This window comes from Panicum hallii, chromosome 7 (assembly GCF_002211085.1).
Source record: "Panicum hallii strain FIL2 chromosome 7, PHallii_v3.1, whole genome shotgun sequence".
Classification (NCBI taxonomy): Eukaryota; Viridiplantae; Streptophyta; class Magnoliopsida; order Poales; family Poaceae; genus Panicum; species Panicum hallii.
This window is the reverse complement of record NC_038048.1, coordinates 5,872,751-5,944,436: the sequence shown is the minus strand read 5'-3', so window position 1 is coordinate 5,944,436 and position 71,686 is coordinate 5,872,751. Positions and strand designations below refer to the sequence as shown.

The 71,686-nt window shown below is 46.2% G+C and overlaps 2 protein-coding genes, 1 non-coding gene and 1 pseudogene across 3 annotated transcripts; 2 read left to right on the top strand and 2 right to left on the bottom strand.

Annotated features, from left to right (window-relative positions):
* The first annotated feature begins 18,830 nt into the window (after positions 1-18,830).
* Positions 18,831-25,344, top strand: LOC112899540 (annotated as a pseudogene).
* Positions 25,345-30,445: 5,101 nt separating this feature from the next.
* On the top strand, positions 30,446-32,048 carry LOC112899710 (thaumatin-like protein 1b). The gene is made up of 2 exons (XM_025968281.1): positions 30,446-30,739; positions 31,028-32,048. Exons 1-2 carry the CDS (start codon positions 30,631-30,633, stop codon positions 31,738-31,740), a joined length of 822 nt encoding a protein of 273 aa, XP_025824066.1. The 5' UTR covers positions 30,446-30,630; the 3' UTR covers positions 31,741-32,048.
* A 217-nt stretch (positions 32,049-32,265) lies between these two features.
* LOC112899709 (pullulanase 1, chloroplastic) lies at positions 32,266-44,778 on the bottom strand. The gene is made up of 27 exons (XM_025968280.1): positions 44,376-44,778; positions 43,686-43,821; positions 43,531-43,583; positions 43,301-43,409; positions 43,081-43,217; positions 42,784-42,980; positions 42,552-42,701; positions 42,397-42,457; positions 42,195-42,315; positions 41,711-41,801; positions 41,518-41,611; positions 41,262-41,357; positions 40,010-40,150; positions 39,641-39,691; positions 38,718-38,788; positions 38,537-38,629; positions 38,160-38,250; positions 37,383-37,454; positions 35,898-36,023; positions 35,655-35,711; positions 35,300-35,374; positions 34,714-34,802; positions 34,107-34,184; positions 33,807-33,945; positions 33,274-33,383; positions 33,003-33,102; positions 32,266-32,600 (listed from the first exon to the last, which is right to left on the bottom strand). The coding sequence occupies exons 1-27, from the start codon at positions 44,625-44,627 to the stop codon at positions 32,493-32,495; spliced, it is 2,898 nt and encodes a 965-aa protein (XP_025824065.1). The 5' UTR covers positions 44,628-44,778; the 3' UTR covers positions 32,266-32,492.
* A 25,403-nt stretch (positions 44,779-70,181) lies between these two features.
* On the bottom strand, positions 70,182-70,253 carry TRNAN-GUU. The gene has a single exon. It is a non-coding gene; the product is annotated as a tRNA-Asn (tRNA).
* Positions 70,254-71,686: the final 1,433 nt, after the last annotated feature.

Genomic DNA, 71,686 nt, shown 5'->3' with positions numbered 1-71,686 from the left:
CATCACACCTCAAGTGCATCATTCGAGGCAGAACCCACTCTAGAGGCAGAGATCAGGCAGCATCAGAAAGAAGATAAGAAGCTGTAGGAGATCCGCGAATTGCTCAAGATTGGCAAGGCACCTCATTTCAGAGAGGATGATCAGGGTACCTTGTGGTACAAGGGTCGGATATGTGTGCCGGATGTAGGGGATCTCAGGAAGCTGATCTTGAGTGAGGCTCATGATACGGCATATTCCGTTCATCCGGGCAGCACGAAGATGTATTATGATCTCAAGGAACGATTCTGGTGGTATGGAATGAAGCATTTTGTTGCAAAGTACGTGGCTATCTGTGACACTTGTCGGCGTGTCAAGGCAGAGCATTAGAGGCTAGCAGGTCTATTGCAGCCATTGAAGATTCCAGAGTGGAAATGGGAGGAGATCACTATGGACTTCATCGTTGGATTGCCTCATACTCAGAAAGGGTACAACTCCATATGGGTAGTAGTGGATCGGTTGACGAAGGTTGCCCACTTCATCCCGGTGAACACTACTTACTCCGGTGCTAGACTCGCAGAGTTGTACATCTCCAGGATCGTTTGTCTGCATGGTGTTCTGAAGAAGATCATATCTGACCGAGGATCTCAGTTCACTTCACGGTTCTGGGAGCAGTTGCATGATTCGTTGGATACGAAGCTGCGTTTCAGCACCACTTATCATCCTCAGACAGATGGGCAGACAGAGAGAACCAACCAAGTGTTGGCGGATATGCTTCGAGCCTGTGCTATTCAGTATGGTACCAGCTGGGATAAATGCCTGCCATATGCAGAGTTTTCATACAACAATAGCTATCAGGCCAGTCTGAAGAAATCTTCTTTCGAGGCCCTATATGGTTGGAAGTGCAGGACTCCGCTGTATTGGGATCAGATTGGCGAGAGGTAGGTGTTTGGTTCGGATATCGTTGAAGAGGCAGAACAGCTGGTACAGCAGGTGCGAGAGAACCTGAGGGTCGCACTGTAACACCCTAAGGTAAAATTTCAAGATTTATAATGAATTTAATTGGGCTCCAGTAATTCTTTCTAAGGATTTATTTTGCCTAGTTTGCATTTATTTATAATTTAATTCACAAAGAATTAAAATTTATTTCTAGGTTCAACATGTTTGTGCATTCATGCTGGTGCATAAGTTTTATTTGGTTGAGTGCATAGGAGTTGAATTCAAATAGATTTGAGTTGGTGCGGGAAAAGAAAAGGAAGGAAACGGGAAAGTAGGTCAGTCATTCATTCTTTTCTCAGTCATTCCTTCTTTTCTCTGTCATTCATTCTTTTCTCAGTCATTCCTTCTTTTCTCAGTCATTCCTTCTATTCTCAGTCATTCCTTCTTTTCTCTGTCATTTCTTCTTTTCGCAGTCATTTCATTCTTTCTCAGTCATTCCCTCAGCCCGACCCCACCTGTCGGTGACCATCTCTTTCCTTCCCTTCTTCTTCCCCGTGCCGGCTCCCTCTGTTCCGCCCCGCCGTGCCATCGCTGTACGTGGCCCCGCTCCACCCCGCAACCAAGCACGAGCCCATCGGCCAGTCTCCCCTGCGCACCCTCCTTCCAGAAGTTCCCTTCCCCTAGCCAGGATCGCGCCGAGCGGTTGCACGATCCGCTTCTCCCACGCGGGTCACGGCCGCAATCTCTACCGGGGCACGCACGCCCAAACCACCGGCCTCTTCCTTATTTGGCCCCTGTAACCCTTCCCTTAAACCCTCCTTGTGCCCTACCGCCGCACTGCAGCCGCCCCGAATCCCCAGCACCACCAGCCGCTTGCTCCGCCGTGCAGCACCTCTGCTCCATCGTGGGCCGGCCGCTCCGGTGCATCCTAGCTCCAGCCAAGGCTCGCAGCAGCTTCGCCGTTCTGCCAGGAAGCTCCCCGAGGCTTCCACTCTCGACCCCGAGCCCTGCCCGGGCCGGAATCGAGCCCGAGGACCGCCGCCGGTATCCTGCTCCGCCCTTGCGATTCCTCGCCGCCGGTGATCCCCGGACCTCCCTAACCCCCGTAGGACCTTCGCAGGATCTCCACGAGTCGACCCATGGTGATCAGAAGCCTGGAGCACCCCTGCGTCAACCTTCTCCGTGAGCGCCACCGTTTCCGCCGCTCGGCCCTCGTCGCCGACCAGCTTGCGCCGCTCCTCCGATCCATTCAGGCCCTCGGTGAGCCTCAGCATGTTACCTTGGTCCTTTTGCGCTAGATGTCATAGATCTTTAACCCTCTCTTAGACTGGAACGCCGCGCGCCGGCGATGCGCCACCGTGCCGATCCGCCCCTGTCGTCGTGCGTGCCGCCTGAGACCTCCCCAAGCCCTGCAGTAACCCTAGGTGGATTACCCATGTCGCGTAGGCCATGTCAGACCCGAGCTCGAGTAGTTTTGACCCTCGGAGCATCGAATTTGAGGAACTCCGGCAAGCCCGAGCCGCGCGCCGCCGCGGGAGCCAAATTCCGGCGACCGTTCCGCCGTCCCCGCGAGCCAGCCAGATCGGACCGGTCTGATCCAGATCGGACCGTCCGGACCTTCCGCCGTGCAGATCGGACCGTCCGAACTAGATTGGGTCCGAACCGTCCGATCTAGACACGACGGCCCAGATTAGAAGATACCCCTCAGCTGTGGTAGTTTTGTTAAAGAGCCCCTGAGCTTCCTTGGAATCAACCCGCAGTCCACCTCCGTTCACAGATAATTCCAGTTAAGCCCTGTTTTTGCACTGAAGCCCCTGAGCTTTCCGGAAATAGGGTTCGCCATCCCTGGAGAGCAGTTCTACATGTTAGACCCTGTGTCTATAGTTTAATTATGTCTAGGTCCCTAGTTTTTGCCCAGAAACCCCCTGGAAGTTCCGTTTTCTCGCAGAAAAGCCCCTGGACCTTGTTTTAGCTCTAGATTCCGCGTCTTAGCTCCATTTTAGGTGGTTTTTGCACTCACGCGATCATGGTAATGCGTAGAATAGTTCTAGCATAGTTTTGTGTGCTGTTTCTATGTAATGTGGTACTGTTTATTATGTTTTGTTCGTGTTTGCATGTATGTGTATGTGCTGGACCATGTTTTGGCGTTGCGATCGTGAGTAGACGCGGAGCCTTTGGACGAGTACCAGGAGCAGCCATCTTCCGAGCAGTTCGAGCAGCAGCCGGGAGAGTACGAGGAAGGCAAGTATAACATGAACATCCTATCACTTTTAAATTCAATTTTATACTGCATTTTAATTCTGTATGCCTATAAGGATTTTCTAGCCACCTTTATCCTTATATATATCCTTGGGTTGCATTGTGGTTAGTTTTGCTAGGTGCTGCGCTCTCACACATATGTTGGTCCTTTTAATTAAAGTTGACTAATGGATCTATGCAACTTAATCCTGAGAGTGGCCCTCTGTGCTGTGTGCTTGAGTGGCTCACGTCTCCTTAAAATATGTTTTTGTTAGAAACATGGTTTAGGGGGCCAGCACGGTGCTTAGTGCTTGGTTGGCCACTCTCCATAAGGACCGGTTCATAGAGCGACAACCTGGGACAACCGCGCAACCACAAGACTGGAATGGGACGGTCTTGACTTACTAATTAGGTCGTGTTGGTTCAGGAGTAACTTACCTGCGTGGGCAAGAGGGGTGGTAAGCTTCAATGGTCCTTGCTCCTCCGGCTTGGTCTGTGCTGTGTGTCTTGTACCCCCGGAGGTGGGCCCCATCGTCGCTGATCCAGAATCCTTAGTGGTTACGCCTTACCAACGTGATCCTTTGTAACGGTCTCGTAGTGTACTTGCTAGCCATCTCACCTAAGGAAGTGTGATGAACAACTAGCGTAGCTCACGACTTGTGGGTAAAGTTGTGCAACCTCTGGAGAGTGTAAAACTGATATATCAGCTGTGCTCACTGTCACAAGCGGCCCAGATCCTCCGTCTGATTAGTGGGTTGTATCTTTGGTGGTTTTGGCTTGGTTTTCAGTAGTCTCATGATTAACTTTGATTAATTATTATGTAATTTGGGGTATGGTAAATCATTCACTTGTAGTAATTAGCTTTAATAAAATTTGCCAAGATTAAAAGCTAATGCAGTTGAGTCAGCTAACCTTAGAGCCTCATACTCGTGTTATACTTGTTGAGTACAAGTTGTGTACTCACACTTGCCTCTTCCTCTCTTCTGTTCTCTTTGGGACATCTTCGACTGCTGCTCAGTACCAGGCGACGTGGAGGACTACATCAGCGGGCTCGACGATTTCTAGGCGTTGTCTCCCAGTTGACGTCCCTATGGCGCCCTGCTCTTCATGTATTTGTTTTATGCTTCTGCATTTCTTGAACTGATTCTTGATTCAGTTGTAATAAAGATATTCATTTTATAATTTATACGCTTTTATTCGTGACATGTGTTGTGATATCTTGATAATCTGTTGTATATATGCGTGACTTGATCCTGGCGCATATATAATTGCTCGATTTATGTTCTTATAAATCGGGTGTGACACGCACAGACTCATCAGAAGAGCTACGCAGATGTTCATCGTCGAGATCTGACCTTTGCAGTGGGTGATCATGTGTACCTGAAGGTCTCGCCGATGAGAGGAATCCGCAGGTTTAATGTGAGAGGGAAGCTAGACCCTCGATACATCGGTCCGTTCAGGGTTTTGGAACGGAAAGGAGAGGTGGCATATCGTTTAGAGTTACCTCCCAGTCTCTCGAGAGTGCATGATGTGTTCCACGTGTCTCAGCTGAAGAAGTGCTTGAGGGTGCCAGAGGAACAAGCACCGTTGGAAGGGTTGGATGTGCAGGAAGATCTGACCTACACCGAACATCCGGTGAAGAATCTGGAGACATCTGAGAGAATTACCAGAAACAAGAAGATCCAGATGTGCCGTGTTCAGTGGAGTCATCACACGGAGGATGAGGCTACCTGGGAGCGAGAAGATGAGCTAAGGAAGACATATCTCGACCTCTTTGCTAGCTAGCCTATTCGAATCTCGGGACGAGATTCCTGTAAGGGGGGTAGGTTTGTAACACCCTAAGGTAAATTTCTTAAATTTTAATGAATTTATTTTGGCTCAAATAAAATTTCTAAGGTTTTTCTTGACTTATCTTGCATTTAAATTAATTTTATTCCACAAGTAATTAAAAATTTATTTAGGGGTCAACATGTTTGTGCATTCATGCTGGTGCATCTCTTTTGGTTGTTGGAATGGTTTAGTTTGAATTCAAAATTGAATTGAGTTCAAATGGGTTTTAGTTTGGAAATCAGGAAAAGAAATAGAAAAGGGAAAGGAAAAGGAGAAGAGAAGCCAGCCCAGCCCGGCCTGCCTTTCCTCCCCTCCTCCCTCTTGAGCCAGCACTTTTTCCCCCGCGGCCCTTCTCCCTCTCCCCTCTTCCTCCATTCTCCCCGCATGGGCCACGCCCGGCCCAGCTTTCCCCTGTCCTCAGCCCGAGCACGCCTCCTCTCTCTTTCTCCCTCTGACAGCCAGAGCCGCCTATCAGCGCTCCTTCTTCCCCCTTTCTTTCTTCCTCCTCGCGCCCGAGCTCCTCTGTTCCTTCTCCGCCGCCGCTCCGTCTACTCTCGGGCCCTTCCCTCCGCGCCGTGCTCGGCCCGAGTCCGCACGCCAGCCTTACCCACACCTAGGCCCTTCTAGAAGCACGCCCGCGCTTGGATTAGGTCGAGCCACAACGAATCCGCGGGAGGCGCGGGGTCTGTTGCGCAGATGACCCGCACGCCGAGGCTGCCCAACCCCCCTCCTCTTATCCACAGCCGCCACTTGGGCCTACCCTAAATCGCAGCAGCCTCCTAGCACGCCCCGAACCTCTGCGCCGCACGCCACCACTCGGATTGGAAGGCGCCACCGCCGTTGATCCGCAGATGGTAAGTGCTCCGCCCTTGCGATTCCTCACCGCCGGTGAGTCTCGGGTCTCCTTAACCCTCGGGCCACCTCCACAGGAGCTCCTCGGACCGATCCCCGCAACCCAGAGGGCTCGATCACCTCTGCATCGCCTTCCTCCACGAGCACCGCCCGTCCCCGCCGCCTGTCCTCGTCGCCGGCCACCCCATGCTGCAGCTCCGCCCGACCCGAGCCCTCGGTGAGCACCATGTTATCTCCCTGGCCCTGTTGCGCTAGTTCCAGTGGACCGTAGGTCGTTCCTGCAGCCGGAACGATGCATGCCGACGATCGCCGCTGCGCAGTGCCGCCACCGCCATCGCATCCGTGCTCCAGGGCATTCCTAAGCCTAGTGTAGTGCTCAGGTGAATCACATGTGGCGTGATGAACCTCCTGGACCCAAAACCCGGATGATTTGACCCCCAGAGCATCGAATGCGATGAACTCCGGTGAGCCCCGAGCTGCGCCGCCACGAAGTTAGGTCGCCGGCGACAAAGCGCCGCCGCCACGCGCGCCCAAATCTTGTGAGCCGCCCGATTCGTGTTCAACGCGTAGGATTAGATCTAGAACGAGTAGGGGTCCAGATCGTTGGATCCAGATCCGATGGCCTATGACCGAAGATACCGGTCAGCGCTCGTGCTTTTGCTAAAGAGTCCCTAGAGTTCTTAGAAATCAACCTGCAGTCCACCTCTAGTTCAAAAGTAATTCCAGTTAGGTCCCGTTTTATTTGTTTAGAACCCTGAGCTCTTTGGAAATCGAACCCGCAGTCCAGCGCCGGTAGTTTTGCGTGTTAGACCCTGTGTCTAACCTTTAATTAGGTTTAAGCCCTTAATGTTTATGCAGAACCCCCTGGAAGCTCTGTTTTCTCGCAGAAAGGTCCCTGGACCCTGTTTTGGCTCTAGATTTCGCGTCTTAGCTCCATTTTAGGTGGTTTTCACGCTCACGCGATTGTTGTAACGCGTAGAACAATTCTATCATAGTTTTGTGTGTTATTTCTATGTAATGTTGTACTATTTCTTATCTTTTGTCTTTGTTTGCATGTATGTGTATGTGCTGGACCATGTTTCGGCGTTGCGATCGTGAGTAGACGCTGAACCTTTGGACGAGTACTAGGAGCCCCTTTCTGCAGAGCAGGTTGAGCAGCAGTAGGAGAACTTTGAGGAAGGCAAGTATAACATGAATATCCTATCACTTTTAAATACAATTTCATACTGCATTTTAATACTGTATGCCTATAAGGATTTCCTAGCGACTTTTATCCTTTACATAAATACCTTGGGTTGCATTTTGGGTAGTTGTGCTAGGTGCTACGCTCTCACATAATGGTCCTTTGTAATTAAATTTGATTAATGGTATATGCAACTTGATTTCGATAATGGCCCTCTATGCTGTGTGCTTGAGCGGCTCACGTCTCGTTAAAAGCTGTTTTTATAGAAACTTGGTTTAGGGGGCCAGCACGGTGCTTAGTGCTTGGTTGGCCACTCTCCATAAGGATAGGTTCATAGAGCAACAACCTGGGATAACCGCGCAACCACAAGACTGGAATGGGACGGTCTTGACCTACTAATTACGACAGTTTGGTTCAGGAGTAACTTACCTGCGGGGCAAGAGGGGTGGTAAGCTTCAATAGTCCCTGCTCCTCCGGCTTGGTCTGTCCTGTGTGCTTGTCCCCCGTGAGGTGGGCCCCATCATTGCTGATCCAGAAACCTTAGCGGTTACACCTTACTAACGTGATCCTTTGTAACGGTCTCGTAGTGTGCTTGCTAGTCATCTCACCTAAGGAAGTGCGATGAACAACTAGCGTAGCTCACGACTTGTGGGTAAAGTTGTGCAACCTCTCGAGAGTGTAAAGCTGGTATACTAGCCGTGCTCACGGTCATGAGCGGCTCAGATCCTCCGTCTGATTAGTGGGGTGTTTACCTTTGGTGGTTTGGCTTGGTTCTCAGTAGACTCATGGTTAATTTTGATTAATTATTATGTAACTTGGGTTATTGTAATTCATCCACTTGTAGTAAATAGCTTTAATAAAATTTGCCAAGATTAAAAGCTAATGCAGTTGAGTCAGCTAACCTTAGAGCCTCATAATTCGTGTTATACTTGTTGAGCACAAGTTGTGTACTCACACTTGCCCTCTCTCCTCTTCTGTTCTCTCTGGGATATCTTCGACTGCTGCTCAGTACCAGGCAACGTGGAGGACTATATCAGCGGACTCGATGATTTCTAGGTGTTGTCTCCCAGCCGACATCCCTGTGGTGCCCTATTCTTCATGTATTTATTTTACGCTTCCGCATTCCTTGAACTGATTCTTGATTTAGTTGTAAAAAAAATATCCATTTATAATTTATATGCTTTTATTTCGAGATACGTGTTGTGATATCTTGATGATTCTGTTGTATATATGCGTGACTTGATCCTGGCGCATATATGATTGCTCGGTTTATGTTCTTATAAATCGGGTGTGACATAACTAAACTCCTCCAGCTGGCTTCATTAAAGAAGTGATTCATCCAGAGTGGGTAGCTACTCCCATCCTTGTAAGGAAAAAGAATAATGAATGGAGAATGTGTGTTGACTACACCGATCTCAACAAGCATTGCCCAAAGGATCACTTCGGCCTACCGCGCATTGATCAAGTTGACGACTCGACGGCGTGTTGTGTCCTCCTTTGTTTCCTTGATTGTTATTCAGGATATCACCAGATTGCGCTAAAGGAGGAGGATCAAATCAAGACGGCGTTCATCACCCCATTCAGGACTTACGCCTACAAAACTATGTCTTTTGGTTTGAAAAATGCGGGAGCAACTTATCAGTGCGCTATTCAAATGTGCTTTGCCAATCAGCTGCATCGAAATGTTGAAGCCTACATGGATGACGTGGTCATCAAGACTAGAAATCCCGATGGTCTGATTACAGACTTGGAAGAAACGTTCAGCAGCGTGCGTAGGTTTCGGTGGAAGGTCAACCCAACTAAATGCGCCTTTGGAGTACCGTCAGAGAAATTGCTCGGGTTCATCGTCAGCAACCGGGGAATTGAAGCCAACCCTGTGAAGATTTCAGCCATCACTGATATGGGGGCTCCAGCCACAATCAAAGATATGCAGAAGCTAACAGGCTGTATGGCAGCCCTAAACAGGTTCATCTCCCGGCTCGGGGAGAGAGGACTACCCTTCTTCAAGATCCTGAAGTGCCAATATAAGTTCCAATGGACGGAGGAGGCCGAGCGAGCCTTACAAGACCTGAAGCATCACCTTCAGTCCCCTCCGGTCCTTACAGCACCATTGCTGGAAGAAGATCTACTACTCTATGTTGCGGCAACAACTCATGTTGTCAGCAGTGCTATTGTAGTCGAGCGAGGCGAGGAATGCCATGCATTTGGAGTGCAGAGGCCTGTGTACTTCGTCAGCGAGGTGCTCTCCAAATCCAAGGTACGATACCCGGTAGTTCAGAAACTTTTATATGCAATTTTGATTTCATCCAGAAAATTGCGCCATTACTTCGACGAGTACAAGATCACTGTGATTACGGATTTTCTGTTGGCGGATATTCTCCATAATCAAGATGCCACGGGATGCATATCAAAGTGGGCAGTGGAACTAGAGACTTTGTCTATCGACTTCAAGCCACGCACTACAATCAAGTCTCAAGCTCTAGTCAATTTTATGGCTGAATGGAGGGAGAATCAAATTCCAACTCCAGTCGACAAGCCAGAGCACTGGACCATGTACTTTGATGGGTCTCTTAAGCTCGATGGCAGTAGTGCTGGAGTTCTATTTATTTCTCCAAGAGGTGAACAATTGAAGTATGTCCTCTAGATCTTTTGGGAGGTATCCAGTAATGAAGCCGAGTATGAAGCACTCCTTCACGGGCTCTGTTTGGCAATATCACTAGGCATCAAGTGACTTCTTGCATATGGTGATTCACTTCTAGTCGTTCAGCAAGTCAACAAAGAGTGGGACTGCAACAGAGAAACGATGGACGCTTATGTACAAGAAGTGCGCAAGCTGGAAAACAAATTTTTCAGCCTGGAGGTTCATCATGTGTTACGGGAGCATAATGTTGGTGCAGATATGCTATCCAAGCTGGGGTCTACTCATGCACAGGTTCCAGCAGGAGTCTTTGTCCAGGAGTTAAAGCAGCCATCCATCAAGTCTTCACCTCATGTAACCACCGATGCGGGCCCTCAACAACCTGATCGGGAGGTTATGATGCTTAGTGAGGACTGGAGAGAGGCTTATATCGATTTCATCCGGGATCAAAGGCTACCGGCAGGGATGGACGCAAAGAGCGCAGAGGCAGCTCGTGTCATGCGCAGAAGTAAGGGTTTTGTCTTAGTGGACAGTAAGCTCTACCGATGTAGCGCACTATCAGGCGTCCTCATGAAGTGCGTCACGAAAGAAGACGGCTACGACATACTGCGGGAGATACATGAGGGAGTTTGCAGCAGCCATGCAGCCTCAAGAACGCTGGTGGGGAAAGCATACACAGCTGGTTTCTGGTGGCCCACCGCAGTATCCGATGCTGAGGACCTTGTGCGCAGATGCCAAAACTGCCAGTTCTTTGGCAAGCAATCTCACGTCCCAGCTCACAGCCTCATCACCATACCGCCATCTTGGCCGTTTGCTTGTTGGAGCCTCGATATGATTGGGCCCTTCACAATGGCGTCAGGCGGTTTCACCCATGTATTGGTGGCTATCGACAAGTTTACCAAGTGCATCGAGTACAAGTCGATAGTCAAGCTCACACCAGATCGAGTTGTTGATTTCATCTCCGATATCTTGCATCGCTTCGGCTTCCCGAATACCATCATCACGGACTTGGGATCAAACTTCATGGTCAACCAGTTCTGGGAGTTTTGTGAAAATGCATGCATCGAGATCAAGTATGTCTCTGTTGCACACCCAAGGGCCAATGGTCAAGTCGAAAGGGCGAACGGCATGATAATCGATGGCCTCAAGAAAAGGCTTTATGATGAAAACAACAAGAAAGGAGGAAAGTGGATACACGAATTGCCACATGTCATCTGGGGGCTCCGGACTCAGCCGTCCAAAGCCACAGGACAAACACCATTCTTCCTCGTCTACGGCTCTGAAGCTATCTTGCCGGCCGATATCATGTGGAAATCCCCAAGGGTTGAAATGTGCAATGAAGGTGAGGAGGATGAAGCAAGGCAGTTAGAGCTCGATTCTATTGAAGAGGCTCGCTGCACCGCTCTTGTTTAGTCAGCTCGATACCTGCAAGGGATCCGGCGATATCACGATCGCAACATGAGGGAACGATCGTTCAATATAGGTGATCTGGTCCTAGGCCGCATCCAAGACAAGTCCGGCTTACACAAACTCAACTCAAGGTGGGAAGGTCCGTTCGTCATCAAGCAGGTTACAAGACCAGGGTCGTATCGACTACAATACCCCAAGGGCCAAGATGTCCTGAATTCTTGGAACATTCAGAACCTACGCAAGCTCTACCCATGAGGAAGCATACGGGGATAACTATTCTCCGCATGCCCAGGCGGCTCTTTTTCTTCCGAATCAATTTGGAGGCTACGTGTCATAAAATTCGGAATGTAAATTTTTCTGTTAACAGATGGAGGCTCCGGCCACGTTCATGTTTTATAAATCGACTCCTCGCCATGAGTTGTGACGGAGGCTACGGCCACGTTCATGTTTTATCGACTTCATGTTATAAGTTTTGATGGAGGCTTCGGCTACGTTCATGCTTTATACAAATCGACTTCCGCGGTGGCCTCTGATGGTCGCTTGCGATGATGATCGCATTTTTTCCCAACAAATTCCATCCGTTTGATTGGTTTATACCTAACTTGTTGGATGGGCTCGCATGAGGAGCTATTTCAACTACATCCAGAGTCGTTGCACTCGGGGTAGTTTCATTTTTTGCCATAAGCACGGCAGTCTCGCAACGATGCTCGCGTTCATTCCCAACAAGTTCGATCCGTTTGATTGGTTCATACCTAACTTGTTGGACGCGCTCATATGAGGAGCGATTTCGACTACACCCAGAGTCGTTGCACTCGGGGTAGTTTCGTTTTCCTTGCCATAAGCACGGCAGTCTCGCGACGATGCTCGCGTTCTTTCCTAACTGGTTAGACCTGCTCGATCGGGTTATGTCTAACTTGTTGGATGGGTTCCTACTCGGAGCTACTACGACTACTCCCAGGGTCACTGCACCCAGGGTAGTGTCTACTACTTAGCCTTTAAATCTGGATGACAATTCAGTTGAGGCACGTACAAGTAGAGACATCAAATAAGAATATATACAAGGAAATGAGTACTTGTTTTTTACATCTTAATCCTGCAGTACACTTTGTACTATCTGTTCGGCTACAGGTTGGGCTTCTTGGAGGTACTCGTTGAATTATTCTTCCATGCACTCCGCAGCCACTCCCTGCATGAACGTTTCTAGTTGAGCTTCTGGCCAGAAGGATTTCACAAAGGCAAGAGCGTGGCTGACACACACGGCCGGGGCTTCAGCGAGGAACTTGATGACCTTCTGCAGCGCTTCGAGGAGTCGCTCCAGCAAGGGCCACTCGCCTACTTCGCCATCTTCTTGTGGGTCCACAATATCCGCAAGCTTCTTGGCGGCTCCCTTGAGGTCATCCACCTCCATTTGCCGCTGCTCCCTCTCTTCGCCCAGCGTCTTGATCTGCTGAAGGCTGCCGGTGAACTGTTGTTCGGTGTCGGCGATGACCTTCTGCAGCCTCTCGACGTCATCTGTACGGCGATACAGCATATTTTTCACATCATTAAGCAGCTCTTCTTTATACATTAAGATTTTTCTAAGCTCTGCGGTGAAGATGTTTTCAGAATCCAAGATAGATTGCTAAGTGGAAGTACTCGAGGAAAGTAAGGGCTTACCTTGGTGCGTCTTCTTTTGTTCCTTGAGTTGTTCCTCGAGATTGCGCAGGTCGTTCTTGAGGAGCCATGTCTCTCGAGTCCACTCTTGCTTCAACTGGTCAAGTTCTCACTGAAGATAGCAGTTCTTCGTCTTCTCTTCGGATATGCGTTGTTCCTTGGCAGCAAGCTCCTGGTGGCCACTTACGACTACTTTCAACTTCTCGGACTTCTTTTGTGAGTGCGTGATCACGTTCTGCATAAGGGGGGAGATTAAGACAAGCAACTTGACAATGTACACAAGCAGAAGAGTAATCACGTCTTACCATGGCAAAATCATACAACTCCTTGAAACGCCTTCTTGAAGGTTTTTATGTTGTGGTCCGTCAGCATGGGATCATCCACCAGATCTGTGGTGATGATGTTCTGGTACCCGCGTCCGGCCATCAGCAGGTCTCCAGGACCCCTTGAGGTCCCTACGGCTTCTCCGGAAGGTGGTTGCCGGGTACCTGCGAGTCAGGATGCATTCAGTACATAATACCTGGGGTCTAAGCAGCAAGCCGTGGGCAGTCAGACACTCGCCTATGCCATCTGCAGGAGCGGCTGCAGGGGTCTCGACTTGTTCCTCACCACCAGCCCTGGCTTTGGCTTGCTGGGGCTCAGGAGGTGGCAGGTCGGGCAGTGTCGTGCCCATCTCGGGGGCTGGCTCCTTGGGCGCGGGCCCTTCTGGGGCTGGTGGCTCGGGGGGCTGGAGTAGCCGACACAGGCTTTGGAGGTCTGACAAGTTTTTGAAGGTCGTTGTTGGAACACTTACTATGAGTCCACTCCCCGGCCGGCGGCTGCGCCTCCTTCTTCTTCCCATCCTTCTCAGGTCTCTTGGGCGCCATTTCCAGATCCGCTCGCCACGAGTTGCTTGGGGGCTGCGGGGGAAGGGGCGGGGAGATTTTGGTTGGATTGGGGCTCTCCAAGAGGGTGAAGGCGGAGTGCGGCTCTATTTGGGAGTTTTGGCAAGTTCTTGGCGGATTGCAGATTGGAAGCACAATTTTCACTCAGCGTTGCCACGGGGTTAAATAACCAGTGGTTGGGGAAAGGTTTACTGTTTCGAAGTTGAAGAGTCGTTTCAGGGAATATTCAGAAGATGAGGGGTCATTTGGTGGATTGGTTAGACAAAATATTCGATTAATCATTTTTCAGGGTTAATTGTCCCGAAAAAAGGGGGTTTTCGAATTCCATATCTAACTTCCATCATTTGTACCATCACACCGGTTATTTACCATGTGGACATTTTTACACTGCATGCCACGACTTTTGGATCCTTATTTCCAAACCTGAGAGATTTGGATTCAAGGCTCGGGGGCTGCGGGATACGTGGCATCGACTACTTATTTTTTCAAATTTATTTGAAAAAGTAAGTAAGGAAGATTCAAGACTAATGCGACCCTCAGCCTGATTCTCTGATTCAACCTAAGGCTCGGGGGCTACTCCATATGGAGTGCGATTTTTCAATCGCACACCATACCAAAGAAATAATTCAGGGCATGAGCACCTTATAGCTTCGTTGCAGCCAAGTACTCGAAGAAGAACTTCAAGAAGGAGTTTTGCAGGAAGCCGAAGACTACTTTGAAAGTACTCGAGAAGCCTGCAGTACTCAGCTACGAAGAGCTCGGAGGCTTGTCAAACCCGGGGCTACGGGGCTGTGTACATAACGTAGTTTAAACAAGGTTAAGAGATAAAGCCCGTCTTATCTCTTATTTATATTGTTTTCTACTCGTTTGAGTAGGAGATAAAGCTGGTCGGTACAGAAGGAAACTACCCGAGTTATACCCGGGTACGATTTCTTGGCTGGTATTGATTAGATACATGTAATCCTGACCTCCCGGATATATAAGGGGGGCAGGGACCCCCTCAAAACAGATCATTCTACACCCAAGGGAATACAAACCACCACACATGATGTAGGGTATTACGCACCTCGCGGCCCGAACCTGTCTAAATCTTGTGTTCCTTGCAACTTCGAGTTTCTGATCTCGGCGTCTCCTCACCTAAACTTACCACCTTGGGTATACCCTTCGGTGGGCAGCTGGTACTCGTGAGAGGGAGTAGAGGCCCTCATGTTTTGCCGAAGCTCTGCCCAGTGAAGACGGCGGAGAGCTTCTAGAAGAGGCTAGGCGGAGACCCACTTGCGCATGGGAAGGCCCGTCGGCTATCTACGGAGTTACTCGACCGGGGAGTTTATGCTCTTGCACGAGCATTCCCTTGAGAGGGGCTCCGACAACGAGAACTAGTGGAAAGCATTGCTTTCCGATACCTCGGTAAAAGTCGTCGTGTCGCCACGCCGGGAGTTTGCATTCTCTACCCCTTTACTTCCGCACTTACTTTGCCCTTACTTTTTGCATTTACCTTTCCTAGAATTGTTATGCGTAGTTTGTAGGATTGGAACCTTGGGTGTAAAACTTTTGTATGGTAGAGATAGCGACACATAGAAAAATCTAGTGCACATTTAGATAGATTTTTGAATAGGTTTTTATATGTGCTTGGAGCCTTAGTTTTTAGAACACTAATTCACCCCCTCTTAGGGTGTCACATTCCTTTCAATATCTTTTACACCAAATCTATCAAATCACCAACAACACAATTACCACCAAACTCAATACCCACAGTTGAGGTAGTATGCAGTTATCTCAATATACTAGCTAGAAACTAGAAAACAGTGTCAGTAGTTTTCCTGTGACCATATAGCCAGGCACCTGAAAATAAACTAGCGGCTGCCTTAATTATGCCAAACTCGCTGTCTAGACCCTATTTTGGTAGGCTTAGACTCTCAGCTCCATTTAAGGTCAGATGAAGTGTGCACACTAGTATAAAATAAAAGTGGTCTAAATATCTCTTTTAGATTGAAATGGAGAAAGATGGCTTATGTATACGAACACCCTTGATCGTAACCTCATCATCTCCCACAAATTCTCAAAAGCTAGGAATAACACGCTGGCGAACTTCAAGAATTCGTCTCCTTGTGAGGAGAGTACATTTGACAGCAGAACATCCCTGCACATAGAACAAATTAAGGTGTGTCAATATATAGTTGTCGGCCAGTGCTCTGTGCATGGAATCTCTTCTTACATTATAAATAATGCAATAATTCCACATCTAACGATCTTGTATATAGCATAATGCAGCTTCATACACAGCAGTACCTATACAGAAAAAACCATTAAAAAAGGTTGAAACATGCAATCATATAAAGTATGTAACTGCTCATGTACTCCATCTGGCCTGGTAGCATTTGAGGGAGGCTGAAAGCAGGGAGGAAGCCATCCATACCCAGCCCATTACTAAAGCCGAAGTTAAAGAGGCAGTATTTGGTTCTTATGCCAATGGTGCCCCCGGCCCGGATGGCTTCAAATTCATGTTCTACCAGAATTTTTGGCCTACCATTAAAGATGACCTAATAGCCCTAGTTAGATCTTTTGATTGCAATAAGCTGAATCTATCACGGCTTAATTATGCTATTGTCACTATTATTCCTAAAGAACCTGAGGCCACTTCCTTAAAGAAGTTTAGGCCTATCAGTCTCATTAACTGCAGTTTCAAAATTTTCTCAAAAATCTTGAACAACAGACTTATTAAAGTCTATGATAGACTTATCTCTTCAAATCAGACAGCCTTTATAAAAGGTAGGTTTATTCTAGATAGTGTGGCAGCTGCTCATGAGATTATTCATGAGGTGGCTAGTAGTAAGAAGGGAGGGGTTATCTTGAAGCTAGATTATGAGAAAGCCTATGACAAAGTTAACTGGACCTTCTTAGAAGATATGCTTAAATCCAGAGGCTTTAGCCAAAAATGGATCCAATGGATTAATGGCATAGTCAGGGGGATCTTTATGTGTTAGAATTAATGATGAAAACAGCCCCTATTTCAAATCTGGCAAAGGTTTAAGGCAAGGAGACCCCCTTTCTCCTCTGCTTTTCAACCTAGTTGCTGATGTTTTTACCAAGATGATGGTGAAAGCTGCCATATAAGATCTTATTAAAGGTCTAATGCCTGATGCTTTCCCAGGTGGGATTGTCAGCCTACAATATGCAGATGATACCTTATTATTTTTGGATAGTGACATGGAAAAGGAAAAATATTTTAAATGGATTTTATCATGAATTGAACAGCTGTTAGGCATGAGAATCAACTATGATAAAAGTGATTTGCTGACTTTAGGCTTATCTGAAGAGGAAAGTAATAACTTTGCCAGACTCTTTGGTTGCAAAATAAGTAACTTCCCTATAAAGTACCTAGGCATTCCTTTGCACTACTCCAAGTTAATAAGTGAAGATATCCAACCTATTGTGGATAAAATTGTGAAGAGAATTGCTGGCTGGATTCTTACGGAGGAAGATTAACTCTCATTAAAGCCTATTTAGCCAGTATCCCTGTCTACTTAATGTCCGTTATTAAATTTACTAAGTGGGCAATGGAAGCCATCAATTCGCAAATGGCTAACTTCTTCTATAATGACCAAGAAGACAAACACAAGTACCATCTTGCCAATATACATCTGATTTTCCAGAAAAAGGAGTTTGGAGGTTTCGGAATTCCTGACTTAGGAACCTGAATATGTGTCTGCTGGCCTCTTGGATAGCCAGATATCACTTGACGGAGAATGCCCTTTGGAGAAAAATTGTTGATCACAAATATAATAACGACAGACCCAACCTTTTCTGCTACCCAGAGATTGGAGCCTCCCCCTTTTGGAAGGGAGTGCTTTGGGCAGCTAAAGCTGTCCAAATGGGCTATAGCTGGAAAATTGCTAACGGCAAAAGTGCGAGGTTCTGGGAAGATCAATGATTTGGCTCTTCCAGCCTGGCCATTCAGTTTTGGCCAATCTATGTGCTCATTAATGAGCAAGGGAGCTGTGTAGCTGACATCTGGGATGGGAATAATCTAAAATGCACCTTTAGGAGAACAGTTTCTGAGAGTCTGATGAGGATGTGGGAGGACATTATGTCCATTGCCCGCAGCATCAACTTCACTGATGACTGCGATGCCATTACCTGGAAGTTTAATTCTAATGGGAGATACTCCGTTCACTCCCTTTGCTCCGTTATAAGTTTCAGAGGGATTAAACCAATCTATACCCCCGTAGTGTGGAAACTAACAGTTCCCCCTTGTATTCATGTTTTTCTATGGTCGGTAGCCAACAATCAATTGCTCACTAGAGACAATCTGGCTAAGACGGAAAAACTTGACGTGCCTTTTCTGTAACAAAAAAGAGTCAATTATCCACCTGTTCTTTGATTGCTGTGTTGCTAAGCTTGTTTGGGGGGAATTTCGACTACCACTAATTTTAATGTGGGTACTAATTTTGAATCAGTTGCAAAGTGGTGGATTAGTTGTACCAAGCATGCTGCTTTGAACGTTTTCTGTGCTGCCATCTTATGGGCGATCTGGAATCTAAGAAATGAAATCTATTTTCAGGGTGTGGCGTGGCGAGACGTTCGGATGCTGCTGATCAGGATAGTGAAGACTTTGTGGAGATGGAGACCGGTATGCAGAGAAAAAGATTGGCTTTGTCTGGAAGAGTGGTCTACTTCACTGGAGGCGATGGCGACACAACCGATGGCGCTTGGGTGGGGAGCGTCCCAGCTGAATGGCTTCTTCTACAATGGCCTACAACCATACATAGGAGCAGGACCCCGCGACGATTGAGATTCCAAACGTGCAAGAGGCTCGGTTGCCTGAGCACACCTCTATTGGTCTTGTGATCCTTGAGGATGTTTAGAGGATGTTTAGTCCATCGCTTAAACTTGAGAGCAGTTGCTTCTTGCCTGAACTTGAACTTGCGCTTGCATGCCTGAACCTTGTATTGAACTATTTGTTTCTTCAATGAAACAGGGGAAACCTTCTCTCTAAAAAAAATACCCAGCCCACAACCTCTCCCCTCATCCATTGACTTGTCTTCCTTTCATCAACATCTTCTCTCCTTTCATCTTTGATCTGTCAACATGAGGAAATTTATATGCAAATGACGCATTTTCCAACTAGATCTATCTATCCCCTTCAAAACCATGTAGCTGCTGTTGTATGTAATTCGAAAACCTAGAATGATCAACCTAGCTAGTATTAGCAGCTTGCTAGTTAGCCATGGATCCATGCTTCTCTCACAACCCACAAAGCTTCCAATTCTTCCAGCGGCCCGATGTGGAACTGGAACACGGCATGCTGCCGTTCTCGCCCGGTGCCGTCGTCCCCCACGCCACCGACGTGCTCGCCTACCACGTCGCCGTGTCGAGGGACAAGGTCCAGCAGGCAGCAGCTGGAGCCCCTGGTCGGCATGGTCATCTCTCCCAACCCACACCAGCACCGCCAGTACGAGGCCGCGGCCACGGTGGCACACAGAGCGTGCTCCGTTCTGCAGGAGATAACCACGGCAGCGTCGGCGGTGGCGCACCGGCTGTCGTTCAAGAGAGCCACGGCCAGCAACGAGCAGATGTTTGCGGCAGCGCATGGAGCAGAAACCTTGCCGTTCGGCCACGATCCGGCGGCCCATTTCAGCGGCGGCGGTGCAGGGAGGTTCAGTGTTGTCCCGGCTGAATCAACCAGCGGCCTGACAGGAACCGGCGACCTTGGGCTTGCCGGGGTTGACGCCGGCGATGTGGTTGAGCTGGACGCGTCGTACCTGCTGGCAAGGTACACGCACTACTGCCATGTTGATAATCCAGGTGCATGATTAGTTTTTTAGCATGTTTATTCCTTTAGCAAATAACGTAGATGTCCAAGCTGCAGGAGCTCTGGACTGCCTGACGTGCGCTGCGTTCGCATGGGGTGTTTTTCGTCTGTTTTGGCGCCCGGGTCTTGCGGCATGAACGAGCGAGGTGGGATGGCACTTCGTGATGGAAATCCAAGCCGAAATGCTCGGGCGTAGTGGCCGGTAAGGCCCTGTGTTTGTTTCCCTACATGTAGCACTTACAATCATAGAAAACGTGGATTGATTGACCACACAAAAGCACCGTGTCTGTGTTCTGTTTTGTGTGCGTTTCTTGTTTCTCAGGTCGTCGTCTTCAACTCCAGCGAGAGGCAGCAGCGACAGGCGTTGCTCGAGGCTCCTGACAATTGGCATCAGAGCCACGTCAGCATCCGGGGGGAGGCCATGTCGAAGACGCCGCAATGCTCGGTGACGCCGGAGCAGCCGAGGACGCCGGAGCGCTCAGTGACGCCGCCGCCGTGAAGCGGACGCTCTCCGCCTCGCCGCGGATGCTCTCCGCCTCGCCGGCCACGGATGCGCGGGGTCATCGTCGAGCGCGTCATCGAGAAGACGGTGGCGGGCCCGGGGAACTACCCCGTGCTCACGAAGACGAACTACTACGACTGGGCCGCGTTGATGCGCGCGATGCTGCAGGCGAGAGGCTTGTGGCTCGCGGTGACGCTTGGGACGCGCGACATCACGGAGGATCGGATGGCGCTCGAAGTCCTCGCCAAAGCTGTTCCCGTGGAGATGATGGGTACAATAGCCAGCAAGCCGACGGCGCAGGCTGCATGGGAGGTGATTAAGGTAATGAACGTCGGCGTCGAGCGCGTTCGCAAGGCGAAGGCGAGCACACTCCGGAGGGAATTTGACTCCCTAAAATTCCACGATGGGGAGACGGTGGACGACTTCGGCATACGGATCGGTCGCATCGTGACCCAACTCACGGTGCTTGGCGATGCCATCCAGGAGGAGCAGGTGGTGCGCAAGTTTTTGCAGGCACTCCCGCCGAGGTTCGAGCAGATCGCATCATCGATCGAAACTCTGCTCAATCTCGATGACATCTCTGTGGAGGAGTTGATCGGGCGACTGAAGGCCACGGAGGAACGTCACGGCTACAACGGCAATGACACCATCGCCAAGCTCAACCTCACCGAGGATGAGCTAGTCGCGCACATCTCATCGCGGCTCCAGCTCAACGGTGGAGGCAGCTCGAGCGGCGGTGGCAGCTCGAGCGCCGGTGGTTCGGGCACCGGCGGCTCAGAACGGAGGAGGGAGTCAACATCATCAAGTAACAGATGGGGCCGTGGCCGCAGTCATGGAGAAGGCTACGGCAGCGGCGGCGGAAAGTCCGGCCACAAAGGCAGGGACATCGCCGGCAACGAGTGCCGGTACTGCGGCAAGGAGGGGCATTGGGCCCGAGAATGTCGCAAGAAGAAGCGAGACGAGCAGGCCCATGCGGCCCAAGCTGAAGAAGAAGAGGAGCCCACACTCTTGGTGGCCACTGCATCAGTCAACGCGCATCCAGATCCGTCCCCAACTCGAGCGGCGGCGGGCGATCTCCCCTTCCCGTCTCCTCCGGCGATCCACCTCAACGAAGAAAAGCTCTTCGTCCAGCTCGGGGATGGGCGCGAGGGAGAGAGCACCCGATGGATTCTCGACACCGGGGCAACAAATCACATGGTGAGCGCGAGATCAGCCTTCTCCGAGCTCGACTCCGGGATCCAAGGCACCGTCAAGTTTGGGGACGGCTCTGCTGCCGGCATCAAAGGGCGTGGGACCATCCTCTTCAACTGCAAGAGCGGCGAGCACCAGGCGCTCACCGGGGTCTACCATATCCCGCGCCTCACGACGAACATCATCAGTCTTGGTCAACTCGAAGAAGATGGCTTCTTGCGGATCTGGGATCGACGCCGCAGGCTGCTAGCCAAGGTGCCACGGTCGGCAAACCGGCTGTACAAGTTCATCCTCGACATCAGCAAGCCGGTGTGCCTGGCGACGCAAGGGACGAGCGCGGCATGGCGATGGCATGCAAGGTACGGGCATCTCAATTTTCGAGGACTATGTCGACTTGCCCAGGAGGAGATGGTTCGGGGGCTGCCACATATTACACAAGTCGAGCAAATCTGCGACAGCTGCCTCGCCGGGAAGCAGAGGCGCCTGGCGTTCCCGTCGGAGGCTGCGTACCGCGCGGCTCACAAGCTGGAGCTCATGCACGGCGACCTATGCGGCCCGGTGACACCAGCGACGCCAAGCGGGAAGAAGATGTTCATGCTCCTCGTCGACGACCTTAGCCGCTACATGTGGCTGATACTCTTGGGAGCGAAGGACCAGACAGCGGCGGCGTTCGTCACGTTCCAGCAGCGAGCCGAAGCTGAGGCAGGGAGGCGTTTGGGCACGCTCCGCACTGACCGCGGAGGCGAGTTCACGGCACGCACCTTCACCGACCACTGCGCCAAGGAGGGAGTCCAGCGGCACTTCACCGCGCCGTACACGCCGCAGCAAAACGGCGTGGTGGAGAGAAGGAACCAGACGGTCATGGGGATGGCCAGGAGCATGATGAAGGCGATGGCGATGCCAGGCTGGTTCTGGGGGGAGGCGGTGACCACGGCCGTCTTCATCCTGAACCGAGCACCTACCCGGAGCGTGGAAGGCAAGATGCCATTTGAGGTATGGCACGGGCGTAAGCCTCCTGTACACTTTTTCCGCACGTTCGGGTGCGTGGCGCATGTGAAAACAGGGAGCAAGTACCTCACCAAGCTAGAAGACCGGAGCAAGCCCATGGTGTTCGTTGGCTACGAGCCGGGGACCAAGGCATGGCGCTTCTACGAGCCGGTGTCGCGACGCGTGCACGTGTCGCGGGACGCGGTGTTTGAAGAAGAACGTGCCTGGGATTGGGGTGCAGAGAAGGGAGCCGGACCTGACGACGACCAGGAGCCGTTCTGCGTCGAGTTCGTCTCCATCGCCGGGCCACGACGATCTGGTGGCGCACCGACACACCCAGCCATGGCATCAGCGACGCCCACACGCAGGTCTGAGCCACGAACGCCGCCAGTAACCATGTTGGCCCCTGGCATCCAGTTCACGTCACCACCGGTGGGTGACGTCGACCTGGACAAGGACCACGACGACGACGCACCCCTTCGCTTCAGGGCCATGGACAATGTCCTCGGTCCTGCCTCGCCACCGGGGCTGGCTGAGCGGGAGCTTGTTCAGGAGCTCATGGTGGCAGTTGATGATGAACCGGCTACAGCAGAGGAAGCCAAGCAGTACAAGGAGTGGAAGAATGCAATGCTCGAAGAGATGGCATCAATTGAGCAGAACAAGACTTGGTCCTTGGTAGATTTGCCAGCTGGCCAAAGAGCAATTGGTTTGAAATGGGTGTTTAAGCTGAAGCGTGATGAACATGGGAACATCTCCAAGTTCAAAGCGCGATTGGTGGCTAAAGGGTATGTGCAGGTTCAGGGAATTGATTATGAAGAAGTGTTTGCTCCAGTTGCAAGAATGGAGTCAGTGAGGATCCTGCTAGCAGTGGCTGCTCACAGTAGTTGGGCTGTTCATCATATGGATGTTAAATCAGCATTTTTGAATGGGGAGCTAGCAGAAGAAGTCTATGTCGTGCAACCTCCAGGGTTTATAGCTGCAGGGCATGAGAAGAAGGTTTTGAAGCTACACAAGGCACTCTACGGACTGAAGCAGGCGCCAAGGGCATGGAACGCTAAACTAGATGCAAGCCTGCAGGAATTGGGTTTCAGCAAGAGTGAGTATGAGCACGGTCTGTACACTAGGTGTCTCAATTCTTCAAGGCTGATTGTTGGGATTTATGTGGACGATCTCATTATCACGGGGGAATCCACCAAGGAGATCACAGCTTTTAAGGAGGAGATGAAAATGCTGTTCCGTATGAGTGATTTGGGTGCTCTCACCTATTACCTGGGCATTGAGATTAGACAAGGGAAGCGTGGTATTGAGCTTTCACAAGCAACATATGCCAAGAAGGTACTGGAGAAGGCAGGGCTGAGTGTTTGCAACTCAAATGCAACACCAATGGAGACTAGACTGGAGCTCTCAAAATCTAGTCCTAAACCAGCAGTAGATGCAACCAGTTACCGAAGTCTGATTGGGAGCCTGAGGTACTTACTGAATACAAGACCTGAACTTGCTTACAGTGTGGGGTACTTGAGCAGATTCATGGAAGAACCTAAGGAGGATCACAGAGCAGCAGTAACACGTTTGCTGAGATATATTGCAGGAACAACAAACTATGGGCTGCTATATACAAATGATGGGGGAGAACTTGATTTACTGGGTTACAGTGACAGTGGGATGTCAGGAGATGTGGATGGCAGAAAGAGCACCTCGGGTGTGATCTTCTTCTTGGGAGGAAATCCTATGTCTTGGCAATCCCAGAAACAAAAAGTAGTGGCACTGTCATCGTGTGAAGCAGAATATATAGCAGGGGCTGCAGCAGCATGCCAGGCAATGTGGTTGAAGAGACTGCTTGGAGATGTGCTGGGCGTCAAGATCTCCACACCCAAACTCAAGATGGACAATCAGTCCGCTATTGAACTAAGCAAGAATCCGGTGTTCCATGATCGAAGCAAACATATTGACGTGAAGTTTCATTTCATCCGTGAATGTGTTGGCAACGGGGACATCGAGTTGAAGTTCGCGGGGACTCAGGAGCAACTCGCGGATATTCTGACAAAGCCACTCGCAAAGGAGCGCTTCCAGCAACTTCGTGAGAAGATTGGCGTCATCAAGCTCCAGTGATCAAGCACCAGAATTAGGGGGAGATTGTTGATAATCCAGGTGCATGATTAGTTTTTTAGCATGTTTATTCCTTTAGCAAATAACGTAGATGTCCAAGCTGTAGGAGCTCTGGACTGCCTGACGTGCGCTGCGTTCGCATGGGGTGTTTTTCGTCTGTTTTGGCACCCGGGTCTTGCGGCATGAACGAGCGAGGTGGGATGGCACTTCGTGATGGAAATCCAAGCCGAAATGCTCGGGCGTAGTGGCCGGTAAGGCCCTGTGTTTGTTTCCCTACATATAGCACTTACAATCATAGAAAACGTGGATCGATTGACCACACAAAAGCACCGTGTCTGTGTTCTGTTTTGTGTGCGTTTCTTGTTTCTCAGGTCGTCGTCTTCAACTCCGGCGAGAGGCAGCAGCGACAGGCGTTGCTCGAGGCTCCTGACATGCCAGGTGTGCGGCAAGGGGTTCAAGCACGACACCAACCTGCGAATGCACATGTGCGCGCATGGCGATGAGTACAAGACCATGGCCGCGCTGAGCAACCCGCGTTCGAGCTCGGCCGCCGCCGCCGCCGAGAGGCGCAGCTATTCGTGCCCGGCGGAGGGGTGCCGGTGGAACAGGCGGCACCCGCGGTTCCAGCCGCTCAAGTCGGTGGTGTGCGCCAAGAACCACTACCGCCGGAGCTACTGTCCCAAGATGTACTCGTACCGGTGATGCGGCGGCAACAAGCAGTTCGCCGTGCTCTCCGACCTTCGCACGCACGAGAAGCACTGCACTGCGGGGAGCTCCGGTGGCGCTGCTCCTGTGGCACCTTCTTCTCCCGCAAGGACAAGCTCATGGGACACATCGCGCTCTTTGCCACTGGCCATGCGCCCGTCCCAATTGCTACAGCGCCGATGGAGGGTGTAGAAATACCTTACGTACAAAAGTCAAACTCTGTCTTTCTAGTTGTAACTAGCTAGGATTTGTTGTCCGTATAGGACTTCTAGTACTATTATCCTAGTCGGTGTGTGTGTGTATATATGAGGACCGGCAGCCTAATTTGGCTATGCCGTTTACAAATAACTCTTTCAGAGGGATCATGAGGCCATCGAATTTGTGCCTTTACCTCCAACCTCTTTGAATCAGAACAGTAAGGATAGTAAGGATTACTAGATGCTTGTATCTTGCATGAATTAACCTATTCTCCTGATCATCAATGCATTACCAGACGCTTTATCATAAGTTCATGATTGGTTGCGTTTGTTTTATGTGCATTCTTTAGTTCATTAAACATTTTTATTGTGGTTTCAGAAATGAGAGATAAAAAAATATAATCAGAAACAAAATAAGTAATGCACAAATAATAAATCTTCAATTCCTAACGTGTATTCTACTCTCAAGACATTTTGTACTACCAATAATTACTCCCTCCGTTACAAGTAACAATGGCTTGACAAACTCATATCAACCATAGCAATAAATATGATTTTTTTTCACAAGTTCACCTCTCCTATCTCATAAAAAAAGCAATCGATGGCCACCTGAATGAAGTTGCTAACTGATCGTATTTTGTGTTGTGCCAACTGCTTAGTTGATGCAAACTCGTCTTATAGCAACTAGTTAATCAAGATTCTATATTTTCATGTTGAAGATTTCCTTTACCCACTTGAAAAGAAACCAAGATTGTTGTGGACTTCAAGTTTTTGTTTTGCAAGTAAAAAGAGAGCTCTATTAGCAACTAGATGCTCAACCCAGACTAGGCATAGGTCACACCATACTGCAATATGGTATAACTTTTTTCATGAGCTGTGCTAATTCATGCGCTATAATATTTTGCTCTTTCTTCTTTACATGTTTACAAATCACCGAGCGAGGGTCGACATCTCTGATGATGAATGCCGAGAGGGCGGGGTCTCTGTGAGGCTCCGGCTTGGCTAGGAGTTTGATCGCTGAGAAGCAACGGTCTGGGTGTCCATTCCATAGCCAAAGTGACACCCTCCTTAATGCTAGTAGCTCCACCTCCTCAGCGCTATTAGCTGCATGAGACTATCCGCCAGGCTGACAGAAGAATGGAGCCCCTATTTATCATCTCTGGTCACCAGGCTAATGCTTACGCCGTCCTGTACCGTGGAAGCTCCATCCACGTTGATATTAATCCACCCCTCTCTAGGGGCAGCCCAGTGTAAGATCATCTGGTCCTTTGCATGTTTGGGTGGGTCAAGTAGCTATCGGTAATCGGCTTCTTCCCTTTGTTATCCATCGTGCCTTCTTGTTGGATGTTGCGCAGTGTTACCTAATAGTTTATCAAAAAATCAACCGAGCTTGTAATGGACAGCTTAAGGGGACAAGTGGTCAATCAGTCAGTTCATTTCGGATGAACCAGGCCTGCCATAGGATAAGAATGAGGCGACCTGCAGACTCTGCATCAGTATTATCAATCAGTCTGAGCAGGTGGACTACAAGTTTTGTCATAACCTACATGAAGACCATCAGCATTTGCTAGTGTAAGAAGTGGATCAATTTGTTACAGGGCCTATAATAATTGTTGCATAGTATTTCTGGTTTGTTGTGATTGTTGTTTCAATTTGTTGCAGAGCATCTTTCAGTTTGTTGTTATAATCCTTTCGATTCACATTGATATAGTTTTTTATTTGTTGTGAAACATCTCTCAGTTTGTTGTGGCATGTCTTTTCATTTGCTATAATAGATCTTCCAATTGGCATAGGACCCTACATATGACGTTCTTGTGGTAACAATTGGATTTTTGGAGGCCGTGGGACATTATATATATACTTTTGTTTTTGCCATCAATATTGTTTTGGGGTCCTCTTTATCGATAATTTATATCAAAGATTAAAGGCGAACGCTTAGTTAGAGAGAAACAAGGATATATATGCATGATGTTGTGGGAAAGAAAGGAAAAATAATATTGTAATGAAGTGTCCTGTTTGCATCATCACAAGATAATAAGGTGACGCAAGTACTCAGACAACATGGCACAAAAGCATTTCCCTCCACGTCGGCCCCACAATTCAACGATGCAACTCTTGTTTGTTTTTCCCACAACCTTTTAAACTAGACTTTGATCATTGTTTTCTTACAAAATATTATATCCATCCACAAACAAATACTACTAAAAAACGATACGTAGGGACGCCCTAGGGGTCAAAAAGTAACCCACTCCTACAAATGGAGCGCGGTTACTGTAGCATCTGACCCAACCCTATAAAAGCATTTTTAGAGGCGGATCAAGCCATCACTCGTCCCTACAAATGAGCATCATTTTCAGGGTGGTAAAAATATTAAAAAAGATTTTTAGGGGCGGGTAAAAATATATTTTTAGGGACAGGTGTGGTACCTGCCCCTAGTTCTCGCAGCTAAAAATATGATTTTTAGGGACGGTTAATGCGCCCGTTCCTCAAAATAATTTGTAGGGATGGGTCACGGTGTGACCCACCCCTAGAAATCGATTTCTAGAAAATAAAAAAAATTAAAAATAGGAAAATAAAAAAAATATTGCAACCAACCAGCCACCACCAAAAGCCGTTGTACTATCGAGTTATAATTTTTTTTAACGAAATATGCATACATGCATCACCCGGGGTCTGAACCGCATAACTCAAACCTCGCGCGTACCTTCATCTCCACCACACTGCACAGTCACTTGTGATTTTATGGGGTATGCTATTCTTTTATATTAACTCTAAAATTAATTTTTTGGGGCGAGTGATGCGACCACCCGCCCCTAAAATTGTTTTTTAATTTTATTCCAAAAATTCATATAATCTTACCATATAGCAAAATAAATAAAAAATAAAACTTCTGCACTATGGTTTTTGTGAACTATAGATAAAAAAGATATGCTAAGTATATTTTAGTACATGTAAAGGTTAAGATTGTTGAAATCTCAAAATATGACTTGAGTTGTATGAGATACTATATAGTTATAGCCATATATAGATTCATAATAATTTTTTAGATCATTAAATAACCTCAAATGAAAAATCTATCAACTATAAATTTTTAGATCTCATCATTCTCTACAATTTTAATATAAAGTTTGACTTCATCCGAGATCTATGAAAAAGTTATGAGTGAAACTATTTTTAGAGAGGGATCATGCTATCACCCGTCCCTAAAAATGTATTTTTAAGGACAGGTGACTCCATCACCCATCTCTAGAAATGCCACCATTTCTAGGGGCGGGTGGTGGCGTCTCCCGCTCCTAAAAATACTATTTTTTAAGGATGGGTGATGTCATACCGCACTTGAAAATGATGCCCGTTTGCAGGGGCGGATGATAGTGTTACCCGTCCTAAAAATATTTTTCTAGGAGCAGGTCGGATACTACAGTAACCGCGCTCTATTTGTAGAAGCAGATTAACTTTTGATCCGCCTTAGAAAAAAATAGGATGTTTTTATAGTGTTGCACAGAGGAGAGGACATGGATACTCACCATTATCCATACTAGCTGTGCCAAACGGTCTAGATGCGAGTATATGTGTCGGTGCTACTTACGAGCCAGTACGGATAATCGTCGGACTAAAAGCAGCAAAAATATCATCTTTTCCAGGCCTAGAGCCACCCCGTTCTTTTCTCTCTTTTTTTTGAATAGGGCCACCCTGATCTACCCTCGCGGTTGTCTCATGTCACAAGTCACTCGTTTTTCCTTGAAATACACGCATGTGCAGTTTTCAATCTTGGAACGCATGGTATCCTCTCGCACGATCCATCCTAACCATACCATCTATACATCGTTACTACTACTTTACTACTTTACTACTAGTAGTAGAGTACAGAGTACAATTCCTTTTGATTCTTATTGTCTAAAACTTTGATCGAACAACTTCAAGTAAGAAATTCAACTATGAAGTTATAAATCTTTCAAAACCTAAAAATTTCATATAAGGTTTGTTTGTGCGAAGTTACAAAATTCCGAATACAATCTAAAATTCAAATTAGAAAGATGGAAAATTATTCATGCCCCATCATAGATAATCCATCATTTGTGTCGGCTTTGTCGAGAGCCGACGTGAACAATTTTGGAGGAATCTGGACTTTGTCAGCATGTATGACTTATCCATGCAATTTTTAAAGATCGGGACAGACGAGTGTTTTTATAGTATAAGGCAGGAAAAAATATTCAATACTAAACTTTTCTAAATTAAACAGGAAGAAGAGCCCAAGATGATTCGGTACCCACCGAAAGAATTATAATGACAATATTTATTGTGGTGGAATCTTGAATGCCACTTCCCAACTATGTGAATGTTGTTTGCAAATTGCAATAAAGGTCAGACACTTTGACACGTCACCATGAATTGAGAGACAAACAAAGCTGGAACAGAATCATCACTGCACCACTATTCATGCTTCATCGTCTAATGCAACCATGTCCGCTGGTTTTCACCTTTCTCCACCGCTACCAAGTGCCAAGGACATTAATTGTCAGCTCTGGGTTCTTTTAGAATAGTGCCAAAAAGTTGAATTCGTAACTGGAGTTATCAGTGATCTTGATTCTACTTCGTGATGCATTGAAAAGCAAAACTGTTAGCCAAGCACCTTTTGGTAAAATAAGTAGTCACTCACAATGAAATTGTGACATGGCCACAAGATTTTCTGAAGTCTTTGAATTCGCAAACCCAGATTTTATATATCTAGTGGAAAGAAACATCAAGAATCTTCTATGAAAAATGAAGAAACTGGAGCAACAAACTGTGTCCTTGGTGACTGGACTGATAGTGACACTAAATCAAGATTTTTTTTTTAATTCAAGTCCTTTGCAGGGAGTCCCCTACAGAGCTTCAACTTTTGCCAACCTTTTCTGGGGGATTGCATGAATAGGTTGGCCGCTGCCGATCCTCTTTATCAGTTCACCTGTCATTTGACCCCAGCAGAGACAAAGATTCAGCCGTCCACAGTAGTACGGATTCTCCAATCACAGGAGTGTACCAAACCTTCACCAAATCGAAAAAAGAGAGCTAGCTAGCTAGATCTATGCCCAGATCCACCATTACTATAATCGGCAGAACTGATGATCGGTTCGCGCGTACGCGTACGTGATGCCAATTACTACATCTCCATCGCCTTTTTTCTGTTGCAACAGCTTGCAAGCAATCAGCAGCTGCGGCTAGGATGATAGATAGCCCATGCCAAGAGTGAGGGTCCAACATAAATTCGCCGAAAAGGCGGAAACTTTTTCTCGATAGATCTGTTGCATGCATGCCTTTTTCTCCCCTCCACGCATTCTTCTATCCGGCCGCCTATCTATATCTAAGCTGCAACCACCGTGCCGTACAAGAGGGCAGGCTTCTTGTTGATTTTACTTGATATATATATAATTATATACATGTCCAAATATCAGCAGATACTTATATATATAGATCTATATATGTTGCTTGTGCACTTGTGATTGTTCCTCATGAGATCCATTTAGGTTTCGTGTGCCTGCTAGCTACCATGGCGGTAGCTCACCTTCTTCTCCAACACTCCGCTGCCACGGGCAATGCTGCTCGGAACAGGGTGGTTCCTCCTGCCATTCTCTTGGTTCTTCAGCTTCTCTGCGGAGGTCTGGAATTAATTCTTCCACACAAACGTCTGGATGCTCATGTTGTTATTAATGTGTTCTTCAATTCCATGTTTTTCTCTTTGTTGCAACAATTTTCGCGGAGAACGATCATTTAAGATTCGACATTTATTTCTGATCTGCGCGTGAAAATGGAATTTGTTTCCTAATCTTGAGTTTTCTTCAACTAACTTTTAGTACGTTTAAGTAATTCTCGATCGAATGTTTTCTTTGTTTTCGTTTCTTCGGGAATTATTTCGCAATTCAAATGCGTCGTTGGATAATGCGCAGCGCTGGGCGCTGACGGCGCGACGTCGTTCCGCTTCACCAACGCCTGCCAGCACCCGGTGTGGGTGGGCGCGCTCCACGGCGCGAGCTCGCCGCCGCTCGCGCGCTCCGGCTTCTATCTGGCGCCGTCCGCCACGTCCCGCCTCGACGCGCCGTCGTCGTCAAGCTGGTCGGGCACGTTCTGGGCTCGCACGGGGTGCGCCGTCGACTCCGCCACGGGCCGCTTCTCCTGCGCCACGGCGGACTGCGGTACGGGCGACGTCGCCTGCGAGGGCCGCGGTCCGGCGCCGCCCGTGTCGCTCGTAGAGGTCACCCTCGCCGTGCCCGGCAGCGGCGGGCAGGACTTCTACGACGTGAGCCTCGTCGACGGGTTCAACGTGCCGGTGCGCGTGGCGCCCTCGGGCGGCGGCGGCGGGGACTGCCGCCCCGCTGCGTGCGCGGGGGACGTGAACGCCATGTGCCCCGCGGACCTCCGCGTCGTGGCCGCGTCCGGCGGCGTCGTGGCGTGCAAGAGCGCCTGCAACGCCTACGGCAGCGCGCGCTACTGCTGCACGGGGCAGTACGGCACGCCGGCGGCGTGCGGGCCCACCAGCTACTCGCAGGTGTTCAAGAGCGCCTGCCCGGCGGCGTACAGCTACGCCTACGACGACGCCAGCAGCACCTTCACGTGCTCCGGCGCCTCCAGCTATGACGTCACCTTCTGCCCTGGGAGTTGATCAAAGTGATGATCAGAGTGAAATAAAAAATTGGTCACAGGAAGATGAGGTTTGGAGATTATATTCCTTGATATGTTGGTAATAATTGAAGAGCAGTGGTCGTGTTTAGGGCCAGACTAGCATATGGTGCTTCGACCATGAAGTCAATAGGAGTAAAAGCAAAAAGATGTTAATATGCACAGAAGGCAACACACAAAACACATACCGATTGAATTTATTGAATACATACTCTTTATGAAAAGGAGGTGGTTCAACGATATCATGTAATGAGATATTTTGTACGTTTGGATGGTGCTACACTTTCAACATCATCTATTTGTCACAATTGATTCTAGTCCCTTGAAATCACTGAAAATTTCTGACCGACGGGAAATTGCCAGCGGGCTTTAGGAAAGGGGTTCTGGGAAGCAGACGGACCAGGCTGTGGTGGCTAGAAGAATGTTTGCCTGGCTTAAGGATGGCTGGATGTAGGAGGTGCTAGATCAAAATCAAATGGATCACATCCACACAACGATTGCAAAACGATGAGAAATCAAGGCCCTTTATGATTTTCCAAACCATACAGTACATTGTTATTTCAGCAACATACATATGGCAAAGCCAAGCATTGGCGACTTGGGCACCTTATTTTTATATAAACTTGCCAACAGGGCCCCTTAACTTCAATCCATCTCTTTATGTATACATATTCAAGGACTCCTATACTTCACTCGCTTTCTTCGATGCCGAAATGCATTTGTTTGCAAAAGGCATCAGCACCTGGGTTCAACGAACACTGCTGTTGTTCTTGTGGGCACAGTGAATCGGCCTGTGGTGGAGTCGAATGCAGATTGCCGGACTAAAGCATCTGATGAGTTCACCTGAATCAATTGTAATAGCCGTCAGATATTCACATTACCTCCTCGTTGTAGCAGTTTGGATTCGTGACTCATTGATGTCTACAGCAAAGTTCTTAACTACAATCTCCCCACAATCAGTGATTGTTCCATGCAGTTTGCAGATATACTAGTGTTCAGATTTTTACAGGGACTAATAATGGATATGGAAAGTGTAATCCAAGCAAGCAAGCACTGGAAACACCATACCACAAAAACAACTGTTTTGTATTTAACATGCTACAGAAAATCACTTCCAAAACGCATTACTAGGTTTCAGGACTGGGCTTCAAGTACAACACTAACAGAACAATGCTTGTGATAAATGTATTTGGCTGAGGAGAGGACAATTGATGCAGAAAAAAAAACTGAAAAACAGTTAATTACCTGCACAGGATGCAACTGAAGCTGCATCGACACGAGATCAGGGATTTTCACTGATACTTCGTGTGGACATGCATTGAAGACTGTAACGACACAAGAGAAGCTGCAGAAATCGACATGCTGTTAGCTACTGAACAGAACATTGAAAGATCTGATAACATATATATGTAAGTGCATAGACCAAAAAAATACTGTAACTGTTTTTCGATCTTTCAGCTGATAAACAACTAAATGTTTCCAAAGACTGCAATATAACTACATCAATGCTGCTTACTTTTTATCTAACTGGGCCATCTCATGCGTATCATTCTGTGCATCTTCGATGCTCATGATAATAACTCCTGGAACCAAGGAAGGGCCTGTGTTGTGAAAGTGAACCCGTTGCTGAAACAAGATAGGAATACAGTCAGCTCTGAAGAAAGCACGGGAGATCAAATACCCCTAAACAAGTCAGCTCAAAAAAGATCCTTAAACATGCAAAGTAGTAGTTTGTTTGTTTTTTGTTGTACTTATACGTGGATCCGCAAATATCTATCATACCAGGATTATTCTTCATCTATTTTTCAGGCAATTATTCATTTCCAAGTGCAGGATGTAGTTAACATACATTTGTGTCCCATTGACAAGTGCATAGCTCCAGAGTGCATGAAATTCATAAATTTTACTTAATACATGTATTAAAATTTCCAGAAAAAGCAGTTTACGCTTTCCTTGCAACAAACAAAAAAAAGTGCTCATCTAAATGATATCACTACAGCAGTCTGGTGAAAGTTCACATCAATTTGTTGGCACAAAAAATTCATGTACCTCAATGTCACTTGCTGTAGTTAGACGAAAGAGCGGCGATGAGTATCTAATCTTCAGTATGTCAACAAAATTGTCTAAGGCAGCAAGAATATGATCTTTTGTAGGTTTGAATGACGGGTTCTCCAATCTTGGTTTCATCCTGAGAAATTCCCGATTGCACAATAAAATGATCACCGAACTCTTTAGTTCAAAAGAAACAATACAATGTACAATAGGAAGAGTATTTGTTCTCTGCAGCTGTGGTAAATTAAAGGAATATCATACACTCATATGACGTGTCAAGAAGGATCCAGAACTTACAAAGGCCAACTCCCTTCATTCTTTTCCCTTGGTGGAAGCCCAACACCCCAATTGTTTGTTTCATAGGTAAAATCAAGTCTGCACACGAGGAAGAAAACAGAACATTTACCCTGCCTTGCTTTCAAACATGCTTGGGGAACTTTCGTTCAACTTTTATTCATATAGGATAATAACTGAGAAGTTATGGTCATAACAAACAATTCTTCAAAGTTCAATTGAATAATTTAGGGGAATTAATGTTCTGTTGGGGTTTTAACCCTTGTGTAGGTAGTATCTAGACCAAATCGACTAGTCGTAGGTAGCAGCATGCTGCATTTACTGCTTGCATGCAGCCCATGCACCAAAGCTTCTTTTCCTTGTAACTTGCGCCTGGTCTTGTAGCCAGCGCTCCTTTATTGTAACTTGTCCCCTTGGGACCTCTACTTAAATCAAAGCTCACAGCAGCAACCAAGATCCAATCGGAGCCCTAGTGCAAATAATCTCAAAGGTGTGAGTGTGTTCATCCCCTCCCGGTCTAGGCAAACCACTTGGTTGTGCCTGAGAAACCACTCGGTGGGAGGTGAGTTTCCAACATGTTCTCATCAAGGTCAAAAGGGTAGCATGTTACTTGTTAAACCAATCACCGGAGTTATATGAATCTCGATCAAGCGACTTAGATCGCAGTATCTCATCACCAGCATGGAAAAATGGTATTCCCTGGAAGTAGACAAAACAATATCAAAATGAGAAACCTGTTGCAAATGTTTAAATTATTGTCAATGCATGAAAACATACAATAGCACGTGATCTTAAGAAAAGCAACAATCATGAGAATATGCAAAGTGGTGAAAGCTGAAAAAACAAATCAGGTCAGATTGTGGTATAGTGCGTTTCTGCTGGATTTTAGCTAAGACTCATATTATTTATAGTTTAAGTCCCAATATTATAATATTAACATCCTAGCAAAAGAATTCTGATGCTTAAGTGTCCTAATGAAACAATTTGCGTCCTGTATTGGCAAACATGACCATTTAGTGACTCCATATCTAGCACCACGTTTAAGGTTGAGCTGATTTGGCTAGCACTAAACCTGTTAGATCAGACATGCAATGACATACATTTTAATATGCACATTATTTTAGTAGAAACTCATTATCTGGGTTATCAACTCCTATAATATGAAACAAATAATCGATAAAAACTTCAATAACCACCTGGGATAATGCAATGATGCTTGAGGACAAATGATTTATCCTGCATCTCTCCTCAATCGAGAGGCTCATCAGGCTCTGCACAAGGAAACCAAAGAAAAAACTTCAGAGAATACCAGACACAGCTGGAATTAGAGAGTAAAACTGTACTTGCAAAACTATATTGTCACAGGAATAATATGCTTAGTTTATTGATATAAGACATAATGTACAAGGTAGCAAATACTGATAGCAGCCAAAAAAAAAGTGTCGTTTTTATTTTTGAAGAAAGAAAAAGAAACGATAGATTTGCAGACTGATAATGGATGAAAAAATGTAATAGCACTTAAGTTTATGGGTATCATGATACACTCCGTACCTTTAGACTAATAATATCAAATAGAGTTTCATTGTCATGAGCAGAAGCATAGTTGATCTGAAATGCAAGAAACAGTGGTGTACTTCAGTAATTAATTTGTAGCAGAATTTAATAAGCGAGACAAAGAAAATAACTTATCCAATCAGGCCATGCAAATCAGAAAACGTATTGAGCTTCTCCAGAATGTGAGGTTTGACAATTTAACATATACTGTTTAGCCTGTTTTGGAAAGTCAAAATTTACTGTTTCTATAGGGGATGAAGTATAGCCAACAGGTGACCCATCGAAAGTGCGAACTTCGGATCCTTTCTTAACTTCTCCGGTATGAGATATTAGTACATAGTCCTTCAGATTACCAGCTAATCCAATCTGCAAAAGGAAAATGAAATCAACAAGGATATGCTTATTTGTCTGAGTATGGTTCTCACATGGTGAACTTGCAAGCAACAAATATTATGTGCTGTGCCATAGGAAAGTTTCATAATTGGCTCATGGTGAGACCTCATATTAAAAGAAATTCAAAATTCCTCTGCTGATACAAGGCTTTGGAGATGGAAGACAAAACATGGAAAAAGTCAAGATAATTACTTAGTTGTATGAAAGACAGCACATAATTAATTGAAGCAAACAGATGAAACAAAAAAAATGCATGAAAAATGAGAAGGTAAAGCCACTTCAGGGGAATGCTCATAACTTACCTCAACTGGTACTATAACAACAACAACAACAACAACTTAGCCTTTTGTCCCAAGCAAGTTGGGGTAGGCTAGAGATGAAACCCACAGAAAACAAGAATAAGAAACACAAAAAGTGCACAAGCCAAAGGAAGAGTTAGGGGTTAAACAAAAAGTAACAAAGGTCACGGTTCAGGTACATTAATTGCTAATCTCCAAGCGCTCCTATCCATAGCTAATTCCTTAGCGATATTCCACTCCTTAAGGTCTCTCTTAACCGTCTCGTCCCAAGTTAGTCTAGGTCTACCTCTACCTCTCTTTACATTATCGCCCCGCTTTAAAACTCCACTACGCACCGGCGCCTCGGGAGGCCTCCGTTGTACATGTCCAAACCATCTCAACCGATGTTGAATCAACTTCTCCTCGATAGGTGCCACCCCGACCCTATCTCGAATCTCTTCGTTCCGGATTCTGTCCCTTCTTGTATGCCCGCAGAACCAACGCAGCATACGCATCTCTGCTACACTCAACTGGTACTATAAATACCTTAAATACAGGTGACCTAGTTACATGGCTGCATGCGTTTGCATCCAAAATAGCAACTGATTAACTTCATTCAGCTTTACAACATTCAAATTTACAGTGTGCTAACATTTAACAAGTCTATTGTATCAAGGAACTCCATTTGTGGCCAACACAATAACTTGTTTTACTGAATAGTATCCAGAGGTGGTTCCTAACAGGTTACAACAAATTATTCTTTGACAGAGCTTTGTCACACATATTTAAGAATTGATTCTACAACAGAAGCAATTTTCATGCCTGTATAATGTTAAAGATATAACAGATAGTGAATATCAGTACATATGTGGCAAAACGTTGAATTCAAGTATTCAATCTCTAGTTTTCTCATGGACCTCTATTGATTCAGACAAATAAGATGATAATAGACAACAGAACTGTTTCCAATTAAATTGGTCGATAGGTTAATAACTGGTTGAAATTCAACCAGAACATAGTAACTTCTAGAAAGAAATGAATATTGATATCCAACCTGTATATGGTCACTGTATGTAGCAAGCGTGAGCCTGGTTTCTGTTTCATTGCCCTGATAAAATCCATTTGGCTGCACAAAAGGATCAATACAAACTAATAAGAAAATCAAATTTTGGGAGCTAATCTAGAATTCTGTTCAGATGCAATTTGATAGAATGTATCACAGGTCAGCATAAGAGCTTTAACTCTAGAGGATTTTCAGCTCCATCAAGGACAAGGAAGATAGCAGGTTGCTTACTGGTTCAATCAACCATTAACAATACTCTACACCTTACTACCTCAAATGACAAATTATCTGACAGAAGTGGCAGAGAGCATAACAATCAACCTTAAGTGAGAAAGTTTGTACAATCCATGGTTAACATATGAGGACAAATGAGTAAATGACCTAAAAAGAGTTTTATGGCTAGCAAGTAGCAACATGAATTCATAGGCTACTTCAGGAAGCTAAAGGACATGTGTGAGAAAGTTTTGTGATTTTCAGAAGATGAACTTGACAGCAGAGAGTTGCACATTTTCTGGAACCAAGAATGACTGCTAACTCAGGGCCAGGGATATCAACACTGTCAAGTGGTACTTATTATGAGGTTGCTCATTGTCTTCAGGTAAAACTGTTAAAAGTTCAAAACATATCTCGTCCCAAATACTGCATTTTAGAAAGTACGACACGTAACTGCAATGTTCTTCAGGACTATAAAAGCAGCAGCTCGTTACCAAAATGTCAAACATTACCTGACAATTTCAGAAACGATAAGATAAAGGACACCAAGATTACCTCTAGGAATAGACCAGTAGAAAAACCTTGCTGTAGTGGATTGCCAAATGGACTTCCCCCATTAATAGCATCACGGATTCTATCATTGAAACTACAAATATGGTAGTGGTATTGGATATTGTTATATTGTAGGGGAAAAAGAAGAAAGTAAATGCACAAGGACACCAAGAGAAAGTTTCCAAGACTAGTTATTTACTACATAAACTTCACTAAGATGTTTCTTCAGAGAGTTGAGACTTTAATTTTTTTTCATTCCAGTTGTTGATTGTAAAAAAATATAGACTAAAAATTTGTTCTGCACATCCAACAAGACCGGCTAGTTTGCAGATAGGAATTAAAATACTACGCACGCCCAAGTTAGTTAAAATTAAACTTACCTACCAATCCCTGTGCCACTCATATTAAGCTGGGAACCATTTATCCCACGTTTATTTTGTGCGACTTCACCAAAGTCCCATCCTTCACCATACCTGTCACAGTGTCAATGTCTTATTAGTTGAATACACAACTGGAGTATGCCATTCTTTATGAAAACTGGTTGCTCATCTCAGTGCTTACAAGTATATCTTTGAACCATCCACACCATGTTCATCTATTGTAAGGCTCTGAAGAGCAGATTTTGCTCTCATCTGCATTCAGCAACCATAAGTGTTCTCAAGCACATAGTACAACACACATAATTACAAAAAGAAAAATTCAAATTCAACCAGCAACAACAATAGTGTTCAATAATATGGCCACAGGCAACAAACAGCTAATAACCTTTGGTTTACAGAATACCACAAAGTGATTATTTTCCCAGCTCAATTTGCTATTTCTTTCCAGTCATGGTGGTAAGACTGGTAGTAATCAGAATTCAGAAAGTCACACATAAAAATGAAAAAACCAATTTCCAGAATAATCTGCACTGTTACAAAGTTTAGCTTTTTGGTATTACCGTTCCATCGAGTAATTGTTCAACTATGGATAATTACTAAAATAAGTATTCTCCAAATTAACTGACATGCTAAACACATATTACTAAATACCCTAAATCTAAATATATCCACCACCTAAAGCCATGAGAAGACATTAAATTCAGAAACCAAATACAGGGATTTCAAGTGAAGCCCCACTCTCTACTTTGTCTGTATATCTTGCAGATAGAGACTGAGGTGAGATTCCATAAAGAATGAAGGTTCAACTAGATCAACCATTACAGGGGAGTTAATGTGCCAAAATAAGAGTTCGAAGGAAACTAATTAAAAATTTTGAAGCAGCAAAAGAACACCTTTGGGCACCTAGCTGTTACTAAAAGAAATGATAATGAACAAAAACTCTAGACAGTCAAATATGACAAAAAATTAATGCAAGACTTGTACTAGATCATGGGGATGGAATAAAGAGATATTCTGTTTTTGACCACCAAAGCATCATGTTATTTAATTTGGCCTGAAGGTGTGTTTACTTTTTTTTTTTTGAGGAGAGGTGTGTTTACTTACCATTGTATTTTTCATGATATGTCCCATAAGATCAAATCTGAAACCGTCAACCTATGGTGACAGTTGTAATAAGATCATAAATAATGGAGAATAATAAGCTGCGATATTAAAAGACACGCAGCCACCAACATGAAACAATTTAGCCAAAAAGGAAAGAAAGAAACAGCGTGTTATCATTAACGTATATTTCCTGTGAGTTTAACTATGTACAATCTCTGATGGAACCATTAAGTTTTGAAAGAACCATGTCATAATTATGCAATGCCTATAATTGTAATCTAACTATTACTGATGGAACCATTAAGTTTTGAAAGAACCATGTCATAATTATGCAATGCCTATAATTGTAATCTAACTATTACAACTCACTTTGTAATTTACTGCCCAATTCAGAAGGTCATCCACGATTAATCTATCAACCATGAAATGCTCGCTTGCTGTATTGTTCACAGCCGCGCTGTTCTCAATCTGACCATTATTATCCCTTCTAAGGTAGTATCCAGGTACAATCTGCAAATGTCAAATATAAACAATAAGATAGATTAGGATGCATATGGAACGTCAAAAGATTAGGATGCATATGGAACGTCAAAAGAACAAACAACTTTGATTTTTCTGTCTAGAACGTCAAAAGAAATGGATAATTGACTTTGATTTTAATCAGCAAGTGTATATATTTGAACTACAAACATTTTATGGGCTAAGTAACAAAGATATCACGGGGCAACAAATTCAATCACTGCTGTTTCCTAGATAAAACTATAGTTCAATTATTTGTTTCATTTGGTACACAAAAAAGCATCATAGTAAAACAGTTATCAGTACAATTGATAAGCCAGTGAAACATTGTTGAATATTTAATATATTTTTTCTTGAATATGTAGGAGAGCTGCTTATCGTTGCATTAAGAAGAAGAATGCTCAATATATATTGGTGTAATTTTCTTCTGAACAAGGGTCAATACATGGACGGTGATTCGATCTGGTGACTACAAATTTGGATTACATAATTGACAGACTGATCCACAGGTAAAGTCAAAAATTCTGAGAATCGCAAAAGTTCACACATGCATGTTCATCACAAAATAAAATGAGATAATTTAAAAAAGTAACAGGTATTCATGAAATGAAGCAATTAGTCAATTTAATTCATGTAGTCCTTAGTATTGTGTTAGTCCACAAAACATGAAGATATTACTTGCCAACATAGATTTCATGTATCATATTAATACACAACAACCAGATCAAGTGCTTCAAGTATATCAGGCAAAAGGGGAAGATAGACGAAATCCACTCAAAAAAGAATTAAATTTCAGGAAACGGACTATTATAGAAATCGGGGAATTGCAGCTATATTTTGCATGTTCAGGAATATTCCAATTCTTTGCTCTAATATTCATTTTAAAAAGAAGTCTCTAAAGAACTAGTTAGAAGATGTAACTTCGATTGGGCATTGGTTTCCATATGCTCTTGAGTGGACAAGTTTCCATGAAAAAATAGTATTATTGCATTTAACTCTACAAACCAGAAAGGACTTAGCTACGTATATAGAATAAACATCAAGCCATAGTTTCTTACTCGGAATGGCTAGGAAAAAAATTATAACTAAAAGCTGAGGCAACCTTGTCAAGCACCGAAGTGATGGCAGAAGGGCCACTTGAGTATAAATGATTGTATACAACATCCATGACAACATGAAGGCCTAAGTGATTCAGGGCCTGCAGCAAGATTTATCAGAAAGGTACCTGTTATCCTGGACAGAGCTGGTTAAAATAAGGACACCTGCTACTCAGATCATTACACTAAAGCAACATGCTGGGTGTTGAATGTTGCTGCACATTTATGTACGAAAATTCAGGGTTAAAAGCAAAAGCACACCTGGACCATCTGTCGGTATTCAATAATACGATTTGGACCATCTGGGTTACTTGCATAGCTTCCTTTCGGAACTCCCCAAAGCACAGGGTTATACCTTTAGTTGCATATGGCCATGTGTTAGAAAAATTTATGACACATCAGTATATTGTGAATCTTTGACAGGAAAGAAACAACGAAGCAAAAAAATGAATACCCCCAATTATAAGGGTCCTCTTCCTGAATAGCTACAACTGCATCTTGTTGTAAATCTGACCCTGGAGGGAGTTTTGACAGTTCAGCCTCATCTGCCAGAGTAGATGAAGTCCCCTAGTTACTCGAAAAGGAATAATCCAATGAATCAACTAAAGGTGCACAAGACGGAAGTGACAGAGTTTAGTTTAATCAACTAAGAACTTACATGTAGTAATCACTGAAAGATATATGCTGAATAAGAAAAATAAAAGATAGCTGGAACTAAATTGAACTCTAAAGATATGTAAATACCTGGCAACATAAATTTTATGATGTCAATGTATTCCTGATAATCTATATCAGATTGAAAGTTTGGATTCTTTCCATGCGTATTGTAGAATTTCAAAGTAAATAAAAAGCATGTAAGTTACAAAATTACGTTATCATTTTAAACAACAGGTTAATGTTTTTTACTGGTAAAATATACAGAAAGAATGAGTCTTTACCAACACATTTCCAATTGTCCTTAATGTCATCAACACCTCCAAATTGAAAGCTTGGCAACAAATGCACATGAGTCAAACCAGCATCAGACAGTTTCCTTAGGTGTCGTATTCCTGCTGTATCCTGTATCACAAGTTGCAGAATGCAGATAAGGTGGAAGCTGATGAAATATATTACTCTTCTAGTAAATCAACTGTGAACAACCTGACATGTAAATGCGCGGAATCCTCCTCGAGAATGACATTCCACTGTGCTATCATGGGCACTGTAAATTAAAAATGACAGAAAACATAGTGATAAATTTATAAAAATGAGGGTGCAAAAAATCTCACCAAAGTTACAGCCACAGAACAGCTAACCTGAAATCGCGAATATGCAATTCATATATGCTTATGTCAGAAAAGGAATCAAGCTTTGGCTTTTCAGCCGCCAATTTATCCCATGAAGTTGGCTTCAATGTTTCACTATTAATGTCGACCAACCAAGTCCGTGTTCCATTTGCAGACAGCCTAGTCAAAACAAGATAACATTTATGTCTTCCGCTTTCTCTATGGCTAGTCTTGTATTATGAAGTAATCAAAATGCACTTACCCTCTAGCATAAGGATCATCAGCCAAACATTTCTCAACTTGTGATGTAGCTGGATGATATACTGTGACTTCATACAGATAATACCGGTTCTCCCAGTTTCTTGGACCAGTAACACTCCAAACACCATTTGACTCATTGAGTTGCACAGTCTCCAGTAAAGACCCCACTGGACCATCATAGAAGCTCACACTCACATCCTGCGGCACTATTGAGATACTTTCAATAGAAGTAGAAAATATAGAGGACTAGTGGTAAACTGGTAATAGTAACATGTTAAAGGATTCCAAGATCCAGAACCTGTGCTGTAGGAGCCCATAGATGCAGACTCACAGCTTTCTCACTGAAAACTGCGCCAAGTGGTCCAGTGTAGGCAAACATGTCATCCAACACGCCAGGTAGTTGCAACGCGGTAACATCTTGGCTTTTCCCATGACCTATCTTGTATCAATACACAATTGTCCTCGTGAACCGTTTGTCGAGAGGTCTTTAACGAAAGGCAGCCTAGTGTAAAGATTACCATCAAAAGAAGCGACAGCCAGTTGACATTTCACAAGGCTGGCAACATCAACAGAGCTTGGAACTCTGAAGGCTCTATAGCAGCTGATAAAAGGGAATTTCTCAGTCACCTGAAGCATGTGAAGTGTAGGCCAACATTAGACTGCTGCTTGAAAAGAAAACACAAAGATGAACAAACATAACAAGCACTGCAGAATAAAGATAATTACAATAACTCAATGATACTCGTACACTGACTGGAAGCCCGCTGTGTTCCGGTTGCAGCTGAACTTTGGAATCGTAACCTGCCAAATCAGCAAGGATTGTGACATGCAGACTTTTAACCCTTTATTATTATTATTATAATCAATAGGTGAAAAGAATCCAAAAGTCTATAGTTCACCCACCTTTAAAAACCCCATTTGACATGCACATTGTAGCACTTCTGCTTGCATATAAGTACAGGGAGGTTTCTTGATCGCTGACATCCCAGGCAATCAGGGACTTCGTGACCCAGTAAGCTCTTGCATCTGACAGAAACTCCTGCAGAAGCAACATCACAGGTAGAGTAAGAACAGCTCAGAAACATGGGATAAAACAAATGAAATATTTGGAAATTCTTCACAAGATGGTGATGAATTAACTACAGGATCCTTTTCACAGTAGGCATGATCTCGAATATGGAGATTTGACTGAAACTTTTGGATTGTATAATATATTTCCCGAATCTGGAAACAACTATAAGTACCCTTTCTAAGCAAAGGGCCTTGAAAAAGTATTTCGTAAAATCTGGATACAATTCTTTTTTGTCAGTTAGAGGAAGTGATTGCTATATCTGTATGATCACTGGCAGGTGGTCCAACACCATAGGGCTCTGAAGAACCCAGGGGTTGATGTGAAAATTTATAACAATCATTCTATTTCCATCCATTGCGCGCATCGTGTGACTGCCATGCGGGCCACATGGACTGACGGACAGACAACCAAACCTGGAGGGATAATCGCGTAAATTTTTCCGCAATCGAGGGGTCCAATCGACAATTGCACCTACTCCGTAATAACGGGATGATGTGAGGAGGGGGCAGCAGCGGCCGCACCTGGGTGGACTCGGCGACGCCGATATCAGCGCCGGCGCTCTCCTCCCCCGTCACCATGGGGGGCCGCGGCGCGGCGTGGAGCACCCTCAGGGTCCCGGGAGCCGCAGCGCGCGCGGAATGCGCCGGCGGCGGAGAGGCCCGCGCTGCGCCGGACCTCCTCGGCGAAGCTGACGACGGGGCGGCGGCGGCGGCGGCGATGCGCGGGGGTGGCGCGAGGGCGAAGCCGGAGATGGCGTGGAGCAGCATTTGCATCGGCGTTTGGATTCGAGGGAGAGGAAGGCGGAGAGGCCAGCCTTGTAATAATAACTGATTTATTTATTTATTCACTTGCTATGTGATCTTATATAGTACGGAGTAGCAGAAATGGAGAAGGAAAAGGAAAAGCTGCATGAGTGTTTTTATGGGTACCTTGGTGCTTTTTGTCATTTATCTCTTTCTGTTTTTCTGTTTCTCTTTTATTTCCCTTTTTTCATTCCTTTATTTGTAGGTATTTTCCTCTATGTTAATCCACACGTTTGGGTCAACCATTCCTTCTAAGTTTTTTTTTCCAGTTACTTGCTTTCGTTTATCGGCATTTTGTGCTTTATATATAAGGTCACGGCATCAACTCCACCAGACATGAAATCCAAATGTGTTGCCTAGCTTTGGAGGAGCAGGAATTATGTGCGTGCTAGTATACTTTTCCGGTTCTTTTTTTTCTAATCTCATAGTTTCCTAGGTGCAAGCGGAGTTTGAAAAAGAGAAAGGTATGCTTTTATGTATCTTGTGTTTATTTATGCTACAAGCCTAGGTTTGAATTGTTCGACATTCCTTTTGAAATCATGTTTAGTTTTGTAGACCTATTGACATCCTACTAGTTTAACTTCATCAGAAATATCTACTAATCCCATACATTATGAGAATTTATGGACTTAAGCTCTTCCCAACATGATACCGCTTCCTTGAACGAGCCAGAATCATCAACCTTTTCAGCATCAAACATAATATATGTCTTCACTTAAGTATGTTTCATAATCTGGGAAAGTGTACAAAAGGTGTACTCTGAACAGAGGGCGTGAACAGTGGCGCTAACTGAGGTGTTAATGACTCCTGAATCTCCGGATGGGAAGCTCAGCCCGAATTTCTTCAAGTTTTATTTCCCTACTTAGAAAACTCCCACTGATTCCTGTATTCTCTAGGAACATAGCATGTCTGGTCTCAGCAAACTCAGTAAAGCGATCAGGATAGTAGAAACGGTATCCCTTAAACTTATCAGGGTATCCGATGAAAATGGCAGCTCACCGTCTTATAATCTAATTTCTTTTGCTATAGGTTAAATAACTTAGCTTCAGCAGCCCCATACACGTAAATAATTAAGCATCGGTTTCTTCCCAAACCATAATTCATAAGGTGTCTTTGGAACTGATTTGGTAGGCACCCGATTAAGTATATGCGCAGTTGTCTTTAACGCTTCCATCCACAGTTCCACAGGTAAGGTAGAATAACTAAGCATACTATGTATGATATCCATAAGTGTACGATTACAACGCTCAGCGACTCGATTTTGCTGTGGTTCGCCTAGCATGCTGTATTGGGCCTTTATACCATTTTCTTCAAGATACTTAGCGAATGGTCCAGATATCTGGCTGAATGGACCATGTCTCCCATAATATTCACCACCTCAGTCTGATCTCACAATTTAATAGTGATATTATGCTGATTTTCCACTTCAGCCTTGAATATTTTTAATTTATCTAATGATTCGGACTGATCACGGATAGGGTAAATATAACTATAACAAGAGAAGTCATCAGTAAAAAAATGAACAGGTCAAAACCATCTGCAGACTTTACTAGGAACGGGCCACAAATATAAGTATGAATTATTTCTAATAACCCCAAACTCCGAATAGCTCTTTTTCTTAGCGAATTTCCCCTTAATACAGTCAACATATTGTTGATCTAAGTCTGAAAGATCTAATGAATGGAATATCTCTTCTCTTATGAGATGCTCAATTCTCCCCCTCAAAATATGGCCTAAATGATAGTGCCACAATTTTGAAAAAGTCTCATCATCACGCTTACGGTTATTTGTTGCATCATACACATTCATCACAGAATAATCATTATCAAGAGAGAGCAAATAAAGATAGCCTTGCAAATGACCAAGGCCAACACGAATATTATGAAACTTAATGTTGCACTTCGAGTTGCCAAACTCACAAATATGTCCTGACTTATCTAATCTCGAAATAGAAATAAGGTTTTTCTTTAAACTAGAAACATAAAGAACATCTTGCAAATGAAGGCGGAAGCCACCGGTAACTCCAAGTCAAAGCTCCCAATGCCTTCAACCTTGACTTCATTACCATCAGCCGCTCTTAGACTTTGCTCCCCCTCTCTCATAGTTCGGATCGAACTGAATACCTGCAATGAATTGGAAATATACACAGTGGTACCTGAGTCAATCCACCAAGTATCAGCAGAAAAATTCACTAAGAATGATTCATCAATAAATAAAATATAATCAATAATTGTACCTTTGTTCTTCAGCCACTCCTTAAATTTTGCGCAGTCCTTCTGCACATGCTTAGGTGACTTGCAGAACCTACACAACTTCTCATCAGAAGTCTTCTCGTGTGCCACGGACTTGCTCACTTTATGTCTCTTGAACTTCTTCTTATGCTGCTTGCTACTGCCTGATTCAGCATGATGCTTAGGAGCATTGCTGACACTAACAAGCTCAAAGCGCTGACTGACCATATTGACAGCATTCTTCATCCTTTCAGCCTTCTACCTTTCCTCTTCCTCCACACAATAACTGCAGCCATGCTCCAAGTCGCCTTCTGAGTGTTGTAGCTTATCTTGAAGGGACTATACTATGGAGGTAGTGAAGTCATAATGAAATGTACTAGAATACCATCAGAGATGGCCATATCCAGTGTCTTGAGCTTGTTTGCCATGTCACACATATTCATAATGTGCTCCCTGATTCCAGTTTGCCCATTATATTGTTAAGTCAGTATATTCATGATGAGGGTGCTAGCATAAGTTTTGGAGGAGCTCTTAAAGTTCTCTTCAACCTTGGCGGTCAGCTCCTTACCATCCTAGTCCTTATCAGAAATAGCACAAGGAAGGCTGATGAGATCGTCTGCTTAATGATCATGTTGACCATACTGTCACATCTCTACCACTTTTTAATAGAAGTACAATCAGCATTTGCTCCAGTGGGCTCTGTTGGCTTATCTTCATGTAACGTGAGGTCGTACTCGCACACAGCAATGGCCACCTGCACCTGGTTCAACCACTTGGGGTAGTTGGTGGAGTTCAGGGGCTCAATGGAACTCAGGTAGTTCGTCACAATATTCATTGAAAATCATGAAAAATAATAACTCAATTAAATTCACAATTAAGATGCTCATAAAATGTATGAAATTAATCCTACGATGGTCCGATTAAAATCACACTTAAAAATTTCAATTTGCATCATCGATGGGGAAAACAAACGAAATTTATCATAAAATTCATAATTAAAACAACAATTGTCAGAATTAATTACAAGTGAACTCTAAATAAACTTTCAGATGGTTCCATTTAAATAGAGCGCATCTTAATTGCATATGGTGGGTAAACATAATTTTCATGGATAAATGCCATTAGAACATAAATAAAAGCATTTAAATAACTCATGGGAAAATTATAAACATAATACCAAAATTTAAAGTGCAACAAAAATAATTAACTAAAAGCTGAAAACATTAAACAGTAAATAGAATAAACATTAAAATATTGAAGAAAAGGACTTTAAACGTGAATTGGGCTAAAACTCCAAAATAAAACCCGAACTGAAAAGGTCAAAAACATCACTCGCGCGAGCACCCGCGGCTCGGCCTAGCAAGCCGCGCATCAGCCGCGGGCCACCTCGGCTCAGCCCAACCGCATAGCGGCTCAGCTCGCACACAGGCCGGCTCGGCCTAGTTGGCTGCACAGCAGCCCTGTTGTGCGCAACGGCCCAGCAACGAGCATAGCGGCCCAAAACCGGCCCGATCACCCCAAAACCCTAATCGGGGCGAATCTCAACCATCCAGATCAATCCAACGGCCGAAAATCATGCTTGAGTAGCATAAAAAGGAATGAGCTGGTCGGAACCCTATAAATCAGCTCAGTCTCTTCCCAATCGCTGCCCTCGAATCGGCCACGGCCGCCAGCCGTTGGCGCCGCTGCCGGTGCAACTGCAGTAGCCTGGGCCACGCCTGCAGCAAGGCACGCGCGAGGCATGGGCGCAGCTAGCACGCCGGGCCGCGTGCACCTAGGTGCTGCAAGCGCCTTGTAGCCTGTGTGCACCCTAGGCGCCGCTCTGGTGCGTTGCCCGGTGCCGCATGCGCCCTGCCGCTCCATTCCGCCGCCTCTCGGGGCCCGCCAGTGCCGTTGGCCCGTGGCCTGCAGCCGCGTGGGTGCGGGCGTCGCGCTCGTCGCAGGTGCTGCAGGTAGGCTGACGCATGCGCCCTTGGGGGCGCTGCTGGCCGCGTGCTTCGCATGCTGCCGTGCGCCCGGTCATGGCCTGCCCCACCGCCGCTTACGCACCACCGCGGGTTCTCTCGCCGGCGTTGTGTGCGCTCAAGTCGCGCGCAGCTGCGTCGAGGAGGCCCTGCTGCCGTGGTGCTCTCATGGCTGCCAGCGCTCTCATGGCCACACAGGTAAGGGCTCTTAGGGTTAGGGTTAGAGTTCATAAAAGGGATTTGCGGATTTCTTGATGCAATCTAAGATTTGGCTTTTCCCTCCTTCTAATTTGCTTACAGATGCATCTAATTTCATGCATTTGACTTTAATTTTACGAAATTGAATTAACAGGGACTAATTTGGGAGAAATTGAAACCCTAATAACTTGCCTCGGTCTAATCATGATTAGCATTAACATAAGCGTTTAGATCTAATTTGAGGTGATTAGCCTAATTATATTAATTATGCATTTAATCAGTAACTTAATCTGAGTGTATTTAGGCTAATTACTTTATAAACATGCATCTTAAACATGAAAACCTTACTGTAGGGACTAATTGCATCTAAAACTTGAACCTTTTAGTTGTGCAATAGGATTTAGATCTGCACAACTTCATAAAATCAATATAATCTGCAGGGAACTTTAAGGCTTTTCTTTAACAGATTGAATTACGTTAGGCATAAGAATGGCTCTGGTTACCAAATGTTGATTATGCTAATGAATGTAATTAGTGACTAAACATGATATCAATCACATAATAGAATTTGGTGGGTAAATATTATACCGGCGTTAGTAGTAGCAGCCATAGGAGCTCCCTGAGTTGATGACGTCTGGGCCGTAGAGGAGTAGGTGTTCTTGTCGGTGTAGATGTAGCGGCAGGGTAGCGTCATCCTTCGGGTCACCAATGGCATTGCTCTCGAGTACTTGGCCTTTGTTGTCCGTCAAAACCCACCGGCGAGCAGCGATAGGCAACATGAGGAGCCGGGAGGCTCCCGGGACTGCTGGTGGGCCCCGATCCCTCGGTCAACGGCCCAGGATCCGGCACACGACCTGGTGTCTGGGTTGCTAGGGTGCCACCTGACCTTGTACCTGATCAAGAAGGTGTAGAAGTGATTTATGTTAGTTTCCTGCATGCACAAATATGTGTAAACATTAGTCCGAGCCATGATCGGCTCATCGGGTGATTCCTGATATCGGCTGTAAAGAGCCGATTGTGTCCAGTATCAGATCGGATCTAAGTATTTAAATAAAGCACACATATCCGATAGTAATATAAAACTTGCTCTATAACTAGTAAGCTAATCCAATCTACGACGGTTAAAGTTTTCACTGCATAATCAGAACATTCTACACCTAATTGAGCCTAACAGATACGAAAGGTAACAGAATAGCAACCTAAACAGAGGCCTAAAAACCAACAGAGAGCCGATTTTCGGAACAAGCCCTCTTTAGGTTGATACAAAGCATCAAGCGTACTGTCGGAACGTTCAACCCATTTGAAGGGCCTAATCATGCAGATGTTAAGCTAAATTTTCGATGAACAAAGACTAAGCATAACAGATTGGATCTACTGGTGCTGCCCTTACACCCGAGATCGGGCACGAGGACAGCTAAACATTTACAGGTAACAAACGATGCATGAATAAAGCATGAAAGAGCCGATGCTACTCTACAAACACCAAGATAACTAGTGTTACTCGCCATCAACAATGCATCAGTATGAGAAACACAATGGTAGACAGGCAGGGACAATGCTGCCCTGATCACGCGAAGTGTGATCGGGGCTGCACGGCACTTACCTGAGAAACCCTAGAACAGGGGTGGCGATGCGCCGAGAGTTGTTGTGAATGATTGTTTGTTCTTCTTCATTCGTAGTCCAAGGTACATATTTATAGTTCGGAGACTTGCCTTGCCTAACCAATCCTAACTGACTACAACATGAATCCTGACTATCTCTATCTAAACTATTTTAAACGCACACACCTATCTAGATACATGGCCAATCCTAACCTCAAACACCCGTGCAGGGGCCGATTCGCAAGCCCACTACGATTATCTTTTGAGCCCATCTTGCTTCGCGGCCCACCTTCTGGCCTGGGCTAAATTATGGTGATAACACATGCCCCCCTGGTTTCAGCAATAATTATTCCGAAACCATTTTTCTTTTTCATCGCCCCGCCTCTTCGACTTCCAAAATCCGTACCCGCGTGCCTCTTCAACTTCCAGGGGATGTGACTGCTCTGCATCAAACTCCTTGGAAACCGTCACGGTGCCTATTCATATTCCACTCTGTCTTTATAAACCTGCCCTCGGTAGTTTTCTTTCTCTCATCCCCTTCCTTCAGCCATTAGCAACCGCACCTAATACAACTTTCCTTCTCTTGCACTGGCTTCTTCTTCTTCTGCTTCCTCCGTCATTTCCTTCGAGTCCGAGTCCACCTGAGAAGCCACTCCAGAATACGACCCCATTGCCGCCTACGAGGCCTGTGCTCCTCTGCATTGGGATGCAGAGGAGTGGGACTTCCAGACCTGGTCAGAGGACGATGAATCCCTGATCGATGGTGAAGACCTCCAGCTTCTCCTCGGCGGGAAGTTGGATGAAGATGACGAGGACGACATGTCCTGGGATGGGGACTTCTTCTCCTCGGAGGAAGAAGTCGATTCTTCATCAACCGAGGAGGACTCGGTAGCAGGAGGCTACCTGCTTGGCAGGTCATCAGAGGACGACGACGACGATGATGATGAAGATGAAGAAGCCGAAGACAGCAGCGGCTTCAGCAGTGACAGTGATGGAGATGATGACAGCGACGATGACGACAGCGGCAACGACAGTGACGCCAGCATGGATCCTCCAATCAAGCGCCGCAGAATCTCTAGCACCTACTGGTGGTAGATCGTAGGATTAAGCCGATAGATCGGCTCTAGGAGTAATCGGCTCCCCTTTTGTAATCATTTCCCCTTTATAAATAAAATCCTTTTATTTTAAACCGCAATTTGTCAAGAAGTAGATCTTGGGAGCCAATGGCAACGCATCGGTTCCTTTCCTTAAAGTGCCGATCCGGATCTAAGTCGATTCTCAAATCAATTCCATTTTCTGCTTAAATCCGGAACCTTCCCGAAACAGATCTTCAAAGATTCCCGAAATCCAAGTTACTCTCCAAAACCATTTGCTCATAAACCGTAACCGCAAAGACCCGGACCAAAGCCTTAGAGCACGAACTCAAAACTTGCGCCGCCAACCCTAGATCCAGTTTCCAGGTTCTCAATCTTCGTTGGGGTTTCAAATGGTGGGATCTTCGAATGCTGATGCGGGCGTCCTTGGTCTGAAGGTAAAACTCCGACCTATGCTAATTTAATGTAGTAATTATTAGATCCCTTGCATCATTAAATGATCTTTCTCCGGTTATTTGGCTCTTATTGATTCTTCAGGTTTCAGATATTCTTTTGCCGCATCCTTCTTCCCCCAATTCTTTTTATCTCGGGCCTTGTTCTTACGAGAAACCCGTAGATCTGATTTCTTGTGAGGCCAATCGAATCCCATTCGTGAGCCAAAACATAGACTTAGATTTCTGGGCCGACGGCCTGCGTGCTTGGCCAAATCCTTCCGAGGGCTGGGTGACCTGGTACAACAAAGTAGCAAAAACCTACCAGCCCACATGGGAAACCATAAGGATAGCCGATGCTCTGTCTCTGTCTTTATCCCCTCTTGCAAAGAACGAGAACCTCCTGAAAACTATCGGCTACTTTTGATCCGATGCCTTGAACTGCTTCTTATTTAGCCACGGGCTGATGTGTAACACCCTAATGCAATTTTCCCTAATTTTAGTGAATTTATTTGGGCTTAGATAAAATTTTCCAGGATTTTCTCTAATTTATCTCGCATTTAAAGTAAATTATAACGCAAGAAAATAAAATTTACCATAGGGTTAAAATGTTTGTGCATTCATGCTGCAGCATTGTTTTATTTGTGTTGAGTTTATAGAGTTTGAATTCAAATTTATTTGAATTCAAAAGGAATTGTTTGAATGCTTAGAGTATAGAAAAAGAAAAGAAAAGAAGAAGTAAAGGAAATAAAGCCCAGCAGCCCAACTCCCTTTCCCTCTCGGGCTCCTTTCCCTCTCCTTCTCCCGCATGGGCCACGGTGGCCCAGCTCATTTTTCCCCCGCGGGCCCTCTCTCCCTCTCTTTCTTTCCCCAGCCCGAGGCCCAGCTTCCCCGATCTCTTTTCCTCCCCCGCGTGGGCCGCACGCTGGCCCATTCCTTTTCCCCAGCCCGAGCTCGCCGCGCCTCCCCTCTCTCTCCCACTGCCAGGCCGGCCCCACCGGTCATCCCCCTCCTCCCCTTCTTCTTCTCCGGGGCAACCTCCCTCCCCGAAATCTCCGGCGAGCCCCCTGCTCCGGGCCCGCGCGCCAGGGTGCCGCAGCCGCCCTACAAAGCCCGCCACCTCTCTAGGGTTTCCCTTAAGCCGCCGTCGTGCCCGTCCGCGCAAACCCTAGCTCCGAGCACCGCCGCCGCCGCCGCAAGCTTCGGATCGCCGCCGCGCCATCTCCTCGCCGCCTTCCGCCGCCGCCCAAGCACCGCGGGTTTACCCCGGTGGGGTAAGGATCCTCCCCGCCTCTCTTTCCCCTCGGTCTCGCTTCTCCGCGGCCGCGCGCGCTCGCCGGCGTCCCCGAGCCGCACGTCGCCGTCGCCCCGCCGCTACGGCCGATCTAGCCGCCTCTTTTTCCCCCAAACGAGTTCCCTGTGTCCTTCTCTCTCTCCCCGACCGGATTCCGTCGTCTATCGCCCACGGAGTCGCCCCATCGCGTAGCGCCGGCGAGCTCTCCGCCGCGCCCGCAGTTCCGCCGCCGCCGGAGCCGCCGGAGTTTGCCCCACCGTTCGATCCGAGGGTAACGGTCTGGATTAGATCCAGACCGGTACTCAACCCGCGCCGCACGATTTCAAACCAACGGATCGGATTCGATCCCGATCAGCATTAGATCTCAGCCACTCATTTTGAATCCGGTGGACCTCGTGAGTTTCAGCCACAGATCTTACCTTGACCATCCGATCTTGATCCGAAGGCCGACGATCGCGCGTACCCCTTCGCGTTATAGTGTCTAATCTGGGCCGTATAAACCAGATCCAACGGCTCAGAATAAAACGTACCGGTTCGGCCCTGTCTTTTTGCTAAAGAGCCCTCGCCTTTTCAGGAAATCAACCCGCCGTCCAACCCCAGCTCAAAAATAATTACAGATAGGCCCTTTTTCTTCCCTTTAGATCCCTGAGCTCTCTGGATTTAGGTTTTCTAGTCCTTGTTTAGAGTTTTTGCAGGCTAGCCCCTGTGTCTAACCTTTAATTAGGTTTTAGCCCTCAGTTTTTGCACAGAAACCCTGGAAGTCCAGTTTTCTCGCAAATAGGTCCCTGGATCTTGTTTTAAGCGTAGTTTTCGCGTTTTAGCTCCGTTTTAGGTGTTCTTTATATCCACGCGATCGTTGTAACGTGTAGAATAGCTTTAGACTAGTTTTAAGTGCTGTTTCTATGTAATGTTGTACTGTTTTCTTATATTTTGTTATTGTTTGCATGTGTGTGCATGTGTGGCCCATGTGTTGTTGTTACGATCATGAGTAGACGCGGAGCCTTTGGACCAGTACCAGAAGCAGCCGTCTTCCGAGCAGTTCGAGCAGCAGCCGGGAGAGTACGAGGAAGGCAAGTATAACATGAACCTCCTATCACTTTTAAATACAATTTCATACTGCATTTTAATACTGTATATCTATAAGGACTTCCTAGCCACCTTTATATCCTTTATATATATCCTTTGGGTTGCATTTTGGTTAGTTGTGCTAGGTTGCTGCGCTATAACAAACCTTGGTCCCTTTTAATTAATTTGGTTAATGGTCTTATGCAACTTAATTCTGGAGCCGACCCTCTGTGCTGTGTGCTTGAGTGGTTTGTGCGTCCTTAAAAGATGTTTTTGTTAGAAACATGGTTTAGGGGGCCAGCACGGTGCTTAGTGCTTGGTTGGCCACTCTCCATAAGGACCGGTTCATAGAGCGACAACATGGGACAACCGCGCAACCACAAGACTGGAATGGGACGGTCTTGACTTACTAATTAGGTCGTGTTGGTTCGGGAGTAACTTACTTGCGTGGGCAAGAGGGGTGGTAAGCTTCAATGGTCCCTGCTCCTTCGGCTTGGTCTGTGCTGTGTGTCTTGTACCCCCGGAGGTGGGCCCCATCGTCGCTGATCCAGAATCCTTAGCGGTTACACCTTACCAACGTGTCCTTTGTAACGGTCTCGTAGTGTGCTTGCTAGCCATCTCATCTAAGGAAGTGTGATGAACAACTAGCGTAGCTCACGACTTGTGGGTAAAGTTGTGCAACCTCTCGAGAGTGTAAAACTGATATATCAGCTGTGCTCACAGTCATGAGCGGTCCAGATCCTCCTTTTGATTAGTGGGGTTATCAACCTTTGATTAGGGAGATTCCTCGGGGTGGTTTTGGTTGGATGGTTCTCAGTAGTTCTTAATTAATATTGATTAAATCTTATGCAATTTGGGTTATGGTAATTCATCCACTTGTAGTAATTAGCTTTAATAAAATTTGCCAAGACTAAAAGCTAATGCAGTTGAGTCAGCTAACCTTAGAGCCTCATGCTCGTGTTATACTTGTTGAGTACGAGTTTGTACTCACACTTGCCTCTCTACTCTTCTGTTCTATTTCGGATATCTTCGACTGTTGCTCAGTGCCTGGCAACGTGGAGGACTACGTCAGCGGCTTCGACGACTTCTAGGCGTTTGTCTCCCAGTCGACGTCCCTGTGGCGCCCAGCTCTTCATGTACTCATATTATGCTTCCGCATTCCTTGAACTGATTCTTGATTCAGTTGTAATAAAGATATTCATTTTATAATTTATACGTTTTTATTCGTGGCATGTGTTGTGATATCTTGATAATCTGTTGTATATATGCGTGACTTGATCCTGGCGCATATATGATTGCTCGATTTATGTTCTTATAAATCGGGTGTGACAGATTGGTATCAGAGCCGTGTTGACTGTAGGACGAAGCCTAGGTAGAATTGGCCGAGTTTAGGACTTCTCTTCCTTTGCCTTGCTTCCGCAAAACTTCAAACATCATTTCCTGTCTCTATTCCTTGAGTCTTAAGCCCTAGATTTGCTATTTCCCCGTCTTTTCTGAGAAATAGCTTGAGTTTTCCGTAGATGTTGGCCTGAGTCGCCTAATCCTGTAATTTATAAGTTTAGGTTGTCCCGATGGAAATCCGCTAGAACGAGTGTGTTGGTCGAGTAGTGTGGAAAACTCGACTAAGTTGTGAATATTGAATGGTTGTTATTGTGCAAATGTATGATTTGGATCTTTGGTTGATTGCATAGTTTAGTAGCTAAATTTGTTCATGCAAATCGACCCTAACCCAACTTGAACTAAATAATAAAATTTGAGTTAGATCGTTGGGGGTAAAACCTATATTCCTTTCTTTCTGTCATATCCTATCGAAGTTTCATTTCCGCAGCCGCACGATATCTTATTCTCATAAAATTTTGTTGTTGCAATCAGATGGTGAACACTAGGCGCACCGGTTCTGGTTCTGACCAGCAGGAGCAGAACAACCAGAGTACCGGTCAGCCGCTACCGATGCCGCCGCCACTGACCCCGGAGCAGTTCTTCCAGCTCCAGATGCAGATGATGGTGACCCTGAACAATACCGTTCAGGCTCTGCAGCAGATCCATGCTCAGCCACCGCCTCCCCCGCCGCCTCAGCCCCGTGATCGGCGTGCGGATTTCCTGAGAGGTCACCCGCCGACCTTCTCTCACGCCACGGACCCACTCCAGGCGGACGACTGGCTTCGTTCGGTGGAGCGCCAGTTGGTTGTTGCGCAGTGCGACGACCGAGAGCGGGTTCTGTACGCAGCAGGGCAGCTGCGAGGCTCCGCTCTTGACTGGTGGGAGTCCTACCCAGCTCGGGATCGTGATGCTCTCACGTGGGACCAGTTCCGTGAGCGTTTCAGGAACCATCACATTCCTGAGGGCATTATGAAGATGAAGCAGAAGGAGTTCCGTGCCCTTAAGCAGGTAAATTTGAATGGAATTCTCCGCAATCTCTTTGAGCTTGATCTATCCTTGACCCCTTTCGTAAACCTGACCATATTGAGCGATCTCCATTCTTGTTATCTGTGTTCTGTATTTCAGGGATCTATGACGGTGACGGAGTACCGTGACCATTTCCTTCAGCTTGCCCGCTACGCCCCTGCTGACGTCGCTCGTGATAGCGATAAGCAGGAGTATTTCAAGGAAGGACTGGATGATCACATCCAGTATGCGCTGCTGAACCACCGCTTCGACAACTTCAACCAGCTGGTTGATGCTGCCCTCAACACCGAGCGTAAGCGCCGGGAGATTGAGGATAAGAAGAGGAAGATGGCTCCATCCTCTTCGGGCAGCAACACTCGTCCCCGATATCAGCATCCACCACCGCCGCAGCAGCAGAGGCTGCCTCAGCAGTACCAGCAGCGGCAGCAGTTTCCGCCTCGTCCTCAGCAGCAGCAGCAGGCGGGACAGGGTCAGAGGCTTCCAGCGCCTCCGGCTCCATCAGCTCAGAGGCAGGGGGCGCCCACTCCTCCTCCTAGTCAGCAGGCTCCAGCACTCCCACGAGTGTGCTTCCACTGCGGCGAGCCGGGGCACTATGCCAACGTCTGCCCTCGGAAGGCGCAGGCAGGACAGCAGGGCCGTGCAGCTCAGCCCAAGGCCCCAGCTCAGGGCAGGGTGAACCACGTGACGGCCGAGTCAGCGGCCGAGGCTTCCAACGTGGTTATTGGTACGTTCATGGTTAATGCCCATCCTGCTACCGTGCTTTTTGATACTGGTGCTACACATTCTTTCATTACCCGGTCCTTTGTTGAGCATCATGGTATTCTTACTAGCACATTAAAGAGGTGCATGTTAGTATCTTCACCGGGAGGACAGTTGCGGTCTCATGTCTTCTGTCCCAGAGTCAGTGTGGCCATAAGGGGGGTAGATTTCAGTGCAAATCTGATGGTGCTAGACACCAAGGGCATTGATGTGATTCTCGGGATGGAGACTCTTGCTAAGTGGGGAGTCCGGATAGACTGTGCTCAGAGGACAGTTCTTCTGTCAGCACCGGATGGTCAGGAGGTTACTGTTGGAGCTACAGAGCCTTCTGGATTTCTTCATCAGATGGAGGCTAGACCCACGGATGGTATTCGCGTGGTGTCTGAATTCCCGGATGTCTTTCCGGACGATTTGCCAGGTATGCCGCCTGATCGCGACATTGAGTTTTCTATTGATCTCTTGCCTGGCACAGCCCCTATTGCTAAGCGGCCTTATCGTATGGCTCCTGTCGAGCATGAGGAGGTTAAGAAGACTGTCGATGAGTTGCTAGCTAAGGGTTATATCCGTCGCAGTTTCTCTCCTTGGGCTTTTCCTGTGTTGCTTGTAGAGAAGAAGGATGGCGCGAAGAGGATGTGCGTCGATTATCGGGATCTGAATGCAGTCACCATCAAGAACAAGCATCCGTTGCCCCGTATTGAGGATCTCTTTGATCAGCTTCAGGGTGCTTGTGTTTTCTCGAAGATTGATTTGCGTTCGGGTTATCACCAGCTGAAGATTCGTCCTGAGGATATTCAGAAGACGGCATTCACCTGCAAGTATGGGTTATACGAGTATACGGTCATGTCCTTTGGCTTGACCAATGCTCCGGCTTTCTTCATGCATCTGATGAACAAGGTTTTCATGGATTATCTGGACACCTTTGTGGTGATATTCATCGATGATATCCTGATATATTCCAAGTCAGAAGCAGAGCATGAGAAGCATCTGAGGCTTGTGTTGCAGAGGCTCAGAGAGCACAAGCTGTATGCCAAGCTCAGCAAGTGCGAGTTCTGGATTGACGAGGTTCCATTCCTCGGTCATGTTATCTCCAAGGGAGGTATTGCGGTGGACCCCGGGAAGGTGAAGGATGTGCTTGACTGGGTTGTACCGCAGACAGTGAAGGAAGTACGCTCCTTTCTGGGCTTAGCAGGTTATTATCGGAGGTTCATTGAGAATTTCTCCAAGATTGCGAAGCCTTTGACTTCCTTGTTAGAGAAGGGTGTGGATTTCTCTTGGACTGATGAGCGTCAGAGTGCCTTCGAGGAGCTGAAGAAGAGGTTGACTACGGCGCTAGTCCTTACTCTGCCAGACCAGAGCAAGAGGTTCACAGTGTATTGTGATGCTTCGAGGGATGGTCTTGGTTGCGTCCTGATGCAGGAGGGCAGAGTGATAGCTTATGCCTCGTGGCAGTTGCGCCGGCACGAGCTGAATTATCCCACTCATGATCTGGAGTTAGCCGCAGTTGTGCATGCTCTGAAGATATGGAGGCATTACTTGTTTGGGCAGAGGTGTGATATTTACACCGATCACAAGAGCCTCAAGTATATTTTCACTCAGAGTGAGTTGAATATGCGGCAGAGAAGATGGCTAGAGTTGGTCAAGGATTATGACCTGGAGATTCACTATCATCTGGGCAAGGCTAATGTTGTAGCAGATGCTCTGAGCAGGAAGAGCTATGTTAACATGGCCGTGGCTTTTCAGATGCCTCAGGAGTTATGCGAGGAGTTTGAGCAGTTAAGTCTGGGGTTCTTACATCACACCTCGGGTACATCATTCGAGGCAGAACCCACTCTAGAGGCAGAGATCAGGCAGCATCAGAAGGAAGATAAGAAGCTGCAGGAGATTCGTGAGTTGCTCAAGATTGGCAAGGCTCCTCATTTCAGAGAGGATGATCAGGGTACCTTGTGGTACAAGGGTCGTATATGTGTGCCGGATGTGAATGACCTCAGAAAGTTGATTCTGAGTGAGGCTCATGATACAGCATATTCTATCCATCCTGGCAGCACGAAGATGTATTACGACCTGAAGGAACGATTCTGGTGGTATGGAATGAAGCGTTCCGTTGCGGAGTACGTGGCTATCTGCGACACTTGTCAGCGTGTCAAGGCAGAGCATCAGAGGCCAGCAGGTCTATTGCAGCCGTTGAAGATTCCCGAGTAGAAATGGGAAGAAATCACTATGGACTTCATTGTTGGCTTGCCTCGTACTCAGAAAGGGTACAACTCCATATGAGTGGTAGTGGATCGGTTGACGAAGGTTGCTCACTTCATTCCGGTGAACACTACTTACTCCGGCGCTAGACTCGCAGAGTTGTACATCTCCAGGATTGTCTGTCTGCATGGTGTTCCTAAGAAGATTATATCTGATCGAGGATCTCAGTTCATTTCACGGTTCTGGGAGCAGTTGCATGATTCGTTGGATACGAAGCTGCGCTTCAGTACCGCTTATCATCCTCAGACAGATGGGCAGATAGAAAGAACCAACCAAGTGTTGGAGGATATGCTTCGAGCCTGCGCTATTCAGTATGGTACCAGCTGGGATAAATGCCTGCCATACGCAGAGTTTTCGTATAACAACAGTTATCAGGCCAGTCTGAAGAAATCTCCTTTTGAGGCCTTGTACGGTCGGAAGTGCAGGACTCCACTGTATTGGGATCAGATTGGCGAGAGGCAGGTGTTTGGTCCGGATATTGTTGAGGAGGCCGAACAGCTGGTGCAGCAGGTGCGAGAGAACCTGAGGGTCGCTCAGACTCGTCAGAAGAGCTATGCGGATGTTCGTCGCCGAGATTTGACCTTTGCAGTGGGTGATCATGTGTATCTGAAGGTCTCACCGATGAGAGGAATCCGCAGGTTTAATGTAAGAGGGAAGCTAGCCCCTCGATACATTGGTCCGTTCAAGGTGTTGGAACGGAAGGGTGAGGTGGCATATCGTTTGGAGTTGCCTCTCAATCTCTCAGGAGTGCACGATGTGTTTCACGTGTCACAGCTGAAGAAATGCTTAAGAGTGCCAGAAGAGCAAGCACCGATAGAAGGGTTAGATGTGCAGGAGGATCTGACCTATATCGAGCATCCGGTAAAGATTCTGGAGACATCCGAGAGAATTACCAGAAACAAGAAGATCAAGATGTGCCGTGTTTAGTGGAGTCATCACACGGAGGATGAGGCTACTTGGGAGCGAGAAGACGAGCTGAGGAAGACATATCCCGATCTCTTTGCTAGCTAGCCTGTTCGAATCTCGGGACGAGATTCCTGTAAGGGGGGTAGGTTTGTAACACCCTAATGCAATTTTCCCTAATTTTGGTGAATTTATTTGGGCTTAGATAAAATTTTCCAGGATTTTCTCTAATTTATCTCGCATTTAAAGTAAATTATAACGCAAGAAAATAAAATTTACCATAGGGTTAAAATGTTTGTGCATTCATGCTGCAGCATTGTTTTATTTGTGTTGAGTTTATAGAGTTTGAATTCAAATTTATTTGAATTCAAAAGGAATTGTTTGAATGCTTAGAGTATAGAAAAAGAAAAGAAAAGAAGAAGTAAAGGAAATAAAGCCCAGCAGCCCAACTCCCTTTCCCTCTCGGGCTCCTTTCCCTCTCCTTCTCCCGCATGGGCCACGGTGGCCCAGCTCATTTTTCCCCCGCGGGCCCTCTCTCCCTCTCTTTCTTTCCCCAGCCCGAGGCCCAGCTTCCCCGATCTCTTTTCCTCCCCCGCGTGGGCCGCACGCCGGCCCATTCCTTTTCCCCAGCCCGAGCTCGCCGTGCCTCCCCTCTCTCTCCCACTGCCATGCCGGCCCCACCGGTCATCCCCCTCCTCCCCTTCTTCTTCTCCGGCGCAACCTCCCTCCCCGAAATCTCCGGCGAGCCCCCTGCTCCGGGCCCGCGCGCCAGGGTGCCGCAGCCGCCCTACAAAGCCCGCCGCCTCTCTAGGGTTTCCCTTAAGCCGCCGTCGTGCCCGTCCGCGCAAACCCTAGCTCCGAGCACCGCCGCCGCCGCCGCAAGCTTCGGATCGCCGCCGCGCCATCTCCTCGCCGCCTTCCGCCGCCGCCCAAGCACCGCGGGTTTACCCCGGTGGGGTAAGGATCCTCCCCGCCTCTCTTTCCCCTCGGTCTCGCTTCTCCGCGGCCGCGCGCGCTCGCCGGCGTCCCCGAGCCGCACGTCGCCGTCGCCCCGCCGCTACGGCCGATCTAGCCGCCTCTTTTTCCCCCAAACGAGTTCCCTGTGTCCTTCTCTCTCTCCCCGACCGGATTCCGTCGTCTATCGCCCACGGAGTCGCCCCATCGCGTAGCGCCGGCGAGCTCTCCGCCGCGCCCGCAGTTCCGCCGCCGCCGGAGCCGCCGGAGTTTGCCCCACCGTTCGATCCGAGGGTAACGGTCTGGATTAGATCCAGACCGGTACTCAACCCGCGCCGCACGATTTCAAACCAACGGATCGGATTCGATCCCGATCAGCATTAGATCTCAGCCACTCATTTTGAATCCGGTGGACCTCGTGAGTTTCAGCCACAGATCTTACCTTGACCATCCGATCTTGATCCGAAGGCCGACGATCGCGCGTACCCCTTCGCGTTATAGTGTCTAATCTGGGCCGTATAAACCAGATCCAACGGCTCAGAATAAAACGTACCGGTTCGGCCCTGTCTTTTTGCTAAAGAGCCCTCGCCTTTTCGGGAAATCAACCCGCCGTCCAACCCCAGCTCAAAAATAATTACAGATAGGCCCTTTTTCTTCCCTTTTGATCCCTGAGCTCTCTGGATTTAGGTTTTCTAGTCCTTGTTTAGAGTTTTTGCAGGCTAGCCCCTGTGTCTAACCTTTAATTAGGTTTTAGCCCTCAGTTTTTGCACAGAAACCCTGGAAGTCCAGTTTTCTTGCAAATAGGTCCCTGGATCTTGTTTTAAGCGTAGTTTTCGCGTTTTAGCTCCGTTTTAGGTGTTCTTTATATCCACGCGATCGTTGTAACGTGTAGAATAGCTTTAGACTAGTTTTAAGTGCTGTTTCTATGTAATGTTGTACTGTTTTCTTATATTTTGTTATTGTTTGCATGTGTGTGCATGTGTGGCCCATGTGTTGTTGTTACGATCATGAGTAGACGCGGAGCCTTTGGACCAGTACCAGAAGCAGCCGTCTTCCGAGCAGTTCGAGCAGCAGCCGGGAGAGTACGAGGAAGGCAAGTATAACATGAACCTCCTATCACTTTTAAATATAATTTCATACTGCATTTTAATACTGTATATCTATAAGGACTTCCTAGCCACCTTTATATCCTTTATATATATCCTTTGGGTTGCATTTTGGTTAGTTGTGCTAGGTTGCTGCGCTATAACAAACCTTGGTCCCTTTTAATTAATTTGGTTAATGGTCTTATGCAACTTAATTCTGGAGCCGACCCTCTGTGCTGTGTGCTTGAGTGGTTTGTGCGTCCTTAAAAGATGTTTTTGTTAGAAACATGGTTTAGGGGGCCAGCACGGTGCTTAGTGCTTGGTTGGCCACTCTCCATAAGGACCGGTTCATAGAGCGACAATATGGGACAACCGCGCAACCACAAGACTGGAATGGGACGGTCTTGACTTACTAATTAGGTCGTGTTGGTTCGGGAGTAACTTACTTGCGTGGGCAAGAGGGATGGTAAGCTTCAATGGTCCCTGCTCCTTCGGCTTGGTCTGTGCTGTGTGTCTTGTACCCCCGGAGGTGGGCCCCATCGTCGCTGATCCAGAATCCTTAGCGGTTACACCTTACCAACGTGTCCTTTGTAACGGTCTCGTAGTGTGCTTGCTAGCCATCTCATCTAAGGAAGTGTGATGAACAACTAGCGTAGCTCACGACTTGTGGGTAAAGTTGTGCAACCTCTCGAGAGTGTAAAACTGATATATCAGCTGTGCTCACAGTCATGAGCGGCCCAGATCCTCCTTTTGATTAGTGGGGTTATCAACCTTTGATTAGGGAGATTCCTCGGGGTGGTTTTGGTTGGATGGTTCTCAGTAGTTCTTAATTAATATTGATTAAATCTTATGCAATTTGGGTTATGGTAATTCATCCACTTGTAGTAATTAGCTTTAATAAAATTTGCCAAGACTAAAAGCTAATGCAGTTGAGTCAGCTAACCTTAGAGCCTCATGCTCGTGTTATACTTGTTGAGTACGAGTTTGTACTCACACTTGCCTCTCTACTCTTCTGTTCTATTTCGGATATCTTCGACTGTTGCTCAGTGCCTGGCAACGTGGAGGACTACGTCAGCGGCTTCGACGACTTCTAGGCGTTTGTCTCCCAGTCGACGTCCCTGTAGCGCCCAGCTCTTCATGTACTCATATTACGCTTCCGCATTCCTTGAACTGATTCTTGATTCAGTTGTAATAAAGATATTCATTTTATAATTTATACGTTTTTATTCGTGCCATGTGTTGTGATATCTTGATAATCTGTTGTATATATGCGTGACTTGATCCTGGCGCATATATGATTGCTCGATTTATGTTCTTATAAATTGGGTGTGACATGATGACTCCAACCCTCCTGGATGTAGTAATGATTACTGGTTTGGACATCTCATCATCTTGCCCCTCTGCCTTCAGACTGCCCGAAGTCCCCTTCAAACTGTCCTCCAAAACAGAGTGCTCAAATTGTGGTGCATACCTAAACCAGCATATCAAAACCAAAGGCCCTGTGACTGAGAAGGAACATACGGCCTTTCTGAATCTTTGGTTGGAACACTTCTTATTCTGTGGTCCTTCCCTTGCCCCAACCAAGAACTATCTCCTCCTAGCATATGAACTGTCCAAAGGTAGTACCGTTGGCCTTGGTAAATTATTCCTTGGGGAAGTGTATAGATATCTCCACCTGATGTCTTTGAGCCTACTTATCCAAAAGAAACTCAGGACAATGGTCCTTGGTGGTTTGTCCAGTTATGGGCTCACTTATATTTTCAGAACTTTATACCAAACTTCCCTATTTTGGCCAATAACTCCTTTCCAGATCAGAGTGCGAGGCGAATCAGGTGTACCAGTTTCAGTCAGGCTCTGTACAGTCTTCCTAGCAGCAAGTTGAATCCCTCAGCTGCTTCAAACTGGTTTAGGATATTCTATAGGGGTCTGGACAACCCTATCTTCCTTTCCTATACTGATTCTGAAATTTTTGAGAACCCAATCACCTTTAGATTGGCTGATTTTGCCAATGATGATAGCACTCAGCATTTATACTCTATCATGATTCGCCCTTGCCTCCTTCCAATCGGCAGCACCTCCAACCGAATCATCAAGCCTGGATACGAGTTTTATCTGCCGGTCGTAGCAACCCGGCAATTTGGTCTCGGGTGAGTTCCTCCCCACTTCTTCCTTCACTATTTGACAATAATCAGAGCTGATCTGCCCGATGTCCTCACTAGCCAGAGATGCTACAGCCTATTCTCTGATCTTCTCATCCCAATCCCTATCGACTTAGCGTTCACCTCTTCGGCCATCGGATTGAAGAACTAGTGGTCAATGTGGCAGACTCATATCTTCCGGAGAGCCTTGGGGCCAATGCTGCAGCAAATTCACACTGAGTATGAAGCCCCTGAGGAAGAGGTATTACATTAGTTCAGTACTTCTTCTTGACTTCGCTTAACCCCTCCTCTAATTCCATTTGTTTTCTCTGCAGCAGGAAGATGATCCGGAGCCCAGGAACGATGATGGCTCCACCTTCACATTCTCACAGGTTGCCCCTGTGGTCCTCTTCGGCAAAAATGCACCTCCCCCGTCAAAAGCCATCATGCGGATCCAGCCTGGCTCCGCGAAATCGACCCCCAAGCGGAAGCGAACCTCTGACATTGCTGCCTCCCGAGCCCAAACTGAGGCAAGGAAGATGGATATCAGGAAGGTTCGGAAAGAAGCTGGGCCATCTTCCACCGATCAAGAAGCTCCGATTACCAACCAGGTTTAGATTGTCCCTCTTATAATTGATCCTCTGAACAATATTTCAGCTTAACTACCCTTAGAAGCCCGACCTGTAGTTGAAAAAATAGTAGAGAGTGTAATACAGGATTGAGATATTGTAAAAACAAGTATTCTTCTCCTTGTAATATATCTATCATTGACATCTATACTCATCTTTGCCTTACGATTTTTTGGATTGTCATCCACGTTTATAGGCTAAGTAGTAGACACTACCTCGTGTGCAGCGACCCTGAGAGTAGTCGAAATAGCTCCTCATGTGAGCCCATCCAACAAGTTAGAATCCGATCGAGCGGATCTGACCTGTTAGGAAAAAACGCGATCATCATCGCAACGACTGTCATGCTCATGGCAAGAAGTCGAAACTACCCCGAGTGCAGCAACTCTGGGAGTAGTCGATATAGCTCCTCATGTGAACTGGTCCAACAAGTTAGATAAAATCCGATCGAGCGGATCCATCCTATTAGGAAGAAAGCGATCATCATCGCAATGACTGATATGCTCATGGCAAGAAGTCAATTCATATAAAATATGAACGTGGCTACAGCCTCTGTATTTTAACAGAAAATTTACATTCCGAATTCTGTGGCACATAGCCTCCAGATTGAATCGGAAGAAAACCGCCTAGGCTGTGGCAGAACCAACCTGAATTACACCGGCTCAAGTATGCGAGTCCTCTTCAAGGGCTCCAACGTACTTCAAACGGTATAATCCCTTGGCCTGTCGGGTAACGTCCCGATAAACCACCGAATGCAGGATCAAACAAGGTACCTCGCACGAAGGCGAGTCCAGAGATACAATCACCGTCATATTTTACATCACAGGCATTTATATTACACAAGCTGTCAAAAGTAATATCAGCTTCAAACTGATAGGATTTATTACAAACCGGTTCAAGTTTTCAAGTTTATGGCCGCGGAATTTAAAACACAACCACTGTACACATCGTCAGTACAGATATCATGCTAAGCCCTGGCATGATATCACTCGGTAGGATCGGCATTGGCCGGGGACGGGTCCCATTCCACGGACCAACCATCAGGCAGAGCATAGGGCCACGGCACAGGCAGAGTAGAGTCCTCAGGGGGATTACCTGAATAAAAAGTCACAATGCAAGACTGAGTATTTTAATACTCAGCAAGGCTTACCCATATCATGATATACTTAGCCATGTAACTAGACTTATGAAGGCTTTAATGGCTATGGGTAAAGTTTTCAGCTGAAAAGCAACAAAGAGTAGATCCTTACTTTCAAATTTTAGCTTTCAAGTTCCATATGATTATCCATTCTAGATAAGCACCTATAACTATTTAAGCATGGTAGAATCTTTAACCAAACATCATCCTTGATAACTATAAAGTTGCTCTTGTTACTCTATGTGGCAAAGGGATCAACCAGTCTCAATCTTCGCAAGAAACGGACGATTCCTGAATCGAATTTCAGCCTTGCAAGGGTAAACCTAACTCACACGCTTGGAACATCCAAAGATCGTTCCGAAGCAACCGTTTGCCTTTCATTCCGACTCGTGGATCAGATCCACCACAAGCGACTGCAGGACCATACGCACATCCAATGTGCAGGATGTATATCTGTAGTGAGACTACATGACCCTGCAACACATATTCTCACACGTCGAAGCGAGTAACCGGAAAAACCAAATACGAGTGGTGGGAGGTATGTCCACTTGCTGGGCCGATTGGTTACTAGGCTTACCGCTTACCATATTTCGCGGCATGTGGCTAGTACTTTCAAACGCTTAACCACTGCTACCACACACTGCGACCTTATCAAATTCATCAACACAGACGGGGTATCATCACAACCATGATACCTCACAAAAATCCCGTCCGTCATCCTTATAATGATTACAGGAATATAAACATTACAACTCCTATAAAGCTCGCGAGTGACGGCAATCACTCAACTTCTACCGGTTCTATTAGCATAGCAGCTATTCGGACTCAAGTTTTAGTATTCAGTACATCGGTTCCTAGGAATATGCAACTAGGGTTCCATATAATTTCCTAAGAACTTAATGCATAAGTAGATAAATATAGAGGTAGATTGCAGTGTAAATAAAGTAATAGGTTATGTCCGGGGCTTGCCTTCTTGCGTGGGGATGGGGGCAGAAGTGTCAAAGTTTTTCGAACTTTGGTTTGGAGCCTCAGTTAGATTTCCGACGGCGTTCCCGGGGTCTTCAGAATCTTTCACTTCCGATTCCGGGATCAGCTCGTAGTCTCCATCGGCGAGAGTAGTTGAGTCTATATGATATACAAAGATGTAGTTTAATGGATGCATATACTTTCATTTTATTTTACGATAAAGTTGCAATCCAATGAAAACACAGTTCACTCATACTTTATAAAAGTTGTATATGTATATGTATGATGACTTTTATACTTTAATTATTTTACATAAAAGGACCCATACTTTTGCATTAATCACACCTAAGCCCTTATTTTCAGATAAGAATCCAGATTTCATATAATTCAACATATTTATTACCTTTTCTCTCCTAATGTGATACAAATTGGACACCTAGGGTGTCACAACCTTGCTATGCTTTGGATTTTATCCCTCATTCTTACCCATTTAACACTAAAGAGCCTATATTTTACAGAATTACAATAATACCCTTTTTCCTTTGCACTTAATATATGACACACATACACAATAGCAAACATACATCCTCCACACATAATTCTAGTGTTTATAATTCTAATTACCTGAATGTCACATAGGCGCTCGGAGAACAGCTATCCCTGCACGTCTTCTTATGGGTAGAACTTACACAGGTTCTGAACGTTCCAAGAATTTGGGACGTCTTGGCCCTCGGGGTATTGTAGTCGATAAGACCCCGATCTTGTAATCTGCTTGATGATGAACCGTCCTTCCCAGCTCGAGTTGAGCTTGTGTTAGCCGGACTCGTCTTGGATGCGGCGTAGGACCAAATCGCCTATACTGAACGACTGTTCTCTGACGTTGCGGTCGTGATATCGTCAGATCCCCTGTAGGTATCGTGCTGACTGAACAAGAGTGGTGCAGCGAGCCTCTTTGACAGAGTCAAGCTCTAGCTGCCTTGCTTTGTCCGCCTCGCATGCATTGTACATTTCAACCCTTGGGGATTTCCACATGATGTCAGCTGGTAAGATCACTTCGGAGCCATAGACAAGAAAGAACGGTGTTTGCCCTGTGGCCTTGGATGGCTGAGTCCTGAGCCCTAGACAACATGTGGCAACTCGTGTATCCATTTTCCTCCTTTCTTGTTGTTTTCATCATAGAGTCTTTTCTTGAGGCCCTTGATTATCATGCCGTTCGCCCTCTCGATTTGACCATTTGCCCTTGGGTGTGCAACAGAGACATATTTGACTTTGATGCACGCATTTTCACAAAACTTCCAGAACTGGTTAGCTGTGAAATTTGATCCCAGGTCTGTGATGATGGTGTTCGGGAAGCCGAAGCGATGCAGGATGTCAGAGATGAAATCAACGACTCTGTCTGGCGTGAGCTTGGTTATAGGCTTGTACTCGATCCACTTGGTAAACTTGTCGATTGCTACCAATACATGAGTGAAACCACCTAGCGCCGTTGTAAATATTCTAATCATATCAAGGCTCCAACAGGCAAACGGCCAGGATGGCGGTATGGTGATAAGATTGTGGGCTGGGACATGAGATTGCTTGCCAAAGAATTGACAGTTCTGGCATCCCCGCACCAGGTCCTCAGCATCCGACACTGCGGTGGGCCACCAAAAACCAACTCTGTATGCCTTCCCAACTAGGGTTCTTGAAGCTGCGTGGTTGCTGCATACACCCTCATGTATCTCTCGCAGTATGTTATAGCCGTCTTCTCCCGTGACGCACATCATGAGTACACCTGATCATGCGCCACGCTAGTAGAGTTTATTGTCGACTAGGACAAAACCTTTGCTTCTGCGCATGACACGAGCTGCCGCTGCGCTTCTTGGGTCCATCCCCGCTGGTAGTCTTTGGTCCCGGATGAAGTTGATGTAAGTTTTTCTCCAGTCCTTCCCGAGCATCATAACCTCTCGACCGGGCTTCTGAAGGCCAGTATCAGTGGTTATATGAGGTGAGGACTTGATGGATGGTTGCTTCAGCTGCTGGATGAAAACTCCCATTGGGACTTGAGAATGGGTGGATCCTAGCTTGGATAGTATATCTGCGCCGACATTATGTTCCCGTATCACGTGATGAACCTCCAGTCCGAAAAATTTATTTTCCAGCTTGCGCACTTCTTGTACATAGGTGTCCATTATCTCCTTGTTGCAGTCCCACTCTTTGTTGACTTGCTGAACAACCAGAAATGAATCGCCGTATACAAGTAGTCGCTTGATGCCTAGTGATATCGCCAAACGTAGCCCATGAAGCAAGGCTTCATACTCGACTTCGTTATGAGATAGAATGCAATAGAAACAAGGATAGCGAACGGGTTACCTACTCCTAAGGGTCAAAGCAAGCCTTTCAATTCAATTCTTTATTCTTACATTAAAGAATGAATCAAATCTCCCCAAGTAGGATTCGAACCTACGACCAGTCAGTTAACAGCCGACCGCTCTACCACTGAGCTACTGAGGAACAAGGGGAGATTCGACCTCCTAGAGTTCAAGTCCCGCTCTCAACCCGTGAACAATATGAGTCCGAAGCTTCTTTCGTAACTCCCAGAATTTCTTCGTAGTGGCTCCGTTCCATGCCTCATTTCATAGGAAAGCCCAAAGTGGCTCGATTTCATTCTATTTCACTTCCTAGCACTTCCTATCATTTAATATCCATGCCTTTGGTCTTATTGACATAAGAGATGTCATTTATAGTCTATCTCTTTCTATATATGGAAAGTCAAGAAATTCTCATCGAAACATTGAGAAATTGTGCATATAGAAAACTCTAAAGAAAGAAAAAAAGGAGACCCTTGCCATGATTTTCAAATCTTTTCTACTTAGTAGTCTAAGTTTCTCGATGAGGATAATTAATTCGGTCATTGTGGTCGGACTCTATTATGGATTTCTGACCACATTCAATGGATCTGGAGGATACCTCCTAAAGGACCTGGAGGACATACTTCAGTTGTTCGCCTTTCGAGGAGATAAATAGGACTCCAGTACCTCCGCCGTCGAGCTTAAGAGATCCATTGAAATACATGGTCCAGTGCTCTGGCTTGTCGACTGGAGTTGGAATTTGGTTCTCTCTCCACTCGGCCATAAAATTGACTAGAGCTTGAGACTTAATTGTAGTGCGTGGCTTGAAGTCGATTGACAGAGCCTCCAGTTCCACTGCCCACTTTGATATACGTCCTGTGGTGTCCTGATTGTGTAGAATATCCGCCAACGAAAAATCCGTAATCATAGTGATCTTGTACTCGTCGAAGTAATGGCGTAGCTTTCATGATGTGATCAGTATTGCATATAGAAGTTTCTGAACTACCGGGTATCGTATCTTAGATTTGGAGAGTACCTCATTGACGAAGTACACGGGCCTCTGCACTCCAAATGCATGGCCCTCCTCGCTACGCTCGATGACGATGGCACTGGTCATGACATGAGTTATCGCCGCAATATAGAGTAGTAGATCTTCTCCCGGCAGTGGTGCTGTGAGGACCGGGGGTAACTGTAGGTGTTGTTTCAGATCCTACTGGGCCTGCTCGGCCTCCTGCGTCCACTGGAACTTGTCTTGGCGCTTCAGGAGTTTGAAGAAGGGTAGTCCTTTCTCCCCGAGTCAGGAGATGAACCTGTTCAGGGCTGCCATACATCCTGTTAGTTTCTGCACATCCTTGATTGTGGCCGGAGCCTCCATGCCAGTGATGGCCATGAGCTTCACAGGTTTGGCTTCAATTCCTCGGTCGCTGATGATAAACCCAAGCAATTTCCCTTATGGTACTCCGAAAACGCACTTAGTTGGGTTGAGCTTCCACCAAAACTTGCGTAGGCTGCCGAACATCTCTTCCAAGTCTGCAATCAGGTTGTTAGGATTCCTGGTCTTGATGACCACGTCATCCACGTAGGCCTCAACATTCC

Bases quoted from the DNA above. Each gene is read 5' to 3' on its own strand.
- LOC112899710 (XM_025968281.1), top strand. From the start codon at position 30,631: ATGGCGGTAGCTCACCTTCTTCTCCAACACTCCGCTGCCACGGGCAAT. The intron at 30,740-31,027 runs GTCTGGAATTAA...GATAATGCGCAG, and splicing joins TCTTCAGCTTCTCTGCGGAG to CGCTGGGCGCTGACGGCGCG.
- LOC112899709 (XM_025968280.1), bottom strand. From the start codon at position 44,627: ATGCAAATGCTGCTCCACGCCATCTCCGGCTTCGCCCTCGCGCCACCC. The intron at 43,410-43,530 runs GTACGAGTATCA...CACATGCTTCAG, and splicing joins ACAGCGGGCTTCCAGTCAGT to GTGACTGAGAAATTCCCTTT. The intron at 32,601-33,002 runs GTAATTAACTGT...CAATTGATTCAG, and splicing joins TTCAGTTGCATCCTGTGCAG to GTGAACTCATCAGATGCTTT.